Source organism: Sinohyriopsis cumingii, chromosome 4 (genome assembly GCF_028554795.1).
Source record: "Sinohyriopsis cumingii isolate HCF-2022 chromosome 4, ASM2855479v2, whole genome shotgun sequence".
NCBI lineage: Eukaryota > Metazoa > Mollusca > Bivalvia > Unionida > Unionidae > Sinohyriopsis > Sinohyriopsis cumingii.
In genome coordinates, this window is record NC_142964.1 from 97,208,784 (window position 1) to 97,259,858 (window position 51,075).

Genomic DNA, 51,075 nt, shown 5'->3' on the forward strand with positions numbered 1-51,075 from the left:
TATAAGCAAATGAAAAAATTTTAACTTAAAGCTCAATGCAAATTCTCTGTTAACTCTGACCATGACCCTAAGGTTAAAGGGGCAAGCCAGCATGTCACATAAATAACCATCTTAGTTTCATGAATGCCTGAAGCCAAACATGAACAAAATCCATCAAGAACTTTATGAAATATAAGCGAAGGATAAAACCTTAACCAAAAGCTTAATGCACATTTTCTGTCACACCTTGGCCCCAAGACTGAAGGAAAAAGCTGGCATGGTTCTCCACAGTATTTTGAAAGTTGCACTCCAGGAAGACTGCTTCTTTGAAAAATATTGCAGTCCCAAAAACGATTATACTTTTGTATAATAAACAAATTAAAAATGTAGCTGATAACTGGGATTGTGATTTTACAACTACAACAATTCTCAATGTATTTACCTTGCAATTCTATAATTTTGTCTGCAGCTAGATGGAATCAAGAACGAGATTACACTTTCTTTCTATATTATTTTTTTAAATAGCTTAATTCCATTCCAAATCAAAAAAAAAATCCAAGACACAATAAGAAGAAATTAATAACTGTATTTCATTCACTTTTTTCACTTCTTTATACAACACAGCATACTACATTTACATTTTTCTTGCACATTTCTCCATACAGCAGGTTTTTGATCAAAATTTTAAAGCTCTGGGACTTGTTCTATCACCTTCCATTTTTTCCACAAGCACAACACCATGTGCATAAAGCTAACAATATCCCATTGTTTCCCAAATTTTGGGCCACTGGGAATTCTCTAGTCATTAAATGTTCCACGAATCTTTCAGTCGCTTTGGGCGTTTTCTTTTCTTGATCAATTTTGTTGACCAGTCCGTAAGAACCATGCTTCTTGGCACCAAGAAATTACGCAAAGATGTCAATGGAAAAATACACATGTAATAATCACTCAAAAACAAAAGTATATCTTTACATGACACACGAAAAAGCTGATTTTATGACAATTTATGATGATTCACAGCCGAGTTTGTATTCATCTAATAAAATTTACTCCCAAACATCTTGGCACTATTTTTCAAAATGCTCAATACAATAAAATGTGAGTGTTCCAAACACTGCATAAGGTTTTATATTATGGATTAGAACTGTTGAGTAATGCCTATGGGGGCACTCTGCAGATACTGTGAACTGATGAGTGAAAGGTTTAAAGTGAACTTGTTTGCATTTGAAGTATGCACAATGGAGAGAATATTGGCACAACTCTATCTTACTTTCATGTACTATGCCTGAAATTTCTTTGGACATTGTACTTGTGGAAATTGGGCAGGACCTAATTTGAAATACACTGCTAACCAAACTGACTGTTCCCATGTGCTAAAAAGAATCAACCAGAGTTACTCTAAAGTACATTATCGTTAGTATTTATTAAAATACGATAAAGGAATTTTGCCAGACTAGACAATGCCAGCTTCTGAAGATGCAATGAAGGAATTAAAAAATATAAAAAAGTTTTTTAAAGTTATCTACTCCTTCTTTTCTTACAATTTACCTCTCAAGTCTAGAAAGTAAGAATGACCAAGTGGAGCTAGCACAGGATTTTGATAGGTACATTTCTGAATTAAGGCCAAATTGTATGCTTTATAACCCAAATTACACCATCAATCATACACCAAAAGAAAGGGAATTAAAAGTTATTTTATCAATACCTAAGATGTTCAAGGTCTTTGTTAAACAGACAGTATAACTAGTGAGGGAAACCTGGGAAATTCTTTTTCTTTAAAACTCTAGCCCTTTATAAAATAAGGAATTGTTGAGTGCTATTTATGATAGGTAGGTGTCAAAGCACATGCACATAACATTGTTTTAATCAAATTATGCAACGAAATTGTTGTATCAAAAAAGTAAAGGAAAAGCTTATTTTTCTATCTGACAAAATCCTCTACATGAACTTCTGGGCATCACAACTGGTTGGTATGGATATGGTACACAATTAAGTCAATGATAGTCAGAGAAAAGCATAAAAGACAAACTGAATTACAGGGTTCGAAATTATGAATTTTTCTCTAGCCAACAGGATCCCATAATAATTTTTTTTTAAAACATGGCAAAATTTTTACTGATCCTGCTAATATCAAACAGAACCCAGTTCAATTTCTAATTCAGCATTTATTATTCACTAGCATCAACTCCAAAAAATAACAACTGAATTTCATCAACAAGACTCCAAGACTAGTGAGGGAAACCTGGGAAATTCTTTTTCTTTAAAACTCTAGCCCTTTATAAAATAAGGAATTGTTGAGTGCTATTTATGATAGGTAGGTGTCAAAGCACATGCACATAACATTGTTTTAATCAAATTATGCAACGAAATTGTTGTATCAAAAAAGTAAAGGAAAAGCTTATTTTTCTATCTGACAAAATCCTCTACATGAACTTCTGGGCATCACAACTGGTTGGTATGGATATGGTACACAATTAAGTCAATGATAGTCAGAGAAAAGCATAAAAGACAAACTGAATTACAGGGTTCGAAATTATGAATTTTTCTCTAGCCAACAGGATCCCATAATAATTTTTTTTTAAAACATGGCAAAATTTTTACTGATCCTGCTAATATCAAACAGAACCCAGTTCAATTTCTAATTCAGCATTTATTATTCACTAGCATCAACTCCAAAAAATAACAACTGAATTTCATCAACAAGACTCCAAGACTCACAAAAAGTTGAAAGTTCATGTTCAAGCTTTCCTGAGACACTCTTGTTCAAAGACAATTTAATTCTGCTTTATTTGAGGAAACAACTTTTTTTATTTTATGTATCCCTCTGCCGTAATGTGTAGGGAGAATGAACTGTGTGATTCCAGCGATGACGTATCAAAGATTTTATACCCATCATCAAATTAGGTGCCCTGTGCACTTTTATATTTCTCCAAATACTCCATGTAGAAATTGCACAATATAACAGCCTTTCAGCAAGTCTTACATCAGCTCTTTGTAATCATTTGCCCAGCATTTCTAGTACTTTCTTTATCTCTTCTCTCTTATTTGTGATTGAGCTCTCTCATCATTATCTAATTTCTGCCATTTTGGTAGTGGCTGTGCACCTTGCAGATATTTTCACATGTTTACAGTTGTCATCGAACAATGCAGTGAATATTTATCAACACTGTTTGGTATAATTCTGGTTTAATGATCCATAGCCCATGTAAAGTAGCATTACTGTGCAAGAGGAAATACTTCTTGATACATGTATTGTCACTGAATACAAAACAGGATTACAGACCATACAGATATTTAATGATGAATAAATCTCATGACCAAAATAATAATCAATTATTAAGCAACAAACAATTTACTCATCTTTCTTCATGATTTCCCATAAAGCAGCATAAGCAATAAAAAAACAAAGAAATAAAAAAAAACACCTGACTGGGACTATAGGTACAGAAGTAATCCAATGTCACTGTTATGAAACTTCATGGAGTTTCACTTTAACATGCCTTCTTTTACATATATATAAATTATCCAAAAAGGGCTTTTTTTGGCTATGATTTAACACCCATGTTGACAAACTGAAAAAAAATTCTAAAGAAAGTTTCCAAATCTCTCTTCTGTGTAGATTATTTCTGCTGATTTGCTCTTTTACCTGAAAGGAAAATAAAAAATTACATTGCATTGAGAAATCTCTCTTTGCCATGGTTTATGATACAAACAGATGGATATAGTCAGACTTTCTGAAGAAGCCTCCTCTGGAAATATTTTTAAAAAAGACCTCTTACAACAGATGGTCGCTTAATAGAAGTTTATTTCTAAAATAACTAGGTGTAAGATACCTCAACACATAAGTCACTCCAAAGGAACAGGGCTCTTAAAACTATGGCAAACAACAATTTGAATGATTTCACAACAAGTGTTTCTTCTCATCAATTATTCTTTTTAACTACTGATTATTGACAACATCTCAAATGTTCTTCAGAAGCTTCAATATACATAATTTGGTAACAAAAATGTTTTCACATACAATTTTGATAATATGTTCACAAGATCTGTGCATTACAAAATATTGGTCATGGCGTTTTAACTTAACCCTGATATCATGGACTGAAGTTTATTGAACTCTTTTAAGATACTGTCATGATGCAGACCCTGACATGGGCAATTTTACCAGATTCATTTAAAATGCACTCTGAATTCATTTCATTTCCATTCCACTTGCATCCATTCACATTTACATTCGGCTATCATTTGATCTATTTTATTTATGGCCTCAAACATGCAATCTGATTTTGCATTCCCATTAATTGTCTGCTGTCATCTTCATTTGTTTGGAATGAAATGGAAATGCATTGACCAAAGTAAGCATTTCCATTTTTGACTGTTTTTTTTAAAAGGAAAGAACTACTGTATAATGCAGCTTTCATACCTGGTTTTAATAAGGTTTGCTTTAATAAAATAATTAAATATTTACATATAATGCAATTTAGCACTGAATTTATCATAAATAAAAACAAAACCATGACTGCAATAAATGCAAAAATACAGTTGTTGAGTATTTTGTCAGCAAATTTCATTTCTTATTTCTTTCCAATGAAATTTGTAGATCTATACATGTACGATGTCATATCAAAGACTGTTATTGTGCCTGCTTTGACAAGAATCAATGTCATGGCTTGTAAGGATTGAAAACCTGCTTGATAGTGCTGAAAGAATCTGATTTTGACTACTAGATGCAGCCTGAAAATAACCAAATATCTGCCATTCATCAAAGGCACCAACATTTCATTAAGTTTTTATTTTATCATTCATCGTTCTGCATTTTTCATCTCCATTTTCTCCAAAATCCATTGATCATTTCATCTGCATTCATGCTGCATTTTATTACTGTTTCATTGGTGAAATTACCCATTTCATCAGTATACTCACATGTTTAAATAATTCCGTAATCTGTCATGAATATTTAGGCAGAGGAGGGGATAAGGAAACAAGTTATCAAAGTGATATCATTCAAGACATTCCTCAGATATATCCACAAACTAGGATGATAAAGCTATTCCTACTTGCTTTGTTAAAATAACATCTGGTCAAAATCCATTTGTTCACAGCGGGAGTTTTAGAAGACTTTTAAGCTGATACCGGAGAATATCTAGTCAGTCCAATTAATGATACATATACAACAGAATTTTCTCAACACTTTGTAACAAGTAATTATAACCTGTTTACATAAGGAAGATAACCAAAACAGTACTTACCAAACTGGTGCCCTTTAATTAACATTGTTTACAAATTAGCATCAGGATGTAGCAACAAAAAATAAGGTCAATACTGAATAATATATTTGATGACCAAACTGGTTTTCTTATAGGAGGATACACTGGTGAAATACAAGGATCATTTACTATATTTATGAAGAATTACAAATACCAGATATTTTATTATTAACTGATTTTGGAAAAGCTTGTCATTCTATCTCATGGAAATTATTTATTTATAATCTTCTAACATCAGATAATTTAGGACAAATGATAAGACAGGGAGTAAAAACTGGTTTGGTGACATTATTTCATCAGGGGTTTGTTAGAATGGCTTTATATCAAAAAGTTTCGAAGTTTTAGAGGCTGTAGACACAGTGACCCAATATCTCCATGTCTTCTTTTAATATTTTCCCAAATTTTGATCATATTATTAAAAAGCAATAAGAATAAAAGGTATACATGAAGTAGGAAGCATTGTGTGCTTATATGCTATATTGGCTGTGGGTTATGAAATTTACCATAATGATAATAAACTTTTCAGCTAATTTAAATAAAATAGTGTTGGTAAAATTTTTAAATAAAACAAACAAGATAAAGGACTTTCATATTCGTTGTAAGGGTTGATATTGATTGTATGGGTTGATACTAGTCTATACCAGTTCAGCGTAAACAAAAATCATGGATCAGAACTGAAAATAACCTAGTCACCGCTTGTCATACTGAAAGTGTATACCCTCAAAACTAGATCCAAGTAGGCAAAATTATAGCAATTTTTTCATGTACTACAAGTCAATCTCTGAAAAAAAACGACTCTTTAGTGCATGGGCCAAAATAAATAAAATAGCAACAGATGTCTTGTGTAAATGTGATTTGGAAGAATAAGATTTGGTAAAAACGAAGAAAAAGTAAAATCTACATCTAGGAGATTTGGGGATAAACAAGGATAAAAGTAACATGAGGTATGATCTGCACTGTGTAACTACTATTCTGTACACTATATTGAGGTTAGTACAGGTTGCCCTGTAAACTCTAGGTACTCCATGGATTACTGAAGTTTTTATTTACCTTTATTTTGTGTTGGAAAAATTGGAAAATATGCACATGCAAAATAATAACATAGAAACAATCATAGTAGTTTATAATAGGTTATTGCAAGGTAAAACAACGAGCTGGTCACTGATGCAGACCTGCCAACCATGATGAGACCATCTCAGTAAGGCAGTAAAACATTTTCTGCAAGTCTGACCATGTTTCAGTAAACTGTAACAAAATATCATAAACTGCTATCATAAAGCTCAAAAACGTATTTAAAGGTTCAGTATTTGAAACAGTGACAGTAAACATTATGTTCAACTGAAAAGTTTGCCAAGTACATGTAGAATTTATTTACTGCATAGGATTCAGTTCCAAACCCTACACGGCATAATGGCTTGTTGCTATCTCACAACCTCATGTAATTCTTGGAAATTTATATTTTCCATTTCACACAACAATGGCAATATATATCCCGCCACAAGACATTCTCAAATTGGCATGCTATGTCCAATAAACATAATTGTGTCCCTTCCTGCTTTTATTCACATGAATCTGAATATTCCATTTTATTCTTCTGCATTGATTATTAACACTTTTTAAGAGTCTTAGTTTCCCTTTTGTCTTCAAAATATATCGTGCTTGCTGGACACCATTTGAAAAAATTATATAATCAGGTTTGATCATACAGACGCTTTGCATGGAAAAATATGAGCAGTTTAAAGCATCTGAGGTACTGCTGTAAAATCAGTCTGGTTCCCTGACTAATTCCACTAGCTCTCATATGAAGCCTGGATCAAAATAAAACATGGATGAACCAATTATCTGGATTTTTTCAACAACAATCATTTTTCCATAGTTTTTGCTTTTATGCCGTAAGTCCATATTTTAAGGTTCACTTTTGTATGGCAAAATCATAAGGGTTGGCAGGTCTGCTGATCTGTGCAGTATGGTCATCGTGCCAGTTTTGTATTGACAATTGTTATGCCTATAAGTACTGGGACACCAAAATTCTATAATTTTTAAATACATATATTTCTTGGAACATGAAAAAGATAATTATCTCTTCATGTCCCAAGGCATACAGTAATTACATTATTCTTAATCTTCAGCAATTCTGGAAAATTATTTAGTTGTTTGATTTTTTTTTTAAAACTGAGAATTCATTATAGTAAGCTGGTGCAGCAGCAGTCAGCTTGCTTCTACTGGCAGGACAGTTTCAGGAATTTGGTTAATAGTTATGTCTGCTTCTGCACTAAAACCCATTCTAGATAAAAGTTTCCTGGTACAATGAAATTGCACTACCTCTGCTTTTAAAATAACATCATAATGCCTTACAAATCTGACTGAAGAAATATAAATGCTAATGATTCTAGATAATAAAAAAACTATTAAAGCAATAGATTTTAGATAAAAAAGTTATTAATGCAATATTTACTCATATAGTATTACTTAGTCAATAAGATGTTTGTGATGCATTCATACAATGCAAAACAAACAGAGAGGTGTCTAAGATGAATCCTGCATCCAATCAAATTTGGATATAGTCTGGTTACCCTGTCAAAGATGAGAATGTCATCAGAACAGCTAACAGGTCAAGGTCTGTCTGTAATTTCTGATTTTGAGCATACTAGAAATATGACCAATATATCTACACATGGCAACACCCTACCAATGACATTCATTCTAAATGTAACAAAGACCTTCAAGTTGATATATGTATTGATAATGTATTGTAATGTAGGTTGTGTATTGCAATATGTATCAATCAGTAGCACAAGCATAATGTTTCACCTGTAGAAATAATTTAAGTTACACATATGGCTGGTAATCTGATTTGTCAACTGTCCATGTGAATTACTGATCAGATGTAACTGATTAGTAGCTGTCAAAAGATCAATTACAATTAGTAAAAGAGTAAAGATACCTCGTGCTGATCTTTTCTTGATCTTTGTTTCTTTATTTTCAGCAGTGTCTCCATCAGGATTAACTTCATGTTGAACACCATTCTTGTTCACTTTCTGCGATGACTTCTGCTTCAATCCTGCTCCTTTCACAATGACTTTGACTGTACTTCTGGTGACCCTTGTCCCATCTGTAGGATAATCGGACAACTTCAAATCTGTCAAGCTGGTATGTTCGCTGACTTTTAAATCAGACACAGCATTCCCATTCTTTTCTTCAACAATATCCTTTTCTAACTTTATTTTTCTCTTCCTTGATTCCTTTTTATCTTCTTCTACATGGGGAACACCAACATTGTCTTTAGCAGCAGAATTTATTTTTTTGGACTTCACCATCATTTCTTTCAGATCTTCATTCTCACTTATACTCTTTTCTTCCAATTTAATTTTCTAAAACAACAAAACAATAACGTTGTTAATATTACTACTACTACTAATAATAATATTAATAATAATAATAATAATTAATTACATCAATCAATAGTTAAAAACACTGTTAAAATACAGCCTATCACTTTCTTTATATCTCTTCCATGATAATCACAGACAATAAACTAAACAAAATAGCAGTAAATAGATTTCAGTGTATGCTAACAGATACAGATACACTGCTCCCTCATTTTAGCTCACCTGTGTAACTCAAGAACCGATTTATAATACAAGGCTGGTGTGGATCCCATTTTTATCTTAGAGAAAATACCAAAAACAACAGGTCCTCTATCACTGAACATGAATCATATTGTGATCAAAATTGGTAAATGAAACCTTAATATATTGATTTTTATATCATCAGTAAGGCAGTTACTGCCTCGAAATATGGAATCAACATCATGATATTCACAACATTTAATAGGAGTCATATATACTGTAAGATTTTGTTTCTAAAAATTCTCAATATATTGTAAACAACAATACATGATGAAATATTGATAAATTAAAATGTCAGTAATGCTGATTAATCATAACAATTTAGGAAATAAATATCAATTAAATAAATCATGTCAATTAAAATTCATGTTTCAGTGTAATCATCATAAAATGCCCTCTTCTAATTAGATGTGAACAGTGTTAATCAGCCACCACAGCTATGCCCATGAGTAGCAGAGAACCTAATTAGTGCAGATTATGTTCAGATATGTGAAGTATTATTTGCATTGTTACAATTAATTAAAAGTTGACTGGATTTGCATTATTGTAACTAACATAATTAAAGTATCTAACATTAATCAGTGATTTGTCTTAACCATTCACAATGAGATCAAAGTTAGCAAGGGAACCAAGCATAGTCAGTATTCTAATTTCACAGATAGTGGCAATTATGATGAAAAGGGTCCAGAGTTTGTAGTGAGCATAAAATTCCTGAACTGGCACTCAAAGGTGTGCTCAACAATTATAAGAATATCTGCATGCAATGAAGTTACAACCTACAATCTTACCAAAGAGCATTAGAAATTATGTGTTCTCTAAACAACTGTTGGAATTTCTTGGTAATCTTATCTTGATCTAAGTCAACAATAAATCAAAACATAACCGAATTCACATGCAAAAAGCAGTGATGTAATATACCATGTTTTCACGTGATGTGCCTTGAAGCCTCTTGCAGTAATGATTTTAACAATCTTTCACAAATAAGTTACCATGAAAATAAAGGTAAAAGTGAACAAGTTCATTAAAAAATGGCTAATTGAGAAGTATTGCCAACTTGATTATAATCATTTAACCCACTCCCACTCCCACTCCCACACCCACTTTTGATGTCCCTCACTTTCTTAATTTTTTAAAGGCATCTCACTTGTTCTGTGGTCTATGTTTTTGGACCCCATTGTGTACAAGTTATCAAGGGAGAGGTGTATTTAAACACTGCAGTCAGCATGACTTCCTTTTTCATTATAGGACAATTATACTAAATATTCTTTCAATATGCACAAATGATTGCATTTAGTGCCAAGACAATTAGAGTAAAGTGCCCTGCCCAAGGACATGCCACAGTAGCTGACATAAGCTGGTCCAATGGTAGGATTCAAACCAGCACCCTTTCAGTCACACATCTGGCATTCTATCCACTGAGCCACAGTGGTTCCTGCCTCCATTAATCCTCTTCTTGCAACATTTGGGAGAGGACACTTGGCAAATTCTATATCCTTGAGCCCTGTGGAGATTGCCATAAATTAGGGGATGGGGCCAGCAAGTCTTATAACAAAGGATCCAATTACTGTATGAAACAAATTAAGAAGAACAATAAACAGAATTGCTAATCTGAACATTAAGTTTTCTTTGGCTTTACGTCACTTAATGTTTATAACTGTTACATAAATAAAATAAAATAACCAACACTACATGTAAACAAGCTATCAGTTTACTATCAAATAACCAACACTACATGTAAACAACCTATCCCTGTCTACTATCAAATAACCAACACTACATGTAAACAACCTATCCCTGTCTACTATCAAATAACCAACACTACATGTAAACAACCTATCCATGTCTACTATCAAATAACCAACACTACATGTAAACAACCTATCCTTGTTTATTATCAAATAACCAACACTTCATGCAAACAAACTATCAGTCTACTATCAAATAACCAACACTACATGTAAACAAGCTATCACTGTCTACTATCAAATAACCAACATTACTTGTATATAAACTATCCTTGTCTACTATCAAATAACCAACATTACATGTAAACAAGCTATCCCTGTCTACTATGAAATAACCAACACTACATGTAAACAAGCTATCAGTCTACTATCAAATAACCAACACTACATGTAAACAAGCTATCACTGTCTACTATCAAATAACCAACACTACATGTAAACAAGGGGCCGCGAGTGGATGGGTGGTCTAAAGTGCTCTCTGTTACGGATCACTGCCATCTCACCTCTGTCTGCGTTAGGTTCGAGTCTCGGATTCGGCCAATGTGGGTATGTGAGAAAGCTTGCCAGTAGCTTCTTGAGGGTCAGTGGTTCTTTCTGGGGATTTCCTGGGTTCTTACTCCACCATTATTACTGGCTGCCATGTATAGCCTATCGTGTGCTGAAAAATGGCAACACTACATGTAAACAAGCTATCCCTGTTTACTATCAAATAACCAACACTTCATGCAAACAACCTATCCCTGTCTACTATCAAATAACCAACATTACTTGTATACAAACTATCCCTGTCTACTATCAAATAACCAACATTACATGTAAACAAGCTATCCCTGTCTACTATCAAATAACCAACACTACATGTAAACAAGCTATCAGTCTACTATCAAATAACCAACACTACATGTAAACAAGCTATCAGTCTACTATCAAATAACCAACATTACATGTAAACAAGCTATCCCTGTCTACTATCAAATAACCAACATAACACGTAAACAATATATCCCTGTCTACTATCAAATAACCAACACTACATGTAAACAAGCTATCCCTGTCTACTATCGAATAACCAACACTACATGTAAACAAGCTATCCCTGTCTACTATCAAATAACCAACACTACATGTAAACAAGCTATCCCTGTCTACTATCAGATAGATGAATTATGTCACCTTTATTTCTGCCTGATCTTCCATTTTCATGTTCCTTTTCTTTTTTGGGGATTGTTTCTTGCCTCTAACTTTTACTTCTAGAAAAAAATATTAAAGAAACATTAGTAACTAACGATGCTTTGATAGATCAAAAACTGTATAATGAAAGAAGTTCCATGTCATTCAGTGACGATGGTTTCTAAAATGAAGGAAAACTGCTGGCACCTTACAATTCATGACAATTTCAGGCAGTAAAGCATCAGTTCCTTCAACGGCTGAAAAGAAATTCCAGGATTTCCCATATGACCATTTTGTTGTTTTAATTGCTTAAACTATCTGAAATTCTCCAGTGGTAAGATTTTTTCCTTCAAATTAACCAATGTGGCAGCCATAAATGGACACAATATCAGCACCATATTTATTTAAGACAAAACAGACACCATTGGAAGACTTCTGGTGACAACATCACGACCATCCATTCTTTGGATGTAGTGACAACACTTTCAATATGTTCATTATGACAGCTATATTTGAGGTCTGATTATCATCGTTCTCATTCATGACCAAAGGAAATGATGTTCTGCTGTCCAAAAAGAATTCCCAAGAATTCAAGACCATTTTCTCTTCCTTTGAACTGCTGAGTGTTGAAGATATCTCTGACATTCTCCAGTAGTAACAAAATTTTCAAATTAGCTGATGTCCTGACCATGTTCATTTAGGACCAGGTAGTAGAATTTTAGTGAAAAATCCAATGTAAATATAACCATGCAATCAGGGAGAGTTGTGAAAGCAAGATTGTCAACATGGCCATTATGTCACTTGTACTGAATATAAAATTGGCACCATTTTCATTAAGAAATATGTCTGTGAAAACCAAAATGTTGACATGGCCATCCATTTGCAAGAAGTAGAAATAAAACTTTTTCAAAATAGCCACTGTAATGGCCATACTTATCATCAGCTTGCATCATTTCCATTTAGGACCAATTAGATACCAAAAGAACTGTTCTGATGAAAACCCCATGTCAAAATCAATTTCCTTTCAGAGCAGAGAGAACAAGATTTGTAAAATGGATACCAAGGTAGCCATATTGGAAATCAGATTGGCACCATTTTAATTTAGGGACAACAAAAGTTGAAAAGATTATCAAGATGGCTGCCATACTGGATATTAGAGTGGCATCATCTCAATTTAAGATCAACTAGGCATCCTAAAAAGACATTTGGTGAAAGTACAGTCTTAATATGACCAGCCAGGATATGTAGTGATAAGCATTTCACATGATAGTCATCATGGTGGACATACTCACGGTCAAAACAGGACCATTTTCATTTAAGACCAACCAGACATATGAAGTCGTTCTGTGAAAACCTCATGTTGATATGACCATCGATTCCAATGGAGTGGCTATAACAAACTTGTCAAAGGAATGGGCAGATAACAGGCCATTCCATAAGCTCTCTATGACCAATGCAGTATTTTTAAAGTTCTTTGTGCAGTACATAGACCTTGAATATATAGACTTGACTATAATGTAAAAGATACCATAAAACTAAGAAACATATATATACTATCCATCTAATTATGATATATAGGTGTACTGACAATAGAACTGCTAATGTAGTATGATATATATGTGCACTGAAGATAGAACAGCTAATTTGGACTCTGGCCTGCCCTACTGTACCTGAAGTATACAATGATGAAATATGTGACCATTCTGACATTACTGTAGATTTGCTGGGTACACAAGAAAATAGCCATGGCTGTTTCTCGAAAGACATTATTGTGAAAGTCCAGATGCCATCAAATTGGGAAACTAAAGCAGTACCATTTTCCATCCCTGTAACTCAAACAGCTTTTATGACATAAAGCAGAAAAAGAAACCTTATGATGTTGAGTTTTGAGTCTGACCTTGCAGATAGGACCAAAATTATGGAAAAGAAAACATCTACTGGCAATACACAAGTATACCATATTACAGTAATTTATCTCAAATGAAGCTTTAACAGCAATGAGACAACAATGTTACTGAAACTTAATATAGTGTCCTTGACCTTGAAACCTGCACCCATGATATGGTGACACACCATAAAGTAATAATACCAATTTTCATCCATTTATCTCCAGCTGATGGAAACAAAATTAAAATGTGATGGAAAATTTGAAATATTGTACCCATAACCTAAACCCTAAAGAGCATCAGTGTCATACATACACACCTTCTAGTAATGATATATAAATATACCAAATTTGATTCCTTGGTATGATTGATTGATTGATTTTATTTTTAACGACGCATCCGCACTGCAAGGCTATTTAGCGCCAAACAAAATGTTATATGTATAATCTTTTAAAAATTATGATAAGTCTCATATCGACCAGCGATATAAAAAAAACAAATAGTTGAAATTAAAATGGTAGGATGGTAACGGTGCAAAATAAAGCTTCCCGATCAACGGGAGATGTAAATGTTGTATGTTAATCAAAAATGATGAAAAGGTATTAAAAAGGGACGGAATATATATTGCATAAAACTGCACAAGGTGATAGCATAAAAGTTAGAGCTTAGAGTAAATATTCACTGCTTTCAGGAACTCTATAATACGAGTGATGTTTATAGTGTCAAAAAGTTCCTTCATATCATGCACATTGTAATACTGATCGTGCGTAGGTTGCAGGTCAAAACACTCTATCATAAAGTGCTTAACAGTGAATGGTTCATTGCAAGAAACGCACTCCGGTGGATCTTCACCTTTTAGTACGTGGGAGTGGGTGATATAAGTATGACCAATTCGGATTCTTGCAATGACTACCTCCTCCCTATGCATGGTTCTGTAGGAAGGAGTCCATTCTCCTAGAGTTGGCTTGATTGCATGAAGTTTGTTATTCAATGCATCATTCCATGATGCCTGCCACTTCTGAAGTAGGGACTTTCTGACACTAGATTTAAAATCAGTATACGGTATTTTAAAATCAGATGGTTCTTGAGTAAGGGCCATTTTAGCAGCACGATCTGCTTTTTCGTTACCTTTAATACCAATATGGCTAGGTAACCAACAGTATATTATATTGTGGGAGACACTCAGCTCGGTATTTTTGATAAGTATGTTTTTCAATAATGGATTCTCCAGTTTTCTATTGTGTAGTGACTGGAGTACTGTTAGTGAGTCGGAGAAGATTCCTTGGTATGAAACAGCTCTCAAGGTAAAGAGGGAAAAAAAAAGTGTGCTGGCAAACTACTGGCCTGTTACCTTGACAGTGACACAATATCTAATAAAAATATACCAGCCAATATGTTTCATCCCTTTATCTCATGTGACACCAAAATTATTGAGCATAAAAGTATTATAGAACTTTAAAATACTGACCTTTGTCCTTGACCCTGATGATAGCACATGCGCTATAGAATGCACCTTGACAATGAAGATAGCACTAGCACCACCAATGTGGTATGTGGTATGTGACATGATTTCTAATTACATTGTTTAACTTGACCAAGTTTCCTCACTTATCTTAAATGGCTTTAGTACTATATGGTAGAAAGTAAACTGAGATAGAAAATTTCAAATAGTCATCAGTGACCTTGACCCAAAAATTAGGACCCCCAATGTAGTAAATAACACATCTCCTAAAGATGATGTATTACTAAAACCAAGTTTAAACCCAAAATTTTAAATGGCTGATAGGCTTTTGTGATTGGCTTTCACTGTGGTATACAACACACCTTCTGATGATGATTTTATTAAGGATATCAAGTTCACCTCAAAACTGCTTTAACAAATACAGAAGTAACATGGATGGATACATTGACAGATGGATACAAATGTCATAGAATGCAAACAAATGTGTGATGAGAATGTAAAATATTGACCTGTGGTCTTATCTTGAAAACAGGACTAAAATATAGTACAGAATAATCTTTTGATGATGGTATGTATGTTTACCAACTGACTTCAAAGTTACCGAGAAAGTGTGATAGATTTTAAAAAATGGATATATGTATAAATGTACAGACAGAAAATTGAAAGTTTTTTCACGCACTATAAGTCTTGGAATACCTTCAAAAATTTATTATTATTATGCATTGCATCTCAAAATATCATAAACTGCTATCATAAAGCTCAAAAACATATTTAAAGGTTCAGTATTTGAAACAGTGACGGTAAACATTATGTTCCACTGAAAAGTTTGTCAATTACATGTAGAATTTAACTCTAGTACAGTTGCACAGACTTCAGTTCCAAACCCTACGCAGATTAATGGCTTGTTGCTATCTCACAACCTCATGTAATTCTTGGAAATTGTTTCTATTTCACACAACAACGGCAGTATATATCCCGCCACGAGACATTCTCAAATTGGCATGCTATGTCCAATAAACATAATTGTGTCCCTTCCTGCTTTTATTCACATGAATCTGAATATTCCATTTTATTCTTCTGTATTGATTATTAACACTTTTTAAGAGGCTAAGTTTCCCTTTTGTCTTCAAAATGCATCGCGCTTGCTGGACGCCATTAAAAAAAATTATATAATCAAGTTTGATCATACAGATGCTTTGCACGGAAATATATGAGCAGTTTAAAGCATCTGAGGTACTGCTGTAAAGTTGGTCTGGTTTCCTGACTAATTCCACTAGCTCTCATATGAAGCCTGGATCGAAATAAAACATTGATGAACCAATTAGACCAACCTTTACCAGCAGTATCAGATGCTTTCAAATGCTCATACTATTTCGTGAACAGATCTGAATGATCAAACATTGATTATCATATTTTTTTTATGGCCGTAGCAAGGCGATGCATTTTGACAAGGGAACTTAGCTCTTAAAAAGTGTTATCCGTAAATGTATGCTATAAGTGGGACACCAAAATTCTATATTTTTAAATGCATATATATCTTGGAACATGAAAAAGATATTTATCTGTTCATTTCCCAAGATATGCAGTCATTACAGTATTTTCAATCTTCAGCAATCATGAAAAATTATTTAGCTGTTATATTTTTTTTTAACTTAGAATTCATTAGAGTTAGCTGGTGCAGCAGCAGTCGGCTTGCTTCTGCTGGAAGGACAGTTTCAGGAATTTGGTTGATAGTCACCTCTGCTTCTGCACTAAAACCCATTCTAGATAAAAGTTTCCTGGCACAATGAAACTGCACTACCTCTGCTTTTAAAATAACATCATAATGCCTTACAAATCTGACTGAAGAAATATAACTGTTAATGATTTTAGATAACAAAAATATTTATTAAAGCAATAGATTTTAGATAAAAAAGTTATTAATGCAATATTTACTCATATAGTGTTACTTAGTCAATAAGATGTTTGTGATGCCTTCATACAATGCAAAACAAACAGAGAGGTGTCTAAGATGAATCCTGCATCCAATCAAATTTGGATATAGTCTGGTTACCCTGTCAAAGATGAGAATGTCATCAGAACAGCTAACAGGTCAAGGTCTGTCTGTAATTTCTGATTTTGAGCATACTAGAAATATGACCAATATATCTACACATGGCAACACCCTACCAATGACATTCATTCTAAATGTAACAAAGACCTTCAAGTTGATATATGTATTGATAATGTATTGTAATGTAGGTTGTGTATTGCAATATGTATCAATCAGTAGCACAAGCATAACGTTTCACCTGTAGAAATAATTTAAGTTACACATATGGCTGGTAATCTGATTTGTCAACTGTCCATGTGAATTACTGATCAGATGTAACTGATTAGTAGCTGTCAAAAGATCAATTACAATTAGTAAAAGAGTAAAGATACCTCGTGCTGATCTTTTCTTGATCTTTGTTTCTTTATTTTCAGCAGTGTCTCCATCAGGATTAACATCGTTTTGAAGACCATTCTTGTTCACTTTCTGCGATGACTTCTGCTTCAATCCTGCTCCTTTCACAATGACTTTGACTGTACTTCTGGTGACCCTTGTCCCATCTGTAGGATAATCGGACAACTTCAAATCTGTCAAGCTGGTATGTTCACTGACTTTTAAATCAGACACAGCATTCACATTCTTTTCTTCAACAATATCCTTTTCTAACTTTATTTTTCTCTTCCTTGATTCCTTTTTATCTTCTTCTACATGGGGAACACCAACATTGCCTTTAGCTGCAGAATTTATTTTTTTGGACTTCACCATTATTTCTTTCAGATCTTCATTCTCACTTATACTCTTTTCTTCCAATTTAATTTTCTAAAACAACAAAACAATAATGTTGCTAATATTACTACTACTACTAATAATAATATTAATAATAATAATAATTAATTACATCAACCAATAGTTAAAAACACTGTTAAAATACAGCCTATCACTTTCGTATATCTCTTCCATGATAGTCACAGACAAAAAACTAAACAAAATAGCAGTAAATAGATTTAAGTGTATGCTAACAGATACGGATACACTGCTCCCTCATTTTAGCTCACCTGTGTAACTCAAGAACCGATTTATAATACAAAGCTGGTGTGGATCCCATTTTTATCTTAGAGAAAATACCAAAAACAACAGGTCCTCTGTCATTGAACATGAATCATATTGTGATCAAAATTGGTAAATGAAACCTTAATATATTGATTTTTATATCATCAGTAAGGCAGTTACTGCCTCGAAATATGGAATCAACATCATGATATTCACAACATTTAATAGGAGTCATATATACTGTAAGATTTTCTTTCTAAAAATTCTCAGTATATTGTAAACAACAATACATGATGAAATATCGATAAATTAAAACGTTTGTAATGCTGACTGATGCCAACAATTTAGGAAATATATATCAATTACATAAATCATGTCAATTAAAATTCATGTTTCAGTGTAATCATCATAAAATGCCCTCTTCTAATCAGATGTGAACAGTGTTAATCAGCCACCACAGCTATGACAATGAGCAGCAGAAAACCTAATTAGTGCAGATTGTTTTCAGATATGTGAAGTATTTTTTGCATTGTTACAATTAATCAAAAGTAGACTGAATTTGTATTATCAAGTTAATTATATCTTTTGTGTTAAATCAAGTCAAGGAGTTGAATAAAATTCAGTAAAAGACATGCAACCCTACCTGTGCAAGATCTAGAGTTCATTGTCATGTATTTTATTTCACCATTCAAACACTGTTTTAAATATTCTTATGTAACTAACGTAATTAAAGTATCTAACATTAATCAGTGACTTGTCTTAACCATTCACAAATGAGATCAGAGTTAGCAAGAGAACCAAGCATATTCAGTATTCTAATTTCATAGATAGTGGCAATTGTGATGAAAAGGATCCAAAGTTTGTAGTGAGCAAAAAATTCCTGAACTGGCACTCAAAGGCGTACTCAACAATTATAAGAATATTTGTATGCAATGAAGTTACAACCTACATATCTTACCAAAGAGCAATAGAAATTATGTGTTCTCTAAACAACTGTTGGTCTTTCTTGGTAATCTTGTCTTGATCAAAGTCAACAATAAATCAAAACATAACTGAATTCACATGCAAAAAGCAGTGATGTAATACACCATGTTTTCACTGGTACACTTGATGTGCCTTGAAGCATCTTGCACTAATGATTTTAACAATCTTTCACAAATAAGTTACCATGAAAATAAAGGTAAAGTGAACAAGTTCATTAAAAAATGACTAATTGAGAAGTATTGCCAACTTGATTATAATCATTGAACCCACTCCCACACCCACTTTTGATGTCCCTCACTTTCTTAATTTTTTAGAGGCATCTCACTTGTTCTGTGGTCTATGTTTTTGGACCCCATTGTGTACAAGTTATTGAGGGACAGGTGTATTTAGACACTGCAGTCAGCATGACATCCTTTTTCATTATAGGACAATTATACTAAATATTCTTTCAATATGCACAAATGATTGCATTTAGTGCCAAGACAATTAGAGTGAAGTGCCTTGCCCAAGGACATGCCACAGTAGCTGACATAAGCTGGTCCAGTGGTAGGATTCAAACCAGCACCCTTTCAGTCACACATCTGGCATTCTATCCACTGAGCCACAGTGGTTCCTGCCTCCATTAATCCTCTTCTTGCAACATTTGGGAGAGGACACTTGGCAAATTCTATATCCTTGAGCCCTGTGGAGATTGCCATAAATTAGGGGATGGGGCCAGCAATTCTTATAACAAAGGATCCAATTACTGTATGAAACAAATTAAGAAGAACAATAAACAGAACTGCTAATATGAACATAAAGTTTTCTTTGGCTTTACGTCACTTAATGTTTATAACTGTTACATAAATAAAATAAAATAACCAACACTACATGTAAACAAGCTATCAGTTTACTATCAAATAACCAACACTACATGTAAACAACCTATCCCTGTCTACCATCAAATAACCAACACTACATGTAAACAAGCTATCCCTGTCTACTATCAAATAACCAACACTACATGTAAACAAGCTATCCATGTCTACTATCAAATAACCAACACTACATGTAAACAAGCTATCCCTGTTTATTATCAAATAACCAACACTTCATGCAAACAAGCTATCAGTCTACTATCAAATAACCAACATTACATGTAAACAACCTATCCCTGTCTACTATCAAATAACCAACATTACTTGTATACAAACTATCCCTGTCTACTATCAAATAACCAACATTACATGTAAACAAGCTATCCCTGTCTACTATCAAATAACCAACACTACATGTAAACAAGCTATCAGTCTACTATCAAATAACCAACACTGCATGTAAACAAGCTATCACTGTCTACTATCAAATAACCAACACTACATGTAAACAAGGGGCCGCGAGTGGACGGGTGGTCTAAAGTGCTCTCTGTTACGGATCACTGCCATCTCACCTCTGTCTGCGTTAGGTTCGAGTCTCGGATTCGGCCAATGTGGGTATGTGAGAAAGCTTGCCAGTAGCTTCTTGAGGGTCAGTGGTTCTTTCTGGGGATTTCCCGGGTTCTTACTCCACCATTATTACTGGCTGCCATGTATAGCCTATCGTGTGCTGAAAAATGGCATTAAACCCTACAACAACAACAACAACAACTACATGTAAACAAGCTATCCCTGTCTACTATCAAATAACCAACACTACATGTAAACAAGCTATCCCTGTCTACTATCAAATAACCAACATTACATGTAAACAAGCTATCCCTGTATACTATAAAAAAACCAACATTACATGTAAACAAGCTATCCCTGTCTACTCTCAAATATCCAACATTACATGTAAAGAAGCTATCCGTCTACTATCAAATAACCAACATTACATGTAAACAAGCTATCTCTGTCTACTATCGAATAACCAACACTACATGTAAACAAGCTATCAATGTCTACTATCAAATAACTAACACTACATGTAAACAAGCTACCCCTGTCTACTATCAAATAACCAACATTACATATAAACAAGCTATCCCTGTCTACTATCAAATAACCAACATTACATGTAAACAAGCTAACCCTGTCTACTATCAAATAACCAACATTACATGTAAACAAGCTATCCCTGTCTACTATCAAAAAACCAACATTACATGTAAACAAGCTATCAATGTCTACTATCAAATAACCAACAATACATGTAAGCAAGCTATAAATGTCTACTATCAAATAACCAACACTACATGTAAACAAGCTATCCCGGTCTACTATCAAATAACCAACATTACATGTAAACAAGCTATCCGTCTACTATCAAATAACCAACATTACATGTAAACAAGCTATCCCTGTCTACTATCAAAAAACCAACATTACATGTAAACAAGCTATCCCTGTCTACTATCAAATAACCAACATTACATGTAAACAAGCTATCAATGTCTACTATCAAATAACCAACAATACATGTAAACAAGCTATAAATGTCTACTATCAAATAACCAACACTACAAGTAAACAAGCTATCCCTGTCTGCTATCAAATAACCAACATTACATGTAAACAAGCTATCCCTGTCTACTATCAAATAACCAACACTACATGTAAACAAGCTACCTGTCTACTATCAAATAACCAACATTACATGTAAACAAGCTATCCCTGTCTACTATCAAATAACCAACACTACATGTAAACAAGCTACCTGTCTACTATCAAATAACCAACACTACATGTAAACAAGCTATCCCTGTCCACTATCTGATAGATGAATTATGTTACCTTTATTTCTGCCTGATCTTCCATTTTCATGTTCTTTTTGCTTTTGGGGGATTGTTTCTTGCCTCTACCTTTTACTTCTAGCAAAAAATTCAAAAAACATTAGTAACTAATGATGCTTTGATAGATCAAAAACTATAATGAAAGAAGTTCCATATCATTCAGTGAAGATGGTTTCTGAAATGAAGGAAAACTGGTGGCACCTCGCAATTAATCACAATTTCAGGCAGTAAAGCATCAGTTCCTTTAATGGCTGAAAAGAAATTCCAGGATTTCCCATATGACCATTTTGTTGTTTTAATTGCTGAGTGCTGAAACTATCTCTGAAATTCTCCAGTGGTAAGATTTTTTCCTTCAAATTAACCAATGTGGCAGCCATAATTGGACACAAGATCAGCACCATATTTATTTAAGACAAAATAGACACCATTGGAAGACTTCTGGCGACAACACCACGACCATCCATTCTTGGGAAGTAGCGACACTTTCAACATGTTCATTATGACAGCTATATTTGTGGTCTGGTTATCATCATTTTCATTCATGATCAAAGGCAATGATGCTCTGCTGTCCCAAACGAATTCCCAAGAATTCAAGACCATTTTCTCTTCCTTTGAACTGCTGAGTGTTGAAAATAACTCTGACATTCTCCAGCAGTAACAAGATTTTCAAAATTAGCTGATGTCCTGACCATGTTCTTTTAGGACCAGGTAGTAGAAGTCTTTTAGTGAAAAATCGATGTAAATATAACCATGCAATCAGGGAGAGTTGTGAAAGCAAGATTTTCAGCATGGCCATCATGGCACTTGTACTGACCAGCCAGGATATGTAGTAATAAGCATTTCACATGATAGTCATCATGGTGGACATACTCGAGGTCAAAACAGCACCATTTTCATTTACGACCAACCAGACATATGAAGTCGTTCTGTGAAAACCTCATGTTGATTTGACCATCAATTCCAATAGACTGACTATAACAAACTTGTCAAAGGAACGGACAGACAACAGGCCATTCCATAAGCACTCTATGACCAATGCAGTTTTTTTAAAAGTTCTTTGTGCAGTACATAGACCTTGAATATATAGACTTGACTATAATGTAAAAGATACCATCAAACTAAGAAACATATATATACTGGGTACTATCCATCTAATTAAGATATATAGGTGTATTGACAATAGAACTGCTAATGTAGTACACAACACAATCGCCTAATTATGATATATATGTGCATTTACGATAGAACTGCCATGGCTGTTTTTCAAAGGACATTAGTGTAAAAGTCCTGATGCCATCAAATTGAGAAACTGAAGTGGTACCATAATTCCATCCCTGATAGGACCAAAATTATGGAAAAGAAAACATCTACTGGCAATACACAAGTATACCATATTACAGTAATTTATCTCAAATGACTCTAACAGCAATGAGACAACAATGTTACTGAAACCTAATATAGTGTCCTTGACCTTGAAACCTGCACCCATGATATGGTGACACACCATAAAGTAATAATACCAATTTTCATCCATTTATCTCCAGCTGATGGAAACAAAATTAAAATGTGATGGAAAATTTGAAATATTGTACCCATAACCTAAACCCTAAAGAGCATCAGAGTCATACATACACACCTTCTAGTAATGATATATAAATATACCAAATTTTATTCCTTGGTATGAAACAGCTCTAAAGGTAAAGAGGGGAAAGAAATGTGTGCTGGCAAACTACTGGCCTGTTACCTTGACAGTGACAGAACTTCTAATAAAAATACCCCAGACAATATGTTTCATCCCTTTATCTCATGTGACTCCAAAGTTATTGAGCAGAAAAGTGTTATGGAACTTTAAATTACTGACCTTTGTCCTTGACCCTGATGATAGCACATGCACTATAGAACGCACCTTGACAATGAAGATAGCACTAGCACCAACAATGTGGTATGTGAGATGATTTCTAATTACATTCTTTAACTTGACCAAGTTTCCTCACTTATCTTAAATGGCTTTAGTACTATATGGTAGAAAGTAAAGTGAGATGGAAAATTTCAAATACTGACCAGTGGCCTTGACCCAAAAATAAGGACCCCCAATGTAGTAAATAACACACCTCCTAAAGATGACGTATTATTAAAACCAAGTTTGAACCCTAAATTTTAAATGGCTTATAGACTTCTGTCATTGGCTTTCACTGTGGTATACAACACACCTTCTTATCATGATTTTATTATGGATATCAAGTTCACCTCAAAACTGCTTTAACAAATACAGAAGTAACATGGATGGATACGTTGATAGATGGATACAAATGTTATAGAGTGGAAACAAATGTATGATGGGAATGTAAATATTGACCTATGGTCTTATCTTGAAAACTAAAATATAGTATGGAATAATCTTCTAATGATGGTATGTATGGTTTACCAAGTTTAATCTCAAATGGATTGAAAGTTACGGAGCTAAAACAAAAGTGTGATAGACAAAAGAAGGAACATCTCACAATCGGAACTGATTTCAAAGTTAGTGAGAAAGTGTGATAGATTTTTAAAAATGTATATATGTATAAATGTAAAGACAGAAAATTGACAGACTATGCACCTTTTGGGGCCATCGGTCCTGCTGGGCCAGAATACCAGATGGTCCTTTTGTTGTGGTCAGCCCTATTCTTCATGTTGGGCTGGCAATAACACTGTAGCCATTTCTCAAATACAGAATAACTCTTGCCTCTTTCTTCAGGGTCGTAGCTTTTCCCTCCTGAAACAGACATTTAGTGTAAACCACAGCTGTTGAAGAATATAAGAACATAAATTAAGAAACAACAAAGTTAACAATACCATAAATTTAAAGCCATAAAAATCTGTTTTGCAACCCAAACACATTCCAGATTTTGACAAGTAAATGAACATGCTACTTGCCAGAATTGTAAACAAAAAAGTTTTGAATTTTTTTCCAGTCTTGCTTACAGCATGCTAAATCAACAAAAGGTACATGGCTATATTTGAAGGTACATGGCTATATCTGAAGAAGGTACAAGGCTATATTTGAAGAAAGTACATGGCTATATTTGAAGAAGGTACATGGCTACATTTGAAGAAGGTACATAGCTATATTTGAAGAAGGTACATGGCTATATTTGAAGAAGGTACAAGGCTATATTTGAAGAAGGTACATGGCTATATTTGAAGAAGGTACAAGGCTATATTTGAAGAAGGTACATGGCTATATCTGATGAAGGTACATGGCTATATTTGAAGAAGGTACATGGCTATATTTGAAGAAGGTACATGGCTATATTTGAAGAAGGTACAAGGCTATATTTGAAGAAGGTACAAGGCTATATTTGAAGAAGGTACATGGCTATATTTGAAGAAGGTACATGGCTATATTTGAAGGTACATAGCTATATTTGAAGAAGGTACATGGCTATATTTGAAGAAGGTACATGGCTATATCTGAAGAAGGTACATAGCTATATTTGAAGACAGTACACGGCTATATCTGAAGAAGGTACATGACTATATTTGAAGATGTTTCTCTTTGGACCCCAATTTTAATGAATAAATGAAAATTTTGAAAAACTTAATGGCTGTTTGCATTAATGTGTTATTCAACATAAAAGGCACAGTTTTGCATCATTATGTTTATAGACCTCTATTCTATTTTAAATCCAACATTTCAAACAAGGAAAGGTATGCTGGAAACTGCAGAATAAATGCTCAGTTTAGCAGCCTGAAATGCCAAATTATATCACTTCAGGCCTGCTATCCAAGAAAAAAAATAATTGAAGTAGTAACTGTTGAACATTGGTATTTTATTACTGAAACAGAACAGTGACCTTGGTTTCAATGAAATGCTGCATGTGAACTTCAATTACAACATTTACAGTTTATTCCAAACAAGATTTCCTCTAAAAATACAAAGAAACAAATAAATTCCAATATTTGTCAATGAAAAAGTTTTAATATTCTTTTCTTTCTTTTAATCTTCATTTCTCTTGCTTAATTAGATCTTGCGCTCAACATTCTGAAGAGGCACCAGTGGGGATAAAAGTAATGAATATCTGAAAAATGGAACTAAATGCAAAACCTAACATAACACTGAAGCATACAACAGTCATTGTAACCTGCTTTTTCATTGGGTGAGTATACCACATCAGGATGTAGCACCCTTGAAGCTTCTTGACTACATATAATAATGTAAAAGAAAAAACAAGGAGGTGATATCTTTTCCTGACACTAGTTCCCAATCCAAAGAGATTAATGTCTCCTCCAACAAGTAATAAAAATCAGGACTCTAATATGATATGATCATCATCCTCCAACAACCAGAATACTGTCATTCTCTGATCTGAACTAAGACTGAACAGGTCGCAATGCATAAATGTCCCCATTATGTGACACTTATCAAAGTAAAACAAGTAGGAGGTACCATGAAACTGTCAGCTTTCATGACATCATCCAATGAAGATTGATTCATAGGTCCCATTAGCTGTCAACTTTCATGACATCATCCAATCAAGATTGATTCATAGGTCCCAATAGTTGTCAGCTATCATGACATCATCCAATCAAGATTGATTCATAGGTCCCAATAGCTGTCAGCTTTCATGACATCATCCAATGATGATTGATTCATAGGTCCCAAAAGATGGCAACAGCACAGAAGCCCAAAACTCTGATTATCTTGAAAGAAATAAGCTCCTTGAATAGTCTAAACATTTCAAGATGCTGAAATATCACAGGAACCTTTGAGAGGGAGAAAATGATCCTCTTGACCCTTTATTTTCCTTTTTGAATTAAAAAGAAACAAAAGCTCTACCTGGGCAAAACATTCCATCTCCAGAAAAGGAATGACTGAGATGGGATTTCAATTAAAACTGGAGAGACTGAATGTAGCTAATTCTTGCCCTCCCCACCCCACCCCAAAAAAAACAAGTTCACAAGAAGAGAGAATCAGAGTAACCATTGAACTATATACAACCCATTAACACTTACATGAATTTCTCTCCCCATGCCTCACCATCAGAAGGAAGAGAAGGAAGACTGTTTTAAGGGTTCAGTTGCCAAATAAAGCTTCATTGAAGAGAAAAAGAAGAAATACTGCAAATATGGTTGTTTTCCATAAAATCTGGATACTGGCTTGTCCATGTTTGATTCGGATCCAGGTTTAATATTAGATTTAGTGGAATTTGTCAGAGAACTAGACTTACATTATTAGAGTATCTCAGGTGCTTTAAAATGTGCATATTATAGGGCATTCAGTCTGAAGTGCAAGAGTTTTCAAAACGGGTGGAAAATTGCCTGTTATATTTCAACAAATATCCAACGTTCAAAATGTACAATGATATGCATTTGTCTGCAAATATTAAGCAAAATGTCTTCAAACCAATGAACAACCAAATCATTTCTAAATTATGAACTTACATCATTGCCGAATCTTTCTGAATAACTGAATGAAGCAAACAACTGAATGGACTTGGACTTCTGGAACTTCATTCCCACACAAACAAAATTCTGAGAACAAATCACATCTGAATTCTCATTGTGAATTATGCCTAGATGAGTCACAGTCTACCAACAGAAAGATAAGTTGTTAGTCCAAAGGCCTTTGAAATTCATCCATGAGTCACAGTCTACCAACAGAAAGACAAGTTGTTAACCCAATGAGTCACACTCTACCAACAGAAAGACAAGTTGTTAACCCAATGAATCACACTCTACCAACATAAAGACAAGTTGTTAGCCCAATGAGTCACACTCTACCAACAGAAAGACAAGTTTTTAGCCCAATGAGTCACACTCTACCAACAGAAAGACAAGTTGTTAGCCCAATGAGTCACACTCTACCAACATAAAGACAAGTTGTTTGCCAAATGAGTCATTCTACCAACAGAAAAACAAGTTGTTAACACAATGAGTCACAGTCTACCAACAGAAAGACAAGTTGTTAGCCCAATGAGTCACACTCTACCAACAGAAAGACAAGTTGTTAGCCCAATCAGTCACACTCTACCAACAGAAAGACAAGTTGTTAGCCCAATAAGTCACACTCTACCAACTGAAAGACAAGTTGTTAGCCCAATGAGTCACACTCTACCAACAGAAAGACAAGTTGTTAGCCCAATGAGTCACAGTCTACCAACAGAAAGACAAGTTGTTAGCCCAAGGGCCTTTGAAACTCATCCATCAGATCTTTCTATCTCACCAACTCTCCTAAACAAATCAATTATGTTTGGTTTCAATATGACTCAGTGCTGCTGCACTAAAGATACTTCACAAATGGCTGATTATTGGATGAATTTGCTATACCCCTCTTGGAGAAAGTTCAACTGTAACACCCTGACAATTACTGCAACACAAGAGCAGACCTTGATCATAAAGTACTGGTATTCAAACAATAGTCTCAAGAAGTATAGGACCCATTTCAGATCATGGACAAAAGATTAAAATGACAATGACTTGATCAGCCTTAACTTTTAAAAACAAAAAATTAATAAAATCATACACTGGGTTTGACAAATCATGGGAACCACAGATAATCTGTGATCTTTCCCCCAATGTGTTCTGAAGTTGCATGACACTGTAATTTTGTAAGAAATTCGAAATCACAATGCCTATCAGCACCTCTATGCCAGATATGACTTATGCTATGAAAATGTTAAGTGCCCACAACAGTGAGAAGTCAATGGATATGGAGGACAAGATTCCATTTGTTGGAAGATTCCAATGGTATCAGATGGGAATAATCCCCTTGGACAGGGAATATGCACCAGAAAAGAAATATAGCAATTCCATAAAAGCAGGCAACATATTACTACAATTATATCCACAGACTTAACATTAACAATGGAGCATATAAAGATCTCTGTGAGATGCATTACCCAAGGTTGAGTAGTACCCCAAATGATGAATGCACCCATGAAGCTCCATAACTGTACATATAATAATGTCAGAAAAAATGGAACCAAATGCAAAACCTACCATGATCATGAAAGACTGAAAGGTATGAGCTGTATTTCCTTGTAGTGCGTAGTTATTCTCACAATAAACATTGCACTCATTAGGTTTCATGACTCTGCATTATACTGCATCAGAACAATGTAGCTAAACACTAAACCTTTATGCTGACATCCATGCCAACAACACTGTTGGAAAAATGATGCCTATGCTAAGCCTATGTTTGTCTGGGGAACAACAAGCATAAATAACCTAGATTAATAACTTCCAAGGGAACCAGATTGCACAGCTGAAGAAAGTCTGGGCCTTCTATTTTTATCTTTGGCTGGTCTGTGTCATCAGCAGTCTTTGCAACAAGAGGCTCAAGAACAGATCTGGCACTCACAAATGGAGGAATCTTCAATCTGAAAGCATATACATAAATCAAAATGTCATAGACAACACTGAATAAACTTGGGTCATATTTTTAATCATTTTCCAGGAGTAAAACAAATATGGTTAAATTACAAAAAATCATAAAGACTTACAATATGAAATAACATCCTCTGTATTACTCATTCACTTAAGAAAAACCAACTACTCCATCACACATGTGTGTAGTAGAATCTAAAATTTCGTCCAAATGATGTTTAGTGAACACCAGTATTTTAACATTTCATAAATTCTTTAGTCTGCAGGCAAAAATATAAAAGTACCTAAAGTAATATTTTTTTTTGATTTCCTTTCTTGCCCAAAACCAATTTCAAACCAAGATGTACACATGTTAATTTCTGTGATAAATGTTCATCTGGAATTCAATAGGTGTCAAATTTGTTATTTGCATCAGCAGGATATAAATCAAATGGAGGCTCTGCATGGTAATCACAGAATCAGTCTAAGGCTTTGCATGGTAATCACTGTATTAGTCTAAGGCTTGCATGGTAATCAGAAATCATTGCATCAGTCAAAAGCTTTGAATGGTAATCACTGCATCAGTCAAAAGCTTTGCATGGTAATCACTGTATCAGTCTAAGGCTTTGCATGGTAATCATTTTATAGTATAAGGCTTTGCATGGTAATCACTAACAGTCTAAGGCTTTGCATGGTAATCACTATCAGTCTAAGGCTCTGCATGGTAATCACTAACAGTCTAAGGCTTTGCATGGCAATCATTGCACCAGTCTAGTGAATTGATGCATAAACAAATATTCTCAATGAATTAATGGTTTAATAAATTTAGATCAGAAAAGTGAATGTAAATTTTTTTAAAAGACTAACTTGCTAACATTTTGCTTTTAGGAATAAAACATTTAATGTCAGTGGTAATCTAGCATGTCTTTCAAGAAACCATTCCTTGTACAAAATCCCATGCAAAGAATGGAAAATGTAATGGATTTTAGCTAGTGAGTTCCTCACTAAGCACAATAGCCACAGGAACCAAATAGCTGTAGACTAGTTATACTTGTAATTGAAAGGATGGTCTCTATGTGCCTTATGCTACTTAGCTAAAATTCTAGGTGATGTCCACTTGAACACCAAACCTAAATAAGGTGCTTCAAGGACCCTGGATCAAAAAGAAAACATTGTGGGGAATACTGGCCACAAATGAAATACAGTTTTTCATTTGAAGTCATCTCCAAAAGGAAAAGGCTAAATGGAAATAGCTCATACTCATAAAAGACTATTTTATAGGTCCAAAAGGTATTTCTAGTCATTTTTCAACCCATTAATTTGAGAACAGCAAATAGAGTTAACAGAGCATATTACATTATCCATGAATTAACAGAATTTATATGTATACAACTGAAATCAAAAGTCCTTACATACAAAGGTTCCAATTACTTGGGAAATTCCTGTCTCTCTTCCCAAACTTATTAATTACCCCTTACAATCAAAAGCCCACTGGTGTAAAGCCCCTTCAGGCTAAATATTCATTCCACAGATAATATAACAATGATAATGGAAGCCTACACTGCAATGCTGACTTGAATTACCAACTGCTTCACTCGGTGATGATCTTATATACATTTTTCAGTTGCTCGGGCAAACTAACATCTCAATTATCTATTCCCTCATTTCTGCAATATATTTATGACAAGATCATGGTTCTATCAACATATTATGGCTGCCATTTTAAACCCTTTTTAGGTAGCTGCTGTGGGTTAGCTCAGCCAGGAGTAAAAACACATTAGTTTAACACTCCTTGTGAATACAATGGAATACTCAAACAATGCACTAACTGATACAACGATGATATGATTCATCAACAAGAACTTCTTGAAATGACCAATGCAATATTGGAAGAAAAAAAATCTAAATGATACAACGATGATATGATTCGTCAACAAGAACCTCTTGAAATGACCAATGCAATACTGGCCAAAACAAATCTAACAGATACAACCATGATACGATTCATCAACAAGAACTTCTGGAAATGACAGACACACTAATGGCCAAAATAAATCTAATTGATACAACCATGACATGATTCATCAACAAGAACCTCTTGAAATAACCAATGCAATACTGGCCAAAACAAATCTGATACAACCATGATATGATTCATCAACAAGAACCTCTTGAAATGACCAATGCAAAACTGGCCAAAACAAATCTAACTGATACAACCATGATAAGATTCGTAACAAGAACCTCTTAAAATGATCGATGCAATACAGGCCATAAATATCTAACTGATACAACCATGATGTGATTCATCAAGAAGAACCTCTTGAAATGACCAATCCAATACTGGCCATAAATATCTAACTGATACAACCATGATATGATTTGTCAATCAGACCTCTTAAAATGACCAACGCACTACTGGCCAAAAAGAATTTTCAGGAATGCAGTATAAAGCTGTTTCTTTGTAACTGCTTAGTGTTTAAATCATCTAAGGTATTCAATGATATGATTTTCAAAATGGCTGCCATGAGTGACCATAATACAATCTGCACCATTTTTATATAGTATTAACTACATTATGTCATGTGGGGGAAAAACCATGTTGATAAGACCATCTATTCAGGAGAAATAGCAATAACAAGACGTTCAAGATGGCAAGTGGTCATATGGGATGTCATATCAGCATCATTTTCATTAGGGCCAGCTGGACACCATAAAAAGTCGTTTGGTGAAAACTCATTTAGAAGGAGTATTGCTGAGACCTTCAAAATTACCACTACAGTGGCCAAATGCAATGACAAATTGACACCACTTTTATTTAGGCCCAACTTGGCATTAAAATAAGTCTTTTGGTGGAAATGCCATGCTGATATTACCATCCATCCAGGAGTAGTGACAACAGGGTTTTAAAGAAGGATAGTCTGGGTTATGATGCGCCTAAGACAAGATAGTTTACTCCCATTACCCAGCATAACACACAAAGCAAAACATCCTTTAGTGGTCTCACCACCTGCAAAACCAAATGTGTTGTGCATCAATGAAATTCAAAGCATTCATAAAATTTTCACTGAATAAGTGAATATGAAGCTGACAAATTCTACCCACTTCTTTCCAATCTGGGCCTTGGAAAGCTTAATTATGGATACATCAAAAAATGTTGCAACTTAGATTTTCAGTGCCCAGGGATCATTGCCAGCATTGTCTTATCACTTTTTGAGTTACATTTGGCATCACTGAACGTGTGACCTTGGAAGCTGTCTAAAAGAAGCATATTATCCTAGCACTTATCCCATATTTTAATCATACAGAACATAATTTGGCTTGTGTTCTTTCTTTCCAGAATCAGATGAGCAAATCTGTTGGCAGCTTCAGCTGCAACACTCTCCTCCCCTTAAATATATCATTTACTTTAAGGCAAGTACTATCAGTGTGACATTCAGAACAGCTGCATGGTGTCTTCTCTCAAATACTATGCTGTGCACAAGAAAAGACTTCACTCTGGTTCTATTGGACATCACATCAAAGATGATAGGAGGCTCATTGCCAAACAGGCATAGGGGATAATTACATTTCTTGTGCCCTGTGTAGACAAATTCATGAAAATCACTAATCTGTTTTAAGGTCACTGGGTAACTTCTGGGTCAGACAAGTTCACATACTGAATACTAAGTTCTTATGAGAACTGAACTTCTGCAGCCAGCCTCTAGAAGTGTAGAAATCATTACTGTATGCTTTGATGAGGACAACAGCCTTGTTTATATGAAAATGTTGGAATAAACTGGTAAATCTCTATGCTGCAGTACACATTCTACAATACAATGAATGCGCTTAGGAAGGTAGCTCAGTTTCAGCTGATCTTTTCTGTAATTTCCTTGGGTGATGAAGAATCTGTTCTCATGCACCTGTATACATTCTTTCTTGCTATGTCAAACTGTTTGGCAACAGTATTCATACCAAGGGCTTTGGAATAATTAGATATCTGCTTTTTTTAATCCGATTTGTTACCACTTTCATTGACATTTTTGTCAATCAGAATTCAGGCTTTCAATTCTAACTGGGTTACTAGTTATGTTACTGTTAACTTTGGGTGCTGACTTAAACGGTGATAATAACATTAGCAAACTGCTGTTGGAGCATTAGTCGGGCGCGATACATGTGGTAGATGTGAAACTGGACAAGGATGAGTGACTTGCAAGACAAAATTTGTGTATTTTCTGTGTTCTGAATGCACATGTTCACTATCTCATGGTCTAAAAGTCCTGTTCTGAGTTTTGGGTCTCAGTGCCAAAAATTCTATCATTTCATTGCTAATTCAATGAAGAAAGGTAGAGTGCCAATCATTATGCGATAACATGAATATATCTTTAATTTGTGCTTGGATTATCATTCTGCATAACTAATTAAAGGCAAAAGAGAACAACAAAGATCTCGCTAGGATTTTAAAACTAGGAGTCCAGGACTCCCATTTTGGAAAAAATAGGAGTCCCACCATCAAAAGTTGCAGTCCCTTCTTTCCTACAGAATCAACACAAATGTGAGTGCATCTATTTTTAGATGGATAGGTTTTCGTAATGTAATCATTCACTATAAAATAGCTTCATTACAAATAGTCCATTGACAGGATCGCAGATTTTTGGTTTATTTATTTGTATACGTATTTGTAGTAATTTTAGGCAAATAAATAGTATCTGATTTGCTGTTTTTTCGCAAATACATGTCAAGTCAGAAAACCGGTTAGACCTTAAACCGGGCTAAGGCGAGGGGCATTAAAAAAAATATATGGTATGGTCAGTCAATGTACCTCTTAAATAATCACAGGGCGAAGTCGTTTTCACTTTCCTAACAGAAGAAGGCGAAGTTTACATTTTTAGGAGACTTATCACCCACTTACGAATGGCATTTTGTCTAAGTCTCAACATGTCTTGATTCTGAAAGCATGTGCACTGCTTATTCCGCTACATTCGGAAATGAACACAATAACGAAAGCTAAAGTTGTTTATTTGATGTACTTTTATAAATGACCACATGTACATCTCTGGGTCTTTCTGCCTCTGAATTCAATCACTGTAAATATCATTCCTTTCCACCCGGCCGCCAGTCAAAGCCTTTGAACTTGCTGCCCAGCTATTGCATCATGTTCCTTTTTATGTACTCTTATAAAATGGCAACATGTACATCAGGGGGTCTTTCAGTCACTGAATTCTGTCATTGTAAATATCAGTACAGCTAATTGATCAACACATTTTTCCACGATGCAGGTGGCTGAAGCAGGACTGGCAAGTCTTTGATTTTGCCACACACTAATTACATGCGTACGGAGGACTCCCGCCTCAGTGATTTTCTGCGTCCCAGATCAAAAAGTGGTGTCTAAATACGTATAATTCAGCGTTTCCGAGATCTCTGAACAAACAAGCTTACTGTATCAACATCTATTCACCTGTACACGACATCAATTATACTTTATTGCTGATGCATGTGACATATTGTCGTCGTAACAACTTGCACCTTTGAGATTTTACCTCTTTTTGTTTCATAAGGACTTAAAAGAATATGATCTTAACATTTTGATGTACAGAGAATCCTCATTAATCCGGACACCTTTGTTCCCAGTGGATATGTCCGGATTAATGAGTTTTTCAGCAAAATTAATCATATGCATTTTTATTTTACAATGTCATTATACCGTATACATGTACATGTATATGCTAGCTGTAAATGTACTGTACATGTATATTCAATAATGGCTGAAATAAATTAATGAATACATCTATAGACATGTGTTTATTTCACATTATTATAACATGCTATATGGTAAACTAATAAAATGCAGTCATTTTTATTAAGTCATACTGTACAGTTGTTATAGCTGCTAATGAGCTGATAACTGACATTCCCATTTTATTCTGAAATGAAATCCTATACTGTCCACAGCTCAAATCAATCAACTGTATTTGTACAGCCATCAATAAATTTTGATTGTTACATACAATTGGTAAACAATAAAGAGGCTTAATGACACTTAATTTATTCACCATATGTTATGTCAAAAAGCATGGACGATTTGATCCCAGTGTGTTTATTTAATTATTAACACTCCCATCGGCGACTAGCTAAAACAGACATTGTTTTTACATTCGCAGGTTACAATATGGTCACACTACTTAGTTTTTCCACACACATGATCACAAGATCAATTGATAACTTTAACATACCACTTGAATTTGACCAATCAGAGACTGATACATTGACACACCTTCAAATTTCCATAGATGAATATATTATCCAACTGACTATTTTCATATACAATTTTTCTAATTTTCTTGTTTCTGGACAGATTATTTCCAGATTATCGAGACAAGTTTATTAGTAAATTTACACTTCAGTACCCCGATTTTGATTTTTTTGGATCTGGAACATGGATTTCTTGATCAAGGAGAAAATTAACATTTAGGAATTCCACTCCTGTTGAATTATGTCCAGATAGTGAGGTTTCCAGATAAACGGAGTCCACAAACTGTTATGTAAGTTTATGATGTTTATGATGGTGGGATGGACTTGTTTTCTGACAAAGGATTGTAGATTTTTTTTATTTTAAGTTATCCATATGCATTTCCTCACTAAATTTCCAACAATGTTATGCTTTAATAAGAAAATGTTCTAATTTACAGTACACATATCCTGTACATTTTAAGGAAATATGATAATGGTTTCTTTTGAGATAACCCCTTCTGTCAGTCAAAAAAAATCCCTGTTTCAATGGGATTAAATTAGAGGTCATCACATTGTCTAAAACTACTGATCCATGCATAATGCATATGGTCTTTCACTGAAGGTCTGTTTTGTTGTTTGTTTAAGTACTGGCCTTTCAAGTCAGGTTTATAAAAAAAAAATTTTTTTAAAAATACCCTAAACAACAAAGTTGCAAACCTGTACAGTATTTCTGCTCGAAGGTAATTCCCAATGCCATTGAAATATTGCTGATTCAGCATAACTTCACAGATAGATCTGTTAAAGAGTAGCTTGTCAAGACTGTTCAACACATTTTCCCTGAAAAAAAAAAAAAAGACAATACACATTCTACTCTCTTGTAGTGGTCCGATATCACTGGTGCATCAATGAATTGCAATATTTACGCTGGAGATAGTGCATCAACATACAGACTCAAGCTATCGATACAGGACAATAGGAGAATGTAACATGAGCTATCAATACAGACAACCAGGGGTGTCTACAGAATTATTAAAGAGGCTCCCCCTTTGCACCTATGTGCAGTCAACAATGAAGACAACAGCAGAATGAAACATAAGCTATCAATACAGGTCATGAGTAGAATGAAACATAAGCTAAATAAATAAACTGTCCAAAATAAATATTTGCTTGAATATTTTCTATCTCACTGAATGAATTCAAGAGAATGTTTGAAACATGCATACAATCTCCTAATGCCTACTGTATCTAACTGACTGCTACCTTCATTTGTTTTTAAAATTTTTCTTTTGAAAAGATAGCAATTTATTAATCCCTGAAAGTATTTTTTTTTAAATCCATTTTTTGAGTTCTTCTTTTCAATAGTGGAAATATAAAAAAAATAACTTGGGACCAAATTGAATTTTCAGCTTAAGAAGTTTTCAACTGTGGGTTCCACAGATGTGAAAAAATGTTTAAAGGTAACAACAGAAAGAAAGAGAATTTAATAATGACCATCATCTGCATGTGTTAAGAAATGAAGAAAGCTGTTTGCTTTTTCAAACATTCAATTAAAGATTAGATGAAAAACATATATTCCCTCTAAGAATTACATCATGTCATAAGAGTAAATACAGTTATTCCACAATGAAATATAGTCGCCATCTCAAGAAACATTGAGAAAATGAGACACATTTATAGTAATTTTAGTACAAGTCCATTAGACTTATGGATTATGTTTAAACACGCATGCTCCATATAAATCATGATGTTCCAATGCCAGATTCCTTTCCTACTGTCTTCAACATCGGTTTTGGCAGATTCTCTTTAATTTTAACCAGCAATGAATGCTCAATTCAATAATGCTTAGCTGGTCATTCAGACATCTTGACATGAAACTGAAGACAAATGACAACCATGGTTACTTAAATGCATGTATTAATGATTTTCCTCCTTTGAAAATCACTTTAGTAATTCAGACTTTTAGAATACAGTTGTCAGTTACCATCAGCAAAGCAAAGAAAGAAAGGCTGCATGTATGGTTAATAAAGCCTGAGTATTCATTTAAAAAAACAAAAAACCCCAACATTCTAGCTATCATCGATATAAATTACCGGTAGCATCAATCAGAATTAGAAAATAAGCAGATGAAAACAATCTTTCATAAATGGTTGATATACAAGCATTTAGTCACTAATAATTTACCTTAAAATCTGGATCAATTTTAATGGTGCAAAAACAGTGGATCAGCCTACTGTCAGTTCTAATTTGAGTCAGTGCACTTGACAAGGAATGTTTTAACCTCATATGCCCGTAGGGACTTTTTCTCACTGATGAGCCTACTACAGTATTTCCTAACTGTATATATTATAATCTGGTGCAGCATCTATCAGGAATTTAGCAGCTAAAATACATTTCTAAATTTAAAGTGAGTGTGTGTGTGTTTCGGATTTTTAAGGAGGTTTTGTAAAAAAAAATCAGTCATATCGCTAAGATGTCTGCAGTGTGGCAGTTTATAGTGATGTCTAGCACTGGGGCATCATGCAGACATGTAGCATGATGTCCCACCCAGTCACATTATCCTGACACCAGACCGACCAGTCCTAACACTAACCTCTTAATGCAGAGCACCAAGCTAGGCAGCTGTTAGTACCAATGTTATAAGTCTCTGGTATGACTAGATTGGGGTTTGAATCCATGACCTCCCGCATCCCAGACAGACGCTCTAACCACAAGGCCACCGGAGCACCAAGTTTAAAGTGATTTTTGGTGGGGTCTTTTATAAAATTTAAACTTGGGATCAATATTTGTTTCAGTTTTCATAGCACAGAGGTTTCTGTTTACTAAGAAAAAAAAATACTATACAAAAGAAGGAAACATTCTAGACCTAAAAGAGAACAGGTTTGGTCTTGAGGGGATTCCAGTATATCAATGTTTGAAGGGGTTTCAGTGTAACTTATTCCATCTTAATATTGTCTACCTCTGTATACTTATCCTATACTATTGATTCATTCTTGACCTACGTCCCCTAAAAGTGCATACCATGTTCTGCTTAAATAAATGCTAACCCCTCAGCAAATTTAAACATAAACAAGTGGATACTTTTGACTTAACATATATCCAGTACAAGAAGAAAGCACACTTTATGACTTTCAGATACAAGATATCCAAGAACTGACAAGAATGTTGCCATCATACTCAGTTGCAAATGAGCAGGAAAAAGACAACAGCACATGTGATGTTAAGTTCCCCAAGTTTAAGTGATGTTTTTATTTTTCTCTTGAGTGGATCACATCAACAACAACTGAAAAACTGTAAAGTGTATATACATGTATCTACAAGTACTTTAGCTGTTGGATTCTTCACTTACTGCCATGCACTGGGTTTTTCTATTTTGGCAGAATACAATAATAAATGATTTTAAATAAGTTTTGTGTCTATTGAATACTTGAAAGACAGAAATAAAGAAAACATAAAGACAACAAAAAGGAAAACACTTCTGGCAATTTGGCATATCCTACAATGGATTTATGCAATGATACAATTCCTGCTTGTTTTCAAACACTACTTGTACATATATTTTCAGTATGTTTTAGGTACATGATACTATCAACATAGATGTACATACTGTATTGTATGTGTATCTTGATACATAATGGTTGGTTATACCCAGCTCTACTGTATTCATTTGTCAGATACTTTAAAATTTATCAGAATAGCCCATCTGTCTGATGAACAAATGTGTGTGTGTGTGTTTTGGATTCTTAACATAACTTTAAAAAATTTTCAGTCAAATCACTACGATGTCTGCAGTGCAGCAGTTTATAGTGATTTCTAGCACTGACACATCATGCTGCAGACAGAAATATAATGTCCCACCCAGTCACATTATCCTGACACCAGTCCTACCAGCCCTACCTCTAACCTCTTAATGCTGAGTGCCCAGCGAGGCAGCTGTTAGTTCAGATTTTATAATTCTTTGGCAATGCATGGCCGGAGTTTGAACCCACGATCTCCTGCATCCATGTTGGACACTCTAACCACTAGACCACCAGAGCAGTCCCCCCCTTTTTATTCATTTAACCATTCTTATATCACTAGTTTAGGCTCTAATAAACAGCAACAAAAGAAAGAATGAAAACAAGCTTTGAAAAATATAACAAATAATTTATTTCCTTGGAAAACACTGTAAAAAATGAAAAGATAAATACTTGCAGTTTTAAGAATCAAATCCAAAATAATCCAACAATTAAATTTTTTAAGTCCTAGTAATGAAATGTTCTAATGAATTCAAGTTTGAGCCCTGATGAAAAATCCAAACTGGAAGGTGATGATGTACTGTAGCCTTCCTATTACAGATGTCTACAGTTCTTTGCTGATTCACAAACAATATTCCTGGGTTTGAATTTCCAAATAAAATTATAAATAAAAGTCTTTGTCCAAGAATTCTGTATGAGCACTTAAATATTTCCAGGAAAAAAAATTAATCTTTTAGAATCCAAATAATTTGAATAAAAATTAAAATATAACTCCAAACTGATCACAACATAAGGACCACCTTTATGTCCCAGTGTTTAGAAACCCAACTGAGAAATATCTCTCTAAACATCACTATTAAAACTAACTAATGCGCAATTTTAGAAAACCCAGAATTGTGAAATAGAGGCTGTTTACATATAAAGTCACGTATTCCCAGTATGACCTTGACAAAAACCAATCATTTTACTCTAAGAATAAGATAAAAATAGAAAGTTATTTATTTGACTCACTGATTTCTGAATCAAGGTCGGGAACTAAGTCAGCTTTAGGTGTTTACAACTGAACAGTCAGGTCAAACTAATTTCTGGAAATATCAAATGCCTAGTAAACAAAATTACATTACTTTGACATGTAATGAAATTAAAATAAAAGGATTGTAAAACTTACAAACAGTTAAATTAAATCAAATATACATAACACCATATGTATCCAGGCCACTCCACACGTCAGTGGTTTACTTAAAAATTTTCACTTTAATTTTCTAGAATACTTGTGTCATTATCTAACATTCAAGAGCGAGCAAGAACACTGCAAAACTCAAACATTTCCTTAAGTTATTGTAAATTTGTCAGACTATGAACGCTAATCATATAATGCGATTAAAAAACAAATTATATTGCCTAGTCAATATTACGGCCAGAAGATTCATTTCCCTTGGCAATTACCAACATGGGAAAAACTTAGTCATACATGTAACACCTCAATGCTGATATTTATGTTTTGGGCGTCAGGAAAAAAAATAACATGTGCTATGTCTTACATTGTAGGACTACTGTAGGGAAAACTCTACAGGTCTTACTTGCCGGGATTTTACACATTTTGTCAACAAAAACTAAAAGTAATCAGTTTTATTTCTTTTCATTTAATTGTATACATGCATTAGTATGGGGTGACTGCTGTAGTCTTCGGGGTTGTACACTTTCTCTCTCTCTCTCTCACACACACACACACACACATTTAATGTCTACACATCACAATACAAACTGAGTTTTGACATGTACCTAAATTTGGGATATTCAAACAGGACACACGGGCCTCTGTCTTCTGACCAGTCGGCTCCCACCTGCCACTTGCCGAAGCGCCTAAAATCCACAAAACTTAGGACCATCTTGGGCTCATCAACGGTGAAGAAATTAAGATGGGCATGTTTCACTAGCTCTCCTGCTTGGTAAAAATCAAACTTTCCTGACATTCCAAATTGAAAGACTATGTCAAGTGTACGAGGCTTTTCGTTCGAAGCTGTCTGCGAACGATCATTCTTTGCATCAGAATGGGAAGTCAGTGTCAGTTTTACTTCTTTACCCCTCGATGCTGCAGAGATAGTGTAACGTGGAGCTTCCCACTCAACCTCTGGTTGACGACTCACGACAGATTTAATAATTTTCCCGCCAAATATTCGGTTTTTACAAACCAAGTTCACAAATCTACTGGATAAATGTAATTCTGGCCCTTCAGGCATGATGCAATAAAATTTCGTTGACTTAGCAAGGACTGTTTACAAGTGTTCCCGCCATGTGTTTCCTTACGTAAATATTTACTTCCGTGTCTCCGTCCCTATATTTATATGCCGTGTTCCGGTCCCTTAATTTACCGAAACAAACCAGAACAAAGAATTACCGGAACATAAATGAAATTACCGGAACAAATCTTTTCGCTAAGCCGTATATGTAGCTTTTCATTTTTCATTATAATCCAAATGCGGTACATGACAGGTTTGATCACTACTGTGGGGAGATATTTTTTTCACACGTACACCCAATAAATTTTTTACAAATACAATTTTGTAGTGTTTCTTAAGAATGTTCAATGTTAACCCATAGTTTATACAGACCGTTTTTGTAGAATCAAGATAAGATTTTTGCACGTGATGACAACAATTTGCTGCAAAAATATTTACTTTTTAACCCACGTTTTTAAATTTAAATATTTGATAGTATTAGTTAGTAAAATGATGATTCGAATTTAAAGGAAATCCTAATCCTTGACAGTACAGCATGACACGATTGATATGAAAACGTCCATCAATATATGATTACAAAAATGTAAATATTTTCAATTCATTCATTTTATAAAAAATTAAATGGAACCCCTTAAATAAAAATACATTTTGATTGGAAAATAATTCTAAGGAGTATGAATATATATTGGCAATTACAGTCTCTAAATAAATCTACATCTTGTCTTGAAAATTATTAGAATTCTTTGTTCATATCATTATGTGGTAGTGTAAAATTCCACACAGCCCTGAGGAAGTGAGACAATTCCTTGGATTTGCTGTCTGTTACTGCAAGTTTGTGAAGAACTTCTCGAAGATAGCTAGACCATTGTCAGAATTAATGTCAAGCAGTCAGAATAAATCGGGTAAGCGTCAGAAGCAAAATTCAACACATACCATGGAAGTGGTAACCGGAACAGGATAAGGCCTTTCAACAGCTGAAGAATGCTCTCTCTTCACCACCTATTCTAGACTATGTTGACATTCTGTAATCTTTTGAGCTGCACACAGATGCCAGTCAACATGGCCTTGGCACAGTACTGTATCAGATTCAAGATGGCATCAAGTGAGTAATCAGCTTTGCCAGCAAAGGGTTAACAAAAAGTGAACAAAATTTTTCAGCACATCAACTGGAATTCCTAGCATTAAAATGGGCAATCACTGAGAAATTCAACGATTACCTTTATGGACAGTACTTTATTTGTACACTGACAACAATCCGCTCACGTATATTCTTACATCAGCCAAACTTGATGCCATTGGGCATTGATGGTTAGCTGCTCATGCTGCTTACAAATTTGACATCCTTTACAGAGCTGGATCGAGGAATTTGGATGCAGATGGTCTATCTCAGTGTGTAGAGAGCAGGAGCAGCACCAAATTTATGAAGACTATTACCAAAGAGACCTTACATGCTCTCTGTAATTTAGCTAGTTATCAAACATTTGTTGAAAGTCTGTCTGTATACGCTGTTGATGACATTGACTCTGGTACTGGAATTGCTGCTATGACAGATTGGTGAGTTGCTCAGTCCATAGATCCTGTTATAAGGGAATAGGTAAAGCTTGTACGAGACAAAGGAAAGCCTAATCAACTGTCCCTACCTACTGGAAGAGATCACTTGGCATTATTTAGGACCTTTGATAACTTATGCCTGCGAAGAGGTGTGCTATACAGGAGGACAAGTGCTGATGATCATGACCAACTATAGCTGGTACTTCCCAAGTCTCACCGTGAAGAGGCTATGCACTACTTACATGATAATTGCAGTCACTTAGGCAGAAACAGGACACTTTTTCTCCCAGGTAACACCAGGGTTGAGAGCCCCAGTAACGCAGTAGTTAATGATCAGTTATGAACAGAGAGGAGTTCCTTGCCTGTTCCAGCACCAGCACATTCTAGTCGAGTGATGAAAGCACCTTCATGGATGACATCTGGAGATTATGTGATGTCCCAAGCCGTCAATGAGCCAGACTGGTTAACAAAAGTCCATATCCTCCAGTCATTGCACACAAATGGAGTTTTTAACAGTATGCCTGAAACCATTTCCAAAGCCATAATTTCCATCATGGTGGATATCCCTAAATGATGAGGACAGCATTTAAACATGTGGAGGGAAGTGTGTAGCATGAGCATATAAAATTTATGTATTCCTGTTTTAATGGGCAGGTTTTTTTTTATTATTTTATGTAATTAATGTTCATTGCTGAGTGAAATAATGGCATCAGTTGCAATTATTGTGTTATTCTCATTTAACGTGTAAATATATATATCCTGAAACAATATTATAAAGATAATGCACAGTTGGTTGTACAAAATTTTAGTCATTTGTCTTTTCTGTATTTTTCATAATTTTGTGAAATTCTTTCATTATGAATTATCTTTGCTTGGATTTGTTCCTGCCATTCACCTGGAGAATATCATGATGAAAATAAATGTAAAGTGGGTGAGTTCACATTTTCCAACAAGCCGTGTTGTAGACTGTTTTTGTGCCAAAAATAATGGTCTTACAAGTGGTATTTCAAAGCTGTATTCTTTTAAGACAAGATTTATTAAGAACTTTAACTCTTGTCCAAAAATGGGCTTTATTCAGTTTTAAAAGAGGCAATTGACTGTACAGTAAAACACAAATAACCCATGCAACAATTATATTCTGTCAGATGCGATTTTCCAGTGAAATTCAAAAATGCCATTTTGTTGATCCTATGTCTGGCCACCGCCACAATTATGATAAATATTTCCATTTTTAGATGACTTTTATTTTTTTTAAATTTTCTTTCCATTTACAAGTTTTTTTCATGCTAAATGAAAGGCAGACTGGACAGAAAGGTGATCTCATGGCTTGTTGTGAATGTTTTTGAATTTTATTTTACATTTAGCAACATGATCTTTATGTACATGTATTGTGAATGGACACCGACTGCACCAGTATGTATAAAAAATATATATAAAAAAGTTGGTAATCAGATTTTGTCTGTATTTTTGGTAGTAAACTCTACATGGTTAACTGTATACCTACTTTATGATTTTGATTAATGCCCTTTACTTTTTCAAATTGGAGCTTAATTGACTAGATGAAGTATAGCTTGAAATTATACATTCAACATTTGAGGGAATCTTACAAATTGTCAGTGCAAATGTTACATCCAAATGCAGTAGTCCCAACTAATTGATGTGCAGTGAAATCCAGATCTAATTGAGATGAAGTTGTTTGTGGTCCAAGAACACAAAGTGAAAAATTCATAGTAACTACAGATGTATAATTGATGTTCAGTGAATTCCAGATATGATTGAGATGAACTACATGTATATAATTGATGTGTGGTGAAATCCAGATATAATGGAGATGAAGTTGCCTGTGACCCAAGGAAAAATATTCACAGGGCAACAACACCTTTGCAGTTTGAGTACAACATTGTAAGTTTTAAACCAACACTGAATTACTGAACATTAAACTATTCAAAGAATCCTGGACTGGCTTGCTTTCCATACATATTTTCTGCATTCATTTCATTATGCAAATCTGTTATAATCCATTTTTTTCTGGTCTAACAATATTTATGGTCTTTTTTGAATTCTTTGATTGAATTACATCTTATTGTAGTCTTTTTGATTCTGTGATAGGGTGGCATTGGCTGCAAGATAACAGCCTTATTCAGTCGGGGTATGTAACTTCTTGATTCTGTGATATGGTGGTACTGGCCGCTAGATAACAGCCTTATTCAGTCAGAATATGGATTTTCTTGATTCTGTGATATGGTGGTACTGGCCACTAGATAACAGCCTTATTCAGTCAGAATATGGATTTTCTTGATTCTGTGATATGGTGGTACTGGCCGCTAGATAACAGCCTTATTCAGTCAGATATGAAACTTCTTGATTCTGTAATATGGTGGTACTGGCCGCTAGATAACAGCCTTATTCAGTCAGAATATGGAACTTCTGGATTCTGTGATATGGTGGTACTGGCCGCTAGATAACAGCCTTATTCAGTCAGAATATGGAACTTCTGGATTCTGTGATGTGGTACTGGCCGCTAGATAACAGCCATATTCAGTCAGAATATGGATTTTCTTGATTCTGTGATATGGTGGTACTGGCCGCTAGATAACAGCCTTATTCAGTCAGAATATGGAACTTCTGGATTCTGTGATATGGTGGTACTGGCCGCTAGGTAACAGCCATATTCAGTCAGAATATGGAACTTCTGGATTCTGTGATATGGTGGTACTGGCCGCTAGGTAACAGCCATATTCAGTCAGAATATGGAACTTCTGGATTCTGTAATATGGTGGTACTGGTACAGTATGAATGTGCATTTACATGTACTAAGTTTTTCCTCTTGGGAAGTATGATACTTCCTAAACTTTCAGGACATAAGAATACCATTTGTTATTTTAAAACAAAACGTCTCTCTCCAACCTACCCCCTACCCCCAACAACCATGTCAATGTATGTTAATTGGTAACATTGGTACTTGAAAAAGGAAAACCGATTTGTAAGGAGTGTGGTGTTGTGTGGGGACAGCTACAATGAGGAATTAGCAGGTAGACCAAACAAACAGATGTCTAGGCTACATATTATTTTTTTTTTAAATTTTGACTACACCAAATTCAAATTCAAAAGCTCCCTCTAACCTTGGCTTGGATATATGTCGCTTTCACACCAGTGTATGTGCGCCGAGTTTATTCCACAAAGTGTGGATACTTAATTAGTCATAGTGGAGGAAGTCCAAGCCACAGTCCCATACACATTTATGCAAACATGGTATGCTTTTTAATTAAGCCGTGTTTTGGGCAATAAAGTACCCCAGCAGCTGATTCGTTACAAGTGGAATTCGCAACAACACTCATAGCACTGTATCTTATTGCAATATCAGAAATTGGGCATGTGACATCAGCCTGGTTCTGTGATTACATGCTCACCTTGGCACCTGCTAGGTTGACGAGTGGAAATCGACCCACACACTTGTCTCTGGCAGTCCAAGATAGGGAAAGAAAGGATGGGGCTCAGCAGGAAACTCCAAGCATCAACCAGTATGCTGACTGTCATGGTCAAACTTATTGTCAAATCTAGCCCAGTTATCCTAATGGGTAGTCCCTACTGTCAATAATGTGTAAGCCACCTTGCAATTAGGCCAATCAATTATAGTTAGAAACTTTCTTTATTGATTCCATCAAGGTGAAGTTAGTGTACGAAGTGTACATCAATTTCCAAAATTTAACCCAATCGTTTGAGTCTTAGGGACACAAAATTAGTTCAGTATCACACAATATATAATATAAGGTCATTATAATTTAGATGGCAGTATATAAAAGATAAAATTAATAACTTCAATAGTAGAGAATTATTGAAAGTGGTTTTCAGTAACCAAAAGGAAAACCCAATACTGTCGGACAATTTTGGTTATGACTCAGCATCTTCCATGTTTAGTTCACTGGCAGCAGATTTTCAGGCATTGATATATTCTTCCAGCAGTGTATACAGTGTAGTTGCATTTCAATAATGGCTGGTTTCCCTCCATTTTCTGGTGGTTGCCTCTTCAGATAGGAATGGCACCTCCCATCATGAGCCTGGATGAAGACCTATTCAAATGATGCTTTGCTATCAATAAAAATACATAAAAACCCTATAAACAACTTCTTCCAAACAGCTCTGCAAAACTGGATCAAATTCGACAGAATGAATCTTGGCAGTTAATCTTTTCAAGGTTTTTATAACAAACAAGTATCGCCACTGCTCTAAAAATGGAGGGAAAAAAAACTTTAAATGATTTTTCTTGGAAACTGACCAGCACAACTTGACCAAAACTGACAAAATATTCTGGCATTAAGGGTTTTCACATTTTTACCAATAATTCAGATTCACCATCAAAGATGCTTCCATCGCTAAATATGAATGATCCTTTAAGTCACTTCCCTACAAACTGTGACTGAATTTGACAAAATTTGACAGAATGCATATTGGTATTGAGGAATTTACGTTTGTACACATGATGGTAGTCAAGTATCAAAATAGACTGCTGCTACTAAATAAAATTAACCTTTATTAATTTCTTCTAAAGGACAAAGCCAGTGTTGGCTCAATCCACATTAATGGGAAGCGAGATAGTGCATTCACTTTCTGCTGCCAAGTTTTGTTGAAACAATGTTAGTGGGAAGCAAGATGTAGCAGCCACCTAACCACTGCCAACAGCATAACAACAGTTAAGGTTTTTCATTTGCATATATCTCCTAAACCCCTTGATTGTTCTAATCATTCTTGGTAATAGTCCATATGAAGCCAAGACAGTTCATTCTTTGACATGCTAACATACCAATTTCAATCATGGGGATGAGATTTCAGAAATAGAAACTTAACAATTTGGTAATTTGGTTCAAGCTTTTTTCATTTGCTGATATTTTCTAAACATCTTGATGAATCATTAAGAAGCAAACACAACCCATTCAGTGACACTTTTCAACCTCTGATCTTTGGATCAAGGTCAGTCATAGAAAATAAGCATCATACTTCATAGTTTTAGTTAAGTTTTTTCTCTCATTTGTAATTTCGAAAACCACTTGATGGATTTTCTTCCTACTTAAAATGAAATATTATGAATATAAGACAGCAAATTCTGTGACATGCTTAATTGTACCTTTTGACCTTTGTCAAATTATACAGCAATGATCTGATTATCAAGTACATGTATGATATATGCCTTTTCCTTGCGCAAGTTTGTCCCTCATGAGACCCATTTGTAAACACACAAAAATTGCATTTAAAGAAAGCTAAATATTTTGATGTATTGTGCACAAAGTAGCTCCACATTTCATGAAAATTCTCCCAAAGTTACTGATTTATTTTCAACATGCCATTAAGTATTATAAAAAGGACATTATGTATAAGTTTGTTATTTTATGAGTTTTCCTAACTTTAAAACAGTTGTTTATTACCTAAGAGCACAAAAGAGTACCTTCACAGATTTTTCTCCAAAGAATCTCCTAACAAAACTCATTTTAATGATAAATCATGGATATATTCAACTGGACTTTTTGTGAAAAATATCATTTCTGAACATATATTTCAATGTGATACAATGGTTATGGTCCTAAAATACTAACAGCTGCCTCGCTTGGCGTTCAGCATTAAGAGGTTAGTGTTAGGACTGGTCGGCCTGGTGTCAGGATAATGTGACTGGGTGGGACATCATGCTACATGTCTGCAGCATGATGCTCCAGTGCTATACATCACTATAAACTGTCACACTGCAGACATCGTAGTGATATGACTGAAAATTGTTAAAGCTACATTAAATGCCACAATGACTAACTGCAATTTATAAATGCATAATCAGTATAGCTTTATTAGTAGGATGACTGATGCATATGCTAGACATTTTGAGATACATGTAGTTGGTAGGATGACTGATGCATTTGCTAGACATTTTGAGATACATGTAGTTGGTAGGATGACTGATGCATTTGCTAGACATTTTGAGATACATGTAGTTGGTAGGATGACTGATGCATATGCTAGACATTTTGGGATACATGTAGTTGGTAGGATGACTGATGCATATGCTAGACATTTTGGGATACATGTAGGTGGTAGGATGACCGATGCATTTGCTAGACATTTTGAGATGCATGTAGTTGGTAGGATGACTGATGCATATGCTAAACATTTTGGGATACATGTAGTTGGTAGGATGATTGATGCATATGCTAGACATTTTGGGATACATTTAGTTGGTAGGATGACTGATGCATTTGCTAGACATTTTGAGATACATGTAGTTGGTAGGATGACTGATGCATATGCTAGACATTTTGGGATACATGTAGTTGGTAGGATGACTGATGCATATGCTAGACATTTTGGGATACATGTAGTTGGTAGGATGACTGATGCATTTGCTAGACATTTTGGGATACATGTAGTTGGTAGGATGACTGATGCATATGCTAGACATTTTGAGATGCATGTAGTTGGTAGGATGACTGATGCATATGCTAAACATTTTGAGATAGGATGGCTGATGCATATGATAGACATCTGATATAGTTGTTAATGTATATGCTAGACATTTTGAGTTTGAATCCTGTGTAGGAGGTATTATTTCATTTACTTCCTTAGTAGCCAGTCTGAATCAAGTTGAGTTGTTATTTTTCCCTAGATAAACAAATCACTTCTGGCTTTTCTATTTGTTATTTATAATTTTAAAAGTATAACAATAAATACAGTTGCAATATAACAGCAATTTTGCTTTGCCATCCGATAATAAAATATGTATGTTCACTTATAAGATGGATCCAGCTACAAACATTGACCCTTATCTGCCACTGCAAAATGCACCGACACATGAGGGACTAAGATATTTGTTCTACAGGAATGGCAGTACTGATTCTAAACTGTTTGCAGTTGGACCTGACTTAACAAGTGAGTACATACGGCATTATAACTCTCTGCAAAGCTATAAGATAGCTAATACATGCAGCAGACCATTCAAATCAAATGCTTTATAGAGGCTGAATTCTCATCGAAATGTGCCTTGTCCATCATGGACAGGCATGGTTTATATCACAGTTTAAAAAGATCGTAAATATAAGGGGCCTTGAGAACTTATAGGGAGCAAGTGACCTTAAATTACATGTATACAGAAGTGTCAGCCAAGGCAGGTTTCACTATAATTAGGTGGAAAAATGTGGATACCTTGCTTATATGCTAAGTAGTCCTCTCACACCTACCCACAATGCAATTAAAATGTCATCCTATAACCTTTACAATTTGCTCATAGTCACAAAAGTTAATGAGGTCTTGGGACTCCCAAAGCATCATCCACAATCCTCACATTCAAATTAGTTGAACCATACTGGATATACCTTAAATGTTTGAAAGTTTATCTCCATTTAATAAATAGAGATTATCCCCCTGTGACCTTGAAAGTTAGATTACAGTCACCATAATCTAATCAAGTCTTCAATGCCATGGAACCATTTCAACTCATAAGACTATTCAGTACCTTGCAGTTTGTTGTTGTTGCTTCTCCAAACTACTTGGAAGATTGTCATGAAACTTTACACACACACACGATCTAGTTGGTCTTAAATGAAAATGGTGCAGGTTGGACATCCAGCATAGCTGCCACAGTGGCCATCTTGAAAATCATGTTATTGCTACTTATCCTGAATAGAAAGTTGTATCTTGACCCAAATGTTATCTCTACTCATCCCAAACAGATGGCTATTTTCACCAATAGACTTAAAATGATATGCAGCGGGTCCTAAGTGTGCCAGCTGTACATCCAATATGGCTGCAATAATGACCTTCTTAAAAATCTTGTCAATACCGGTACTCACCCTGAATGGATGATTATTATCACATGGGATTTTGCCCAAAAAACTTCTAAAAGTGTCTACTTTGTCCTCACTGAATATGGTACCAAGCTGACATTCAGTTTGTGCACCAATGCAGCTGATTTGAAAATCTTGTTATCATTGCAGAATATCAGAGATGGTTTCAATGCTAAACAGATAAATGGAAGAAATGGTTTTATCTTGAATTTCCAAAAAT

At 34.7% G+C, this 51,075-nt stretch overlaps 1 protein-coding gene across 2 annotated transcripts; it reads right to left on the reverse strand.

The window, feature by feature from the left end:
* Positions 1 to 545: 545 nt before the first annotated feature.
* Positions 546 to 41,581, reverse strand: LOC149801725 (uncharacterized). Of its 2 annotated transcripts, none has more exons than XM_089956030.1 (9): positions 41,027 to 41,581; positions 36,228 to 36,347; positions 29,163 to 29,314; positions 24,553 to 24,708; positions 21,955 to 22,031; positions 17,563 to 17,989; positions 11,794 to 11,870; positions 8,191 to 8,617; positions 546 to 3,625 (listed from the first exon to the last, which is right to left on the reverse strand). In XM_089956030.1, the coding sequence occupies exons 1-9, from the start codon at positions 41,482 to 41,484 to the stop codon at positions 3,600 to 3,602; spliced, it is 1,920 nt and encodes a 639-aa protein (XP_089812156.1). In that variant the 5' UTR covers positions 41,485 to 41,581; the 3' UTR covers positions 546 to 3,599. The 2 variants fall into 2 exon arrangements, with proteins under 2 accessions (XP_089812156.1, XP_089812157.1); XM_089956031.1 differs by lacking the exon at positions 41,027 to 41,581 and adding an exon at positions 38,589 to 38,617.
* Between the last annotated feature and the right edge of the window lie 9,494 nt (positions 41,582 to 51,075).

Coding starts and splice junctions, on each gene's coding strand:
- LOC149801725 (XM_089956030.1), bottom strand. CDS start 41,484: ATGCCTGAAGGGCCAGAATTACATTTATCCAGTAGATTTGTGAACTTG. Junction 22,032..24,552: donor AGGACCGATGGCCCCAAAAG/GTGCATAGTCTG, acceptor ATTTTTTGCTAG/AAGTAAAAGGTAGAGGCAAG. Junction 11,871..17,562: donor CAAGAAAAGATCAGCACGAG/GTATCTTTACTC, acceptor ATTTTTTTCTAG/AAGTAAAAGTTAGAGGCAAG.